The sequence below is a fragment of the Pistacia vera genome, unplaced genomic scaffold (genome assembly GCF_008641045.1).
Source record: "Pistacia vera cultivar Batoury unplaced genomic scaffold, PisVer_v2 Contig348, whole genome shotgun sequence".
Classification (NCBI taxonomy): Eukaryota; Viridiplantae; Streptophyta; class Magnoliopsida; order Sapindales; family Anacardiaceae; genus Pistacia; species Pistacia vera.
Genome location: NW_022196166.1, coordinates 226,402 through 298,490, shown reverse-complemented (window position 1 = coordinate 298,490; position 72,089 = coordinate 226,402). Strand labels below are relative to the sequence as shown.

At 37.4% G+C, this 72,089-nt stretch overlaps 5 protein-coding genes and 2 pseudogenes across 5 annotated transcripts; 1 reads left to right on the top strand and 6 right to left on the bottom strand.

The window, feature by feature from the left end:
• Positions 1–15,934: 15,934 nt before the first annotated feature.
• LOC116139187 lies at positions 15,935–16,288 on the bottom strand. The gene has a single exon (XM_031424846.1). It carries the CDS (start codon positions 16,286–16,288, stop codon positions 15,935–15,937), a length of 354 nt encoding a protein of 117 aa, XP_031280706.1.
• Positions 16,289–18,744: 2,456 nt separating this feature from the next.
• LOC116139186 lies at positions 18,745–19,714 on the bottom strand. Its single transcript, XM_031424844.1, has 2 exons — positions 19,026–19,714; positions 18,745–18,931 (listed from the first exon to the last, which is right to left on the bottom strand). Exons 1-2 carry the CDS (start codon positions 19,712–19,714, stop codon positions 18,745–18,747), a joined length of 876 nt encoding a protein of 291 aa, XP_031280704.1.
• A 639-nt stretch (positions 19,715–20,353) lies between these two features.
• Positions 20,354–20,852, top strand: LOC116139209 (annotated as a pseudogene).
• Positions 20,853–25,968: 5,116 nt separating this feature from the next.
• LOC116139185 lies at positions 25,969–26,928 on the bottom strand. The gene is made up of 2 exons (XM_031424843.1): positions 26,243–26,928; positions 25,969–26,155 (listed from the first exon to the last, which is right to left on the bottom strand). The coding sequence occupies exons 1-2, from the start codon at positions 26,926–26,928 to the stop codon at positions 25,969–25,971; spliced, it is 873 nt and encodes a 290-aa protein (XP_031280703.1).
• Positions 26,929–28,991: 2,063 nt separating this feature from the next.
• On the bottom strand, positions 28,992–36,738 carry LOC116139184. Its single transcript, XM_031424842.1, has 11 exons — positions 36,535–36,738; positions 35,945–36,148; positions 35,556–35,812; positions 35,348–35,433; positions 35,058–35,221; positions 33,474–33,613; positions 33,055–33,324; positions 30,121–32,960; positions 29,876–29,984; positions 29,338–29,418; positions 28,992–29,249 (listed from the first exon to the last, which is right to left on the bottom strand). Exons 1-11 carry the CDS (start codon positions 36,716–36,718, stop codon positions 29,169–29,171), a joined length of 4,416 nt encoding a protein of 1,471 aa, XP_031280702.1. The 5' UTR covers positions 36,719–36,738; the 3' UTR covers positions 28,992–29,168.
• A 4,298-nt stretch (positions 36,739–41,036) lies between these two features.
• On the bottom strand, positions 41,037–43,868 carry LOC116139196 (DDB1- and CUL4-associated factor 8-like). The gene is made up of 5 exons (XM_031424859.1): positions 43,609–43,868; positions 42,859–43,110; positions 42,245–42,388; positions 41,469–42,158; positions 41,037–41,376 (listed from the first exon to the last, which is right to left on the bottom strand). The coding sequence occupies exons 1-5, from the start codon at positions 43,714–43,716 to the stop codon at positions 41,134–41,136; spliced, it is 1,437 nt and encodes a 478-aa protein (XP_031280719.1). The 5' UTR covers positions 43,717–43,868; the 3' UTR covers positions 41,037–41,133.
• Positions 43,869–46,448: 2,580 nt separating this feature from the next.
• Positions 46,449–55,502, bottom strand: LOC116139205 (annotated as a pseudogene).
• Between the last annotated feature and the right edge of the window lie 16,587 nt (positions 55,503–72,089).

Here is a 72,089-nt window from a genome sequence, read left to right as displayed (position 1 = left end):
CTAGAATGGCCACCATATGTGCTCATAGGGTTCTTACTACCAAGGTTTGAAACACTTGATACACTCATCACGGTTCTACCTTTCTAAGGACATATACCAATACATACAATGATGATTGACGCGATATAGAAATACATACAATAATGATTTACACGATATAGAATAAAATGCCTTTTATTGATCAATGAACTTTATTACAAAGAGTCAATTCTACAATAATTGATTGACTCTAGGGCACCTACTCTAACAGGGTTATGGTTAGATTTTGTTTTTAGGGTTTATTTGGATTCGGTAATTCAATTTGATTTGGGATTTTGAGAGCCCAACTTAACAAAATAAAATATATGATTTTGTTGAAATGTTCAAAGCCAATGATAGAATGTTTGATTTTTGATAAGTAAGAGTGGCCCAGATGTGAGGCTAAGGGTGACAGTGGGGGAGTAAGAAGACAAGAGGAAGGTGGGGGCAATGTTGAAGGGGTGGCTTGAGGGTTGGGTTTGCAGTTCTATTTATTTTTTTTACAAAAAAAAAAAAAATTAAATAATAATCTGGTAAAACCAGTTAATCGGTAACCAAACTGATAATTCGGTTCGGTTAGTAACTAGTTCAAGAGATAATCTGATTCGGTTTTGATTTGGATTATCCTTTGGACCGAAAAACCGATTGGGTTTGGAAAGTGGGCAATTCGGTTCGGTTAACCAGATTTCCACACCCCTATAAATTTCTAGTTTCCCCCGTGAGTATATCCCCCTATTAACAAAGACATTAGCAAAAAAAAAAAAAAAAAAAAAAGCATAATTTAGGTAGTATATTGCATTACTTTCTTTTGGTTTAAATTGTATGTGATGGGATGATTTAATAGAGGCCTAAACAACAATTTATATAATTTAATAATTATAAATGTCTTTAACAATCAAATTTAAATAATATTATTGCAATAGATATTTAAATTATTAAATGTATAAATAAATATGAAAAATAAATAATAAATTTATATTTTTCTGTTATTAGTTAAAACTAATAATTGCAATTTTCTAATTCTATATAAATAAATTATTAATCTATTTAATGTTTATGTCTAATATATTTTAAGTAATTAAAAGTTGATAAAAAAAAGTATATTATAAAAACGTAAAACCAAGGTGTCAGAAACTAACTAGCAAGATGCAAAATGAGCAAACTAAGTTGTTGAAGAATGCAAGAAAATAGGATGGAAGAACAAAATGAATATTCCAGCTCCTTGATGCTTGCTTGAGTCCATAAAAGGATCTCTTGAACTTGCATATCTTTTTTGCTTGTCCATGAAGAACAAAACCATTAGTTCATCATATAGATGTCTTCTTCAAGGTTTCTGTTCAGGAAAGCAATTTTGACATCCATCTACCAAATCTTATAATCATAGTATGGAACAATAGCTAACATAATCCAAATGGACTTTAACATCGCAACTGGAAAAAAGGTTTCATCATAGTCAATGCCATGTTTTTGTCTGAAACCTTTAGAAACCAGTTGTGCTTTATAGGTTTGCAAGTTACCATCCATGTCAGCCTTCTTCTTGAAGACCCATTTACACCCTATGGGTTTTACCCCTTCGAGTGGATCCACTAGAGCAGATACTTGGCTCTGGTACATGGAGTAGATCTCAAATTTCATGGCTTATATTTGTATAAGAAAATGATATAAGTCCTTAGGATGGTAGAATCGTGATAAGGGTATCGAGTGTTTGAAATCTCGATAGTGAAAACCCTATGAGCACATATGGTGGCCATTATAGGAACGTCTATAGCCCAAGTATGATCCTAACCTAGGGCATAGATAACACGGTAAGGCTATCATAGTGTTGGACTACCCTGTCGAGAGGCAGTGACAGATCTCACATGTTAAGCTTGTTTGGTGACAAACTGGTGCAACACATGGGTGCTTGCTATAGGCAAGTTCACTGGACCAACCCCCTGGAGGATTTCACATAGATGGTTACCCTAGTATCTGTGGAACAAATCCTCCAACAAATGGTGGTACATGTGATCCTTAGACTTGAGGTCACTGGAGCGCCTTGTGCACCGATTAGTGTAGTTTGACACTAGCCCAACGTAGTCCTTTCAGGACTATCAAAACAGTAGTGGTTGGCTGCATTGAAAAGTGTCTCGATACTATGGTGGATCGATAGAGGATTCATCACTCCCGTGTATGGGAGAAATTATCTCACTGAATAGACACTGGGGTTACCATCCAATGGAATCCTCTGGTGGGTCAGTCAGTGACTTGCCTACAGAAGCACTCATGTGTTGCATGTAACGCCCACATCAAGGTAGTAACTTGATTTATGCCCTATACTTAGTTGAATCTTGCTAGGTTCTCTTGAACAAGTGTGAAGAAAATTCCTTAAAATTCACTAGGGGTAAAATGGTCATTCACTTAATTAGTTGAAAGCGTGGAAGTGAAAGAAGTAGAATTACATGGAGAATGCAATGGAAATGAGGACATTATTGTAATTGCTAAGGGACATAGATTGAATTTCATAGAAAGTGCAAGGGCAAATGGGAATACATGCTTTATTATTTGATAAGGTTTCATTTGAGAAACCCTAACAAAAAATTCAGCCCTTGTTCACGCCAATTTCCCCATTTTCTCTCAATTTTCTTCACTAAATTCACAAGGAAATCATAGGATTTGGCCTGGATTTTCATAGATTTCCAACCTAAAGCATCTTAGGTAAGATTCTGTCAAAAGGAGTGTGGATAAACTTTAAAATTTTAAATTCTTATGGTTTTTATTGATCTAGGTCCAAGAGGAAGAGATTTAGAGCAAAAGGGAAGTGATCTACATATTCAGGTAAGTAAACCTAGTTGAACCTTAATTTGAGCAAGACTTGTGTGAAGAATTATTGCATGTTTGTATGTGATGATATGAGAGAATTATTGGCTTTTTTTTATGTTTAATGATGTGTAATTTCCAGCCATGAGAAGTAGTGTATGGTTATGTGATGATTGGTGAAGTTATGGAGAATTAGTGATGGAATTTTTGAAGTGTAGAGAAATGTTGAAAATGGGCAGGTGTGATGCTATAATATTGAGTTTGGCTCAAAATTGGTTGAATTGAGAGTTGTGGAATGTGCCAACATGGTAGTTGCATGTGCATATGAAATGTTTGATGAAAATCCGAGAAATTGCACGCATGAGTTGGCTAAACCCTAATGAAGAAAGGGTTAGAGAAAGGCAAGAATTGAAGTTTGATGTGTCTTGATATTTAACATGTTTTCACAGGGGAGAATGGTTAAGAAAGGTTAGGAGTAAGTGGAGGTAAATAGGTATGGAAAAGCCTTAAAGTAGGCATGTTACCAAGGTTGCCCTGTCAAATCCGTGACCTTCGAGCGATTTTTGGGCATCTTACCGATCGAATTGAGTTGAGACCTAAACATAAGAGTTTTAGCCATTTCTCTAAGATTTAAAAGTGGACCAAGATCATAGCAATCCGAGTGTATAACTCGAGATATGCCTTCTGGTGTGCTATGTGAGGCAACCAAGATTAAAAACCTTCCTAACCTAACTACTAAACTGTAAATAGGGTAAGCAAGGGTCGTCCCCCGAAGAGTGTCTAGACGATTTTTGATGATGTGAATAGGCTGGGGGGTTTTGAGTAAAACAGAAACAATCTTAGCAGAAATTAAAACAAAAACAATTCAAATCAAAATCAATTAATATAAGAAACTTGGTTCCGTCAACATCCACCATCGGAATCTTACAACTGATCATTGATGCAAAATTAAATCAATTCATACCTGAATATCACGTTGGAACTATTTCCTATCTCTCTTTAATTGTAATAATTGGAAACAAATGATCTTAATTAATCTTACCACTAAACAACCCTAGACAAGCGCTCAGATTTAATCTAATGGCAGCCTTCAGAATTAGAGAAATCGATGAAGCTAAACAACAACAACGGTTGTATTTTTTAGTTGAATGTTCTTTTAAGATTACTAATTCTGACGCAGCAAATTATTAACCCTAAGTGCTTCACAGTTAGAGGGATCAAGCAATTACGGATTGATACAAACTCAACAGTAGATTGCAACAAAAATAACACTAGTAGGCCTCCTAGTAATTAATTGCATCATCATGAAGATATGCACAGAATAACATTCAATACTCAACACCGAAAATTGAACATTAAATAAAATAGATTAGATCTCACAGTTGGTTGATTCCGAGGTCTCCGTTTCCAACGACCAAGTTACAAAAGCTTTAGCGCTCATGGATAATCCAAACTCCAAAGAGAAAATTCCAGAGAGTGAAGAGAGAGGCGTGGTCCCCTCAAAAACCTAATCTAATCCCTAGCAAAATTCGTTCAAGTCTTTGAATCCCACTAAATCTCCTAAAAGAAATATTCTATATCCATAAATCAAATCAAGTTTGATTCTAATTAATTGAAAATAAGATAGAGTCTAAAATAAAATAGGAAAGCTGTGATTCTGAGCTGTAACTTGCGTGCCACATGTCCTCAATCTTCCAAATAAAACTGCTCAATTGATTTGCATGACAAGGCAGAATGCTCTAGGAGTCCAATGCAGAACATCAACTTCAAGCTTGATTAAACCTTGATTCAGTGAGTATCTCTCCAAACTCAAAACATGACAGTTGTAGATATATTTCTTAGCTTCCACCTCATTTGAATCATCTCAATCAGAGCTCGGATGAGAGAGTTATTCCCAGATTACAAACAATGTCGAAACTGTCCAAATTCACTTAATTAGTTCCATTTTGCAATTAACGCCTCCATTTGCATCCTAAATCAAAATAGAATAATAATGAGTACATTTAGGCAACAATATGTATAAAAGACTAAACATAAGGGGGGTAAATAGGACATTGTGCATTCCCATCACTCTTGAATATGACATGAGCAATATGACTACCTCAAAAGTGCTTCCAATTATTAGTTTATTTTTAGTCATAATCTATGATTGATTTCAAGTATGGGAATGTTGTTGGTAGAAAATACTAGTTCTCTAATGTATTTTTATGCAAGAATGCATTCTACATTCTCACTTTGCATTTAGAAAGAATAGCAAAGAATGAGCATATTTCCATGCACATACACATGTATGAGAATATTAAAGAATAAAGAGAAAGAAAAGAAATTACATGTAGAAGTATATCTAAAGAATATAATTAAAGAATAATTCAAATATGAAATTTACTTAAAGAAATATGAAAAGATAAGAGAAGAGAAGGTTGTTGGATGGGAACCCGTGAGTGACAGAGAAGAATAGCCCACATGCCCGCCGCCTTAGTGAGCGGCCTTAGATAAGAAAGAAGAATTTGTATAGTTGCTAGAAGTACATGTGGATGAGAACTGTACCCAGCAGAGCACATACATACACGCCACCTTTTGTGACGGGCTAGAATCAGAAGAAGAATTTGTACAGTCTTTTAGAAGTGCATATAGATGAGGACTGTACCTACTCACATGGACAGGATTCGAATCCATGCCTAACAAGTCTGATCGGCAAGAAAGAATAGAAAAGAAAGAAAGAATAGAAAGAAAGAAAGAAAAGAAGCATAGAAAGAAATATAGAGAAAAGAAAGTGCACATCTTATGCATTTGTGATTTGCATCATACCTAGCATGATACCATGCCTACTATCATGAGTAGTGAGAAATTAGAAACAAAGAAAGAACAAAATTAGAAACAGAGAAAGAACAAATTTAGAAACAGAGAACAGGGAACAGAGAAGAATAGAGAGGGATGATGTAAGGAAAGAATTCAAAATATGAGCAACAAGAGAGAAGAGTAGCATAGCGGGTTTACTTACTGAGCAATTAGTGCTCACCTGTTGTTTTCAATGATTTTGCAGGTAGTAGGAGAGATGCGGTCAGATGGAGCATCAAGAAGCAGAAGGGTCTGGCAACACTGTCAAGTTTATTTGTGAGTTGGCATGGGAGAGAAAAGGGGGCTAGGGTTTTATCAAAATGATTGAAATGAATTAATAATTAATTTCACAAAGTGTTTCACTTATATAGTGCACACTTTGCCCTATTCTATCATGGAATAGGCTTGGGCACCAACCCAAACAACCCTTATGTCCAAACAGCCCCATTTAGATATTTTAATTATTATTATTAGTATTATTATTTCAATTAAATTAAATTAATATACATATCTTATATATATTAACATTAAACAATAACAATAATTCATTTAAATATATGCGAACACATATTTAAATATAATTTCACTTATTTAATTTCATTAACAAATTAAACAAAGGCTACGACCTCAGCAAATTTAATTACACTGTGAAATTACCAAAATACCTTTTCGCCTAAAAAGACAAAAACATCCTTCTTATAAACTGGTTCTTAAATTATCTTCTATGTGTGCTCCTCATCATACCGGTAGTGTGTAGTATCGCGATTAACACCAATTAATCGTCTCACTACACACAGACCAAGATTGGCCTCTGGTAAGGCATCATGGCCACCTGATAGATTCAGATTCAGTGAAGCAGCTACCTATCAATGATATGGTTACCGTACAATCCAATCCTTTCATCTTCCGTTATCTCGACGAGACCGAGGCATAGAAATAGTGTCAACCTTGATTACTCTTGATATTATATATTCAGTTACTGAACCAATGACCTGAATTATAAACAGGATAGAGCAACAACTCAATCCCACTATGGCCACAATTTTAGTGTCATTGCCATTTACTGAATTGCGTCGTGAGATAACTTTCACAACACCCGGGAGTGATGAATCCTCTGTAAATCCACCGTAGTCTTGATACACTCCTTGATGTAGCCAATCACTACTGTATTAACAGCTCTGAATAGAATTGCATTAGGCTAGTGTCAAACTACACCAATCGGTGCACAAGGCGCCCCGGTGATCTCAAGTCTAAGGATCACATGCACNTCTGTAGATTTTTGTTCCTAAAGTTGGTGATTTTACTAGCCAATAAAATCAACCAAAGGCATGAGTCCCGTCTTCGTGTGGATACGGTTTGTACACTCCTATCTTAGAGTGGAAGCGAATCTAGATCCATTGAAGGAGCCTTCAAATGCTGGTATGGTTTCTATTACATCTTGATAATTATTTTCATGTGTAAAATAATGTATAACAAATCTAAGGATTATGGGTTAGGTTTTGCATCTAAATATTTTAAATTCCACTATGTGAATAGATCCATAAACCTATAGTGGTATCAGAGTAGGTTATATTTGTTTGCGTTATTATTTTATCGATTGGATGACTATTGATATTGATAATGCACGTTAAGGTCTTAATTTGTTGATTAAAATCTAAAAATTGGATAACCTATTTGGTTGAGATGTTATGCTAGATTTTTGCATCTATTTTTCTATTTCAAGTTCAAAAAGAATAAAATAAAAATTGATTTCGGATGCTGGACGAATGCCCTTATGGGGCTGTGGGTGGTTGCCCTTTAAAAGAGGGTAGTAGCTGTGCTAGAAGAGCAAAAACACGCAAATGTGCACTACAGGGGCAGCACCGTGCACACTGTGTTTTTAGGCGCCACTATTGGGCACTGCTTGGTACTAGGGAGGTGGGCCTAGTGCTGCTGCCAATAGCACGGCAGTAGCCTTGCAAGGCTGCTACCCACGCATAGCAGCACACAACAACGTGCTGCTGCTGTCCTGGCATGCTTTACCTAGCTAGCAGTGGTCTTGTGGTGGCCAAGTGCCCACCAGCACTTGGCCTTGGCTGGCACTTGGTTTTCCAGCAAAGTGCCTAATCTGGTATGCATCAGAATTCATATCAAATCTGGAATAACGGGACAACCCACGCAAAGATGCAATGGGCCAAAGTTTGGGCTTTTTTTTCACATTGTTGTGCGATAAGAAAATCCAGAAAATTTTTGGATATATGTCACTACATATTGGAAGTATTCTGGAGGCCCAATTGAGTGAGGCCCAAATCCATTGGGTTAAATTGTAATTTTTATAAATTGTTGGACCTAAAAATATTGCTAAACATCAAGGGGTAATCCGTAATTTACCAAACCAAATCAAAATTTAAGTTTGGTTGTTTTATGCATGATTCTTGTATGTGAATATGCATGGTGTATGGTGCATAAGCCTTTGGACGTATTTAATATTGGGTTATGTAATTTAAAATAGGGCTTGCGTGCCCTGCCTTACTCTATTATTTCCATTGTACTTCTCTCTCTCATCTCACTCCCCTCGAATGTAACTCGAGGTTTCTTTTCAAATATATAAAATTGGATTTTTAATTTTATTTTGAAAGTTGTGTAATATTTGAGAAGAAGAAGCGAAGGAAGGAGAAGGCAAATTACTTGAAGAATCCAAAGTAATAATTAAACCTAGGTTGACCTACCAATTCCTATAGGCTCGGGGAATCAGTTTTAGATAAGGCTATGCACCAACACATTTATTTTATGCTTAGTATGCATGCTAAAGGTGTATGTTATGACTATAACATGCTAAGAAAGATAAAATTGGTGAGACATAAAATAAAAACCCCTCAACTAAAGTATATTAAGTCAAAATTGAAATGTCTTCCATCACTATGAGTTTAATCAAACCACTGTTTATTGGAACTTTGTTTGCCAAAGCGAAGGGTACACTTCTACCAGTGGGAGGTTGAATGTCATTGGAGTTTTCCTTAACGGTGATGGGTTGACTGAAAATGATGAGTTTTGCTTATTCGCCAAAGTGAAGGTTGATAAGCTTGTCATAGGCATAGTAAAGAAGTGCACTTGTTGTGTGTATATGGCGACATGTACTGTCCATTCTACTAATATTGAGAATCACACTTGAGGACAATGGCTTCAATCATTGAATTGTGTGATTGGTTTGATGGCTTATTTCACATTTGAAGTTGGTAGTTGGAGCTATCAATTAGTATGAATTAAGTTTGTTGGCCTATCTAATCAGCCCATTTTGGCTTGTTTGCTAAAGCGAAGGTTTGAAATGGGCTAGATAGGATCTCAGTCCATTAGGAAAGCCAACAGGCTTTCACGAGTTAATATGAGGACCATGGGCTTAAGGAAAATAGTGGGAGCAACTATTTAATAAAAGACCTTGTTAAATAATAATAATAAACATGATAATATATTTTACTTTTCTGCATTTGTAGATTCGCCAAAAAGAGTAATACCAGCTTGCGATTGATAATCAAGAAAGAAAACAAGCTAGATGGATCCAATTTCTCAGACTAGTATCAAAATCTTCGGATTTTACTAAAGTTCGAAAAGAAACTGTATATCCTTGATAAGCCTTATATGGTTGAGCCTGATCCTAATGCCACTTAGGAAGTAAATGACTCTTACCAAAAGTTCCTTGATGATGCTGACAATGTTCAATGCATTATGCTAGCGTCGATGACACCTGAGCTGCAAAAGCAATATGAGAATATGGATGCTGCTGCCATGATTCTATACCTCAAGGAGCTTTTCGAAGGAAATGTTCGTCATGAGAGGTATAAGGTGTCGAGCGCATTTTTTAGGAGTTGTATGACTAAGGAAACTCACGTTGGTCCTCATGTGCTCAAGATGAATAAGTACATAGAGAGAGGCTTGAGACTTTGGGGTTTGGTGTGTATACAGACTTACAAGTGGATTTAATTCTACAATAATTACCTGATTTCTTTTCACCATTCATAATGAATTTCAATATTAACACGGTGGTGAAATCCCTGTCAGGGCTTCTGAACATGATTAGGACTACAGAGTAGGACATGAAAAAGTCTAAGCCTATTTTATTGATTGTTGCCAATAAAGGTAAGGGTAAGAGTAAGGGCAAGGGAAAGGCCAAGGCCAAGGCCAAGCCCAAAGGATAGGATGCTCTCAAGCCTAAGGGTGGCATTAGGAAAGGTGGGAAAGTAGTCTACTTCTATTGTGGCAAGCCTGACCACGGGAGGAAATACAACAAGGCTTTCCTCACAAACAAGAAGAAGTCAGACGCTTCGACTTCAAGTATGTATATGATTGAGATTAACTTCTCTCTTTCAACATCTTGGGTCATTGACATAGAATGTGGTACTCACATTTGTACTAATGTGCAAGGACTAAGGCAGATAGATAGCTCGCCAAGGGAGAAATGGACCTACTAGTTAGAAATGGAGCACACGTGGCTGCATTTTCTATAGGATCTTATCGTTTGTTATTGCCTACAGGCTTATTTTTAGAACTTAATAATTGTTATTTTGTACCTTCCATTTCAAGAAACATTATATTTGTATCCGCTTTGGATGATATGGGATATTGTTTTGAGATTTCTAATGGATTATTGTCCTTTAGTTTGAATGGTATTCTATATGGAAATGCAAGGTTATATAACAGATTATATGTTCTAGATCTAAACAATAAGGATATTCTCAAAGTGGAAACAAAGAAAGCTAAACACAGCGATCAAACCCATACATACCTCTGGCATTGTAGATTGGGTCATGTTAATCAAACCCGCATTGCAAAACTTCACAGGGATGGAGTTTTGGACCCTTTTAACTTTCATTCATTTGAGGTATGTGAGTCATGCCTTTTAGGCAAGATGACCAAGTCGTCTTTCATAGGGCAAAGTGAAAGGGCTACTAAATTGTTAGGCATCATCCACAGTGATGTATGTGGTCCACTAACAATTGAAGCCAGAGGTGGATATTCGTATTTTATCACGTTTATTGATGACCTCAGTAGATATGGTTATGTCTACTTTATGAGACATAAATTTGAAGCCTTTGATAAATTCAAAGATTCAGAAGTGAAGTATAGAATATGTTGGGCAAGAGTATTAAAGCTCTTCGGTGAGAGTAGGTGCTCTAAAGCCAATTCTATTTTGTAAATTGACTCTTGGTAATCATGTTTTATTATCAATAAAGGCATCTATCTATATCATGTGATCTGATTATATTCGTATAAGAAAATGATATATGTCCTTAGGATGCTAGAACCATGACGAGGGTATTGAGTGTTTGAAATCTTGATAGTGAGAAACCTATGAGTACATATGGTGGCCATTCTAAAAAGGTCCATAGCCCCAATATTATCCTAACCTAGGCCACAGATAATACGATAAGGCTATCATAGTGTTGAACGACCCTGTCGAGAGGCAGTGACAGATCTCATTTGTCAAGACCAAACAACCTGGTGCAACACATGGGTGTTTGCTGTAGGCAAGTTCATCGGACCGACCCACCGAAGGATTCCACATAGAAGGTTACCCTGGTATCTATGGAACAAATCTTCCAACGAATGGTGGTGCATGTGATCTTTAGACTTGAGGTCACTAGAGCACCTTGTGCACTGATTGGTGTAGTTTGACACTATTCCAACGTAGTCTTTTCAGGACTATCAGAACGGTGGTGGTTAGCTGCATTGAAAAGTGTATCAAGACTATGATGGATCGACAAAGGATTCATCACTCTCGGGTACGGGAGAAATTATCTCATTGAGTAATCCGGTAGATGGCAACGACATTAAATCTATGGTCGTAGTGAGATTGAGTTGTAGCTCAATCCAATCTATTCTGGCCGTTGGTCCAATACCCGAATATTGAGATATCAAGGACATCCAAGGTTGACACTAATTCTATGCCTCAGCCTTGATGAGATAATAGATGATGAAAGGATTGGATTGAATGATAACCATAATGTTGATAGGTAGCAGTTTCGCTGAATTCGAATCTATTGGGTGGCCATGATGCTTGGCCATCTTGGTTTGTATCTAGTGGGATGATTGATTGATTGTCAATCGTTAAATGATTCACTGCCGATATGATGAGGAGCCTTCAGGTCACACACATAGAAGACAAGTTAAGAATAAAATTCATGAGAAGGGTATTTTCGTTATTTATGATGAAAGGGCATTTTGATAGTCTCACAGTGTAATTAAATTTACCGAGGTTGTTGCCTAAATTTAATTTCATATGGAAATTAAATTAGTGAGGTTATATATATTTAAATATTTAGTTTAAATATATAAGATATTATCCAATATTAATATTGATAATGTGAATTCAAAATTTGTTTTTAAATTTGAATTGAAATGCCATGTTTGGTTGCAAGGGTGATCTATTCCAATATCCTGTTGGAATAGATGGCTACAACTATGGGTTCTGTATTGTAAGTCAACCCTACTACACTAGTACTAATAGCTGGCGTAGGGGAAGGGGCGCTACACCTAGGAATCAACAACACGAAAACTTTGTTATAAATTACCCCTTATCAGGATTGGGACTAAGAAGAATGGTTGGGATAACAAAGATCCATCTCGTTGGTACTTTGGATACACTTATAACCATCGAAGATTGTTTAAGTGATTAATTCCTAGAAATTAAGGGGCGTTGACAACAAAGAAATTGTTGGAGTTTCCATTTTATTTAGTACCAATACCAACACGCGCGATGTTAAGAAAAAATATCTTTTGTAGGAAGGTTGGCTAGAAATTAAAATGAAATAATTCATTCAATTAAAAGAAAAAACTAGCCACCCCTTTCTTTCCCTCCCAAAATGTGTAGCCTTTTGTGAGAGAATTCTGCAGATTTTTGTTTCTTAAAGTTCGTGATTTTACTAGCCAATAAAATCAACCAATGGCATTCATCCCGTCTTCGTGTGGATACCGTTTGTACACTCCTACCTTAGAGTGGAAGCAAATCTAAATCCCTTGAAGGAGCCGCCAAATGCTGGTATGGTTTCTATTACATCTTGATAATTATCTTCATGTGTAAAATATAAGGATCATGGGTTAGGTTTTGGATCTAAATATTTTAAATTCTGCTGCGTGAATAGATCCATAAAGCTACAACCTACAATGCCAAATATATGTTTGATTAGAGCCACCATTCTTGGCTTTCTTATTTTCAAGATTGAATGTAAACCCAGGGTTATTATTCCGATGCCCTAAGGTATGAAATTTACCTTTTCAAGTAATTTTCTTTTTCTTTAATGGAAGGGTAAAATGGTCAATTTACATGTATTTTGAGATGTGGCCATTATAAAGTGTAAGGGGTGATGTCATTGAAGAGAAATGAGGGTAGAATGGTCATAAAGTTGATTGATATGGTTAAATGGCGTAAACGGTAACCAAGGGTATAATGGTCTTTTNCCCTCTATTAAGGTAAGGATACTCACTAACATATATAGCAGACTGGCTATCAATGCTTGCTATAGGCCATAGAGGGGTACATCATCCTTTCTAAACGTGGAACCAGCTCGATCGACAAAAAAGAAGAGTAGCTCCACATTCTGGGGCGAGGCCCACCTCATTAGGATTCTATTCTCATCAATATCCTTGTGAGGTGGGGGAAAGGAGATAGGGCATGTGGGCTCCTTTCGCATTTTTCGGAGGTTTACAAGTAGTGAATGAGATTGCATTGGATCAGACAGCTTTTAGTTCTTACCCTATTTTAACTGCTTGGTTATAGGACTGTAGCGAGCTGGGCTTTTTTCAGAAGAAAGACAAACCCATTTTCCTATATTGAATGAATTGCACCAACCTTCTCTCGATTCAAAAGCAACTACATGAATAATGCCTTCCGCCTTTGCCTGTCCAGAATGAATTACACATTCCGAAGAGCACCAACCCTTGATCGACTAAACTGCATCCACTGCATCAACAAAGTCTTCCTTCGAACAGCTCTCTATTACTATACTTATTTTGGACCAAGGAAGGGAATGACTGCTGCTCCCCTTTCAAATAGTCATGTTCACAGCTTTTTCTGGGTTTAATGGTTCTAAAACAATCTTCCAACAAGAGCTGGGTTAACTAAGACCATAATACGAAAAGACTTCAATCGATTCGCTCCTTGCTTATGAAATGGATTGCGGCATTCTCCTTGATTATGAAATTCTTAGCTTGATAAAGCTCTCAAGCGAGCTAAACTACGGCTCAAAAGAAGGAATTGACTGGAATGAACTAATTCAGCTTTCCTTAACTAAAGCTAGTACCTAACCCCACCAGAAGATCTCATTGCGGTAGCGTTGGTTGACACCTTGGAATGGCTTGGATTTGAGCCTTTCGCTGAGAGAAAAAGTAGGTGTATACTTTTTTCTTTTGTTTTCCTCCATTCTAGAAGAGGTCGAAACCACAACTAAAGAAGGCTTTTCCAAGTAGGATAAGGGCTGCTTCTATTGATACAGAAGGGAGACTTGGGATCACAGATCGGCTTAGACGAAATGAGGGCAGTTTCTCAATACCACATGGCCAAGCGAAGAGAAAGCCATTTTTTAACTACTTAAGGGAAGATAAGAAACTTTGTTGCACTCATTCACTCCAGAAGTTAGGGAGTTTTAACTGTTAACAAAATCTTTTTCTTTCTCTTGATTTAAGGGCTTTAGCGTCTCATTGCGGAAGCAGAAGTTCAATCATTCCTCATTCACTTCTAGGACTTGGGTGAGAGAGGGGGGAATAGCATAGAAAAAATCAAGTAGAAGTGCAGTTCCTATCTCTCAGCTCAGATTAGAGCACCAGCTGTTACGCCCCCGTTACGCCGCGCTTGAACTCCTAGCCCTAAGACAGAGTAGTCTTAGTAGCAGTAGGATTACCTAATTCCCTTGCTTTATGTTTTTCTTTCTTATTTTCTTGCTTCCCTTCCTAGGTCCAATAGGCTGAAAGGGGGTGAAAGAAGGGCTTGTTTGCGCCGAATAGTTTGCACCTTCTTTTATTCAGGAAGAAAAAAAAGGGCTTGCTTGGAAGAATAGGTTTCAATCAGAAAGAATAAGCAGAGCTTCAAGAAAAGATCGACACGGGACTGAAAGCAACAAATGAATCAAAAGAAGAAGAGACATAAAGCAAAAGAATCCCCTACTTCGGAACTGAACTGCACATTATAGTAAAGATAGACACGAGCATAGGCTATTACTGTTGCTGGTAGATACCTACCCTGCTATTGAATCTAGGACTGATTGCCCATTTCCAAAACCAGAAGGAGCTGCAAGAATAGGTTTTGCAAGTGAAAGAGAATACACTGTTAGCGACGAAGGGCTTGGTTTGACAGAGGGAGCTGTTTGACATCGTGGGGGAAGCTAGCACCCTAAGTTAAGAGCCTCAAATCCTGAAAGCAGGAAGCATCCGAGCATAGAGAAGGCCCTCGCTTAGGAATGGGCAACTAGCCATTTCGCATTTGTGCATGTGGCATTTGACTCTCGTACCATGCCTCTTGCTCGTTGAGACCTCTAGAGCATCCGATCCTAGAAGAAGAGAAGTGAATCAGAAGGGGTTCTTTGTGACGAAAAGGAAAAGGACAGAGAGGAGGTTTGAAGCGTAGGGAATTCCGGAGTCAAATAGGCAAAATAAAAATCACCATTAGAGATGCTTTTAGGACCGTTCAATTAGCATATTTCTCAAGGCTGTNAGGCGTGCGTTTTCTAGGTTCTCAATGGCCAAGGGATACTTAGGAAATACCCGGCTAGGGAGGAGTTTTACATTGAATGTTTCATTATTATTAAAATCTAGAATATATAGAGCATTATGTAATCTAGCAGTTCCAAATTGAATACAATTCAAACCAAGAGACAATGAACTATTAGTTATCAAAAATTGATATCCAACATTGTCCAAAGCGGACATAGAAATTATGTTCTTTGAAATTGAAGGGACATAATAACAATTCGAGAGTTCTAATATAAGACCCGAAGGCAAAGACAAATATTAATTTTCTATGGCTAATGCAGTAACTCGCGCTCCATTTCGAACTTGTAGGTCCACCTCTTCTTAATTGAGTGATCTACTTTGCCGCAATCCCTGCACATAATTGCAATTATGAGAACCACATCCAGTGTCTATGACCCAAGATGTAACAAGAGAAAGATTTATTTCAATCATATACATACATTCAGAAGAAGATGCAAAATTCTTCTTCTTCTTACTTACTTACTAGGAAGGCCTTGTGATGTTTCCTCCAATGGCCAAGCTTGCCACAATGGAAGCAAACAACCTTTCCATCTTTGCCCATGCCTCAAGTAGGCTTAATGACATCTTGGGTTTTACGCTTAAACTTAGGATTGGCCTTGGCCTTTCCTCTGCCTTGTTTACCCTTTCCTTTCCCATGTGCAGCAGCAACTAACAACACTAGTTTGAACTTTGTCATGTCCTTCTCCATTGTCTTCAGCAATCTCAGTAGCTCTGAGAGAGTCTTCTCCATTGCATTCATATTGAAGTTCAATATAAATTGGGAGAAAGAGTCAAGCAAGGATTGCATAACAATATCCATAGAAAGTTCTACATCCATGACAAATCCCAAAATCTCAAGCCTTTGAATGTAACCAATCATCTTGATTACATGTGGGCAAACTAGGGATCCCTCAGACATTTGACATATATACAATTCCTTTGACACATCATAGCGTTCCTATCTAGAATGATTCTAAAAGAGTTCCTTGAGATTTGTGATGATAGAAGTAGCATCCAAATGCTCATGTTGCTCTTGTAGATCAAGTGTCAATGATCCCATTATTACACATTGAATAATCTCAACATCATCTAGATACTTTTGGTAAGTATCTCTTACTTCTTGAGTAGCCTCTAGTTTGGCACTTCCATAATAGGTTCATTAATGCTATACAACTTCTTTTCTTACTTTATTAGAATCCTTAGATNATTAATTAAGGTCGTTTTATGATAAGTTACCATCATGTATATGTAGAATATTTTCGTTGTCTAGTAACAAACCATTGATGTGCTTGTCAATTGTCATCGCACTAATCCACTAAACTTGTTTATTTTCTTTTAAAAAGGGTGGCATTAATCAAAAGAAGAAAAGCAAGAAAGAACCCAAGTTAAAATGTTACAACGCTACAAAAATGTGACGCATGGCTCATGGCATTTAAAATGGTGGCACTGAAAAGGTGTGTGTGTGGCTGTTGCAAAGTTGGAAAATGGTTTTGACAGAACTTGTTCCAAGTGCATATTTTTTTTTTGGTAACCGGGTGTTTGGGCCAGCTTGCACGTACTTCAACTAATCTCCATGATACATTGAACACCATGCAAACCAAAAGGATCAGATAAGTCACAATATTATTGTGGGACTTTGTAATAGGTGACCACAAGGTTTGAACACAAAAACTCAAAAGAATAGAGCAAGTCTTCTTGACTATCAGACCAACCCCTTGAGGTTTCAAATGCATAATGCCTATAACGAATTCTAGTTCATCAAGTTAAGCTCGCTGTAACGAATGTAAGTTTGTAAAGTGAAGTTATTGCTCTTGTTTTTATGATTTTAACCCTCAGTCACTATATAAGTAAAGTTTTACTTGAGGCATGTGTGGTAGTTAAAAGGATAAAATAGTATCCTTTTCCACAGGAAAAATTAACCACCCAGATTTTCTCCATTTTGAACAATATGATTTACTTTATTCCACTTGGTTAAAGGCTAGGTAATGCCAAAAATTTAACCACCCCACCATTATATAACTCCAAAACCCCTCCTATTATCCATAAAAATATGCACACAAGTGCGGAAGAGGAGACTGAGGTCATTCTGATTTCAATAGCTTTTTAAAGTGAATACATATGGTTGAATTGAAGTAATTTGGCTGAATTCTTCCACTAATGGGGATATCCATAGCAACAATTCGACTCCTCTTTATCACTATATGTCCAGAGTCTATCGATTAATACTACATATATAAATCTATTCAATCGCACATATAATAAATATCACAATTCTATTTAATAGGATTCGATATTTTAGATAAGAGTGATACTATATATACACACATCAATTTGCATGGGTGAGTCAAAAAGAATATTCTAAAGCTTTTTATATGTTGTCCATTACTTGTGTGGATTAGGCTTATGTTAAACAGTATATCGTTTCGATCATAGAGATCAATTTCTAGTCGCATAGCTTAATAATCATAATAATTCTTTAAAGCTTCCGCATAATTTCCTTGGGATTGAGTTGACATTTGTTACCGCCATCATTCGATCTAAAGAATTTTCCTTTTCGAAAACATACATGAGATTTTCATCTCACATGATTCCTTCCTAATGTACATAATGAAAATAAAACTTAGAATAAAAAGAGATTGAAATATTCTCATTATGAACTGAGTGGGGCTGATGTTTTTACAAAATATCTCTAGCCTGGAAAGTATCTTTTCTGAACATCACGCATGTTGGTACTAGTACTAGATAAAACTAAGTAGAAACTTCAACAATTTCTTTGTTCTCAATACCTGTTGATTTCCAAGAATTAATCACTTCAACAGTCTTCGATGGTTATAAAGATATCCAAAGTATGAACGAGATGGATTTATCCCAATCATTCTTCTTAGTACCGATCTGGATTGTATAAAAGGTTTTTACATTGTTATTTATGATATGAAATATTTTACACATAATTTTTATATTTTTTTTAAAATACGATTATTTAAAAACTAAAACCATTGTTGTGAGTTGTGACGAAAAGAGAAGCACTAGTTCCAATTAAATTATCTGATCACATTAAATTAATGATCAAAAATCCAAAGAGCACATTACTATTATGTTAGTTAAGTAAAGAAACAGAAAAATGTGTTAACAAATCTGACAATAACAAGAATTCACAGCTGTTTTTTTCAGTTTGGCAAAGCTCAATCAAAGAAGCATCTCAAGTTTGAAGACTTGTTTCCCATCCATGTAATATGATCAGTTGCAAAAAGATTATCTTTTTTCTATTATATATATATATTGTAAACTAAAGCTCTTACAAGCAGTGTGGTATAGCTAACAATATGTAGTAGCCCAATTGCGTACGTGTTCTGTAATTTGAAATAAAACCTGCCCTTAGATTGCTGCCGGTGGTGGGCCTCTAGGGATAAAACGTCTTATTCTTACATCTTTTCCATGGATATTGGACTGCACTATCTCTGTCTCTCCAAGAATCCTTTTAATATATTGTGGTGAAGTTACCACCACGCGAGCAAACAATTCACTCATATATATATTCTCAATACAGTCTCCTCCATATCTCCTGCATTAAATCAAACTCAAAACTCCCACTGTTAATAATCATAATAACATAACCCACATCACTACATAATAAAGCATTGAAACATGGAAATTACCTGGTGAAAAACTGTTCAAGTTCTTGATGTGTAATGGGATGTCCCTTAGAAAAAGTTACAAACAGAGTCTTATTATCAAAATTGTGACTGCCATTATTAGCTTGTTGATCTTGCCTAGGTTGGCTTTCATTAACCACCGAGTGTGAATGATTTCCATTATCTTCCAATAATTGATCAGACACCATCTGGGGCAAATAATTTGACGCATTATTATCTTGCACTCGAACAATTTCACCATTCGGGATTGCCCCATTAACAACCCCATTACCCGAACTTCTTGTTATTGGGGTTATGTCATCAAAAATCCTCTTGCACACATTCCACTTAAACTCCTTCATGTGTCTTTTTGCATGCACTTTGTATTCATAAACAACTCCAAAAGAAAGAGTCTTCCCAGCAAGACTACAAATTTGTGGAAGCAATTTCTCATCAGCAACCGAAAAAGATACTCTCTTCAAACAATCCAGGCACGCTTTAGACTCCTGTGATAATTCAAGAAGTAAGGGAGGAGGCAAGTCTAGTAAATTGTTGACAAAGTTAACGTAACCAGCACGTTCAAGCCAATTCCAGAAGGCCACAATTTTGGAGCTGATTTTAGGAGACAAACGCAGGTCGAACACTAAACGAGCATACGCTAGACGGTCAATATTGTGAAAAATTTTAAGCGCTTCTTGAAGACTGCTAACCATTCTTGCTGTTTGATTTGATTAGAAGAGTGGGAAAGAAATCAAGAGAATAGAGATAATTAGGGAGTGATTTGAATAGTATTTTAATTTTGAAGAGTAAGTGGTGGGTATTTATAGAATTAGGTCTGAGTAAAGCGAGGAATTTTGAGTCCTTGTTGGTGTTTCATTGTTTTCCGGATTGAGACTGGAATACTGTGAGAGATCAAATCTTTCCTGATTTGTATTTGCCTTTGTATTACTATTAAACACTTCTTTGTTTATTTAAATTATTTATTTAATATATAATCAATCTTTTTCCTATTTATTGATTTTATAAATTTACTCTCTTATTGGTTTGTTTTGTTGTATTTCAATTTTTTTGCCTTTTTAAAGTTACAAATTGTGTAGCACAAGTATTCATTGTAGTGGCAATGTTAGTCTCAATCTCTAACCTTGAATCACCTCAGTATCCTATATCCTATATTTATGGAATGATCATGAGCCGAAATATAAATATAATTCAATCCTTGATGTGTCTTAAACATATACTAAATATTTTTCTTATTTTTTTGTACTTGGCATTTAAAATAAGATATTTTTGTTTTTCAGTTTTTGCTAAGTTATTGGATTAACTACCCAGCTAACTTGATTGCAACAGAACTCATGGATACTGAACCTCACCAAATAATTCTCTCCAATCAAGCTTTATCCCAGAAGCATTGTCAGGTTTTATTTTCTTCTTTTGAGTTTTTGAAGCCTACAAATTGCTCAATTGTTTGATTTATGAGATTGACAGTTCCTTTTTATCTATACTTTACAGTACTTCTTGTATCAGATTCTTCGAGGACTTAAGTATATACACTCAGCTAATGTTATCCATCGCGATTTGAAGCCCAGCAATCTTTTGCTGAATGCAAATTGTGATTTGAAAATTTGTGATTTTGGTCTTGCTCGGCCAACTTCGGAGAATGAGTTTATGACAGAATATGTTGTCACAAGATGGTACAGAGCTCCCGAGCTATTGCTGAACTCTTCAGATTACACTGCCGCAATAGATGTGTAGTCTGTGGGTTGTATATTTATGGAGCTTACGAACAGAAAACCTCCGTTTTCAGGCAAAGATCATGTGCATCAGATGCGCTTGTTAACAGAGGTAACTTGAAATTCAAGCAATTGGAGCTAGTTTTTTAATCATTAAGCAAGCAGATTTAGTGATTTCTAGTTTGGAATGTCTTTATGTTAAGTCTTTTAAAATTCAAAGTTAGAATAATATAACCTACTTGTTTGTATATTTTTATTTATTCTTGGTGCACATTGATGACATAGTATTATAACCAGTACAAGAGATTTTTAGGATTCTCAGGTTGCCAACTTTATTTCACAAAGTTTTGAAGTTGGAAGCTGATAGGGAGATTGAAATTCGTAAAACCCCTTGTTAGTTTTGCTTCTAGTCTTCATATTCTGGCCTTGTACTCACTCAACTACTGAACTGAAGTTGATTCAATATTATACAACCGATGCATGATAATAACTGTGATGTAAATTCCAAAACTTTGCAATGTCTATATAGGATTAAAAGATGGACAGAAGGATAGACTTCGTGGGTCATTGTTTAGTGGATAGCCATAAGAAACTTCCTTTAAGATTTTCAACATCAGTTATCTTGTATCAAGAGATAAAGATGGACAGAAGATTGGGTTGGCTCTTTCTAAGGTTTCATCTGTGAAGTGTCGTTGGACTTACAATTAGATACGTTGAAACTAGAATTAATGTTCAATTTATCATTGGCGATTTTCCATATCCTTTATTTCACTCTAATTCAAATTTGTGTTTGTGCAGTTGAAGAAGCATTAGCCCATCCTTATCTTGCAAGATTACATGACATAGCGGACGAACCTTTTCCTTCGATTTTGAGCAACAATCCTTGGGAGAAGAGCAAATGAAGGATCTGGTTTATGGGGAAGCCTTAGCACTCAATCCAGGGTATGCTGATTTAGAAAATAGCTTTTATGCTCGATTTTAATACGTTTAATTAGTTTGGCCAAAAGATGACTTTAAACAAGAGATCAGAACCAGTAAGTGAAAACCATATCCAACAACAGTATGTTGGCTTGTAGAGATAAACCGTTTGTGGTTCCAGGGCTGGTCAGCTGTTTTATATTTCATGAGGCCAGTCCCCTTGACAGCTCCCTTAGCTGCCGTTTACCTTAGTATATTACAGAGGTTTCTTTGTTTTTTCATTTTTATTTCTTCTACTATGTATTCTCAGTTTTTTGTTTGTAATTTGAATTTTTCTTCATGTACAGTAGATTTAATTAAATCCAGTGTAACTCTGTTGTAAAATCATCAATAAGAATTAATTAAATTTTTTTTTTTACTGAATTAAATTTCCAGCTGCTTATGTATTCAGAACCTTATGATTTAGCACGCTGAGAGGAACAAAATCCGGTAAACTATATGTATAAATTAAAAAAAGGGAACAAGAAAGTCATTTTTATACATAATCGAATAATCTTGTATTATACATCAGATAATAACTAAAGCACTCCCGGACGAGTTGCTGTTTATGTGTTTCCTTAATGAACGGCATGTCGGTCATATTCTGTAATAAGATCACATGCAATGCAGATTGCAACCATAATACATTGTATATGTCACAGGAATCACCTCACGTATATCATATGAATTTGATTTGATAAAACATGTCACACAAATCACCCGCATACTTTATAACAATCTGATTCATCATATGTCACACGAATCACTCACACAAATTTTAGCCAACAGTGTAATGTGGAATACGTAATGAAGGCAACTATCTCTGGGTGACTGAATGGTTCGATAAAGACTCTTAGGTAAATTACTCAAGAGGTCTTGACTCTGAGTCTCTCATCGGATGTTAATAGGGGTAGTCACTAGAGCTTTTATCAGATTAGTAGTTCTAGGGTTCCGAGAATTAGTTAAGGTGCGCGTAAACTGACTCGGATACCCCGTTCATTAAAAAAAAAAAAATTATGCAATGAAGGCTATATATAAATGTTATGCCTAAAAAATAAGGGCTAACGTAAGTTTACATCAGTGAGTACCAATCAGAGTTCATGAAGGTTTTGCGTCATCCAAAGTCTACCACGTCGCCCCAAGACAGAAATAATATAGCTGTCACCAACCATCCAAACCCTCTATAATTTAAGAATATTTCTTAAGTTATCAATCAATTAATGGGACGAAAGGAAGGACTTATATGACACCTATCCACTTGCAGATTTGTAATTATTATTTTGAACTCAACGACCATAAATAGAGGACTCTCCCTCACAAAATCGAGATGATCAAACTCTCTTAATTCAACAAAGCAAATATTAAAGACAACCTACGGGAAAGAGACTAACTTAATATTCTCTCTGAATACCAAACACTTGTAATTATGTTCGCTGTTTGCGATCTCTTGTAAATTTGGCTAATCAACAAGAATACTCATATAAAATAAAACAATGGATGTAAGAATCGTTTTAAGTATCCGAATTACTGTAAAAATTTCATTGTCTCATTTACTATTACGTCTTTGCATGTAACCGTAACCTTTAACCAAATCTCATAATCAATCACGTGTAACTTCTAAGATATTCTTAGCACTTTGCACGTGAAAGGTTATTGGTTTCAAAATCAAGCATCAACAATAAATTACAAACTTCTCATTAATGTTGCTCGCCATAGAGTTGGGGAACATGGATGACTCGCATTCTAGTGACGGAAGCACAAATACCATATACCAAACGTGGAGTTTGGATCACTTTTTCCTTCATCGCAGGAGTGTCTCTCTCTTTCCCACTCAACCACAACTCTGTGAATATGATAATTTTCACTAGGATTAATGTGTTTTCCAGCATTTGATAAATTATAATTAGGTGCAGTCACGGGCATGACGCTTGTTAATGATGGATGGTTAACAAACCTGATTGTATATCCAACTGTTTATGTTGGATGGTTAGCAAACCTGATTGTATATCCAACTGAAGAATTCAACATCAATGTCATTGACGCTGCTTAGATTTCAAATGTGGTTAATGGTTGCATCAATCTATTTCGTGTCATTGGAGCCATCGTCGCCGACTCTTTCTTTGGCTCGTTCTTTGTCATCTCTTTATCTTCTTCTATCTCTTCGCTGGTAACTACTAACGAGCACATCCACTTGGCTATTATTTTACTGTATTTGTTGTAGTCTCACATTGACTAGACACGCTCAAGCCTATGGGGTTATAAGAGGGGGTAATCCTCCCATTCAACAAGGCCTTATTGGGTGAGGAGTCAGACCCACCTTAAACTCTATCATGGTATCAGAGTTCAGGTTCAGTTGAGCTGAGCGCTTGACCAGCGGGTGAGGAGTTAGAGCCAGTAACTACCTCCAATAACAGGCATGACCCAATATATGGGCTTGACCATGAGGGAGAGTGTTAGAGTCTCATATCGACTAGGCACACTCAAACCTATTAGGTTATAAGAGGGGGTAATCCTCTCATTCAACAAGACCTTATTGGATGAGGAGTCAGGCCCACCTCAAATTCTATTAACATTTCCAACTTCCAAACACCTAAAAGAAGAAAATATGTTTCTCATCCACCAATTGCTTTTGCAGGGAATAGTTTTTTTAAGCTTTAACTGCATCAGTTGATTCCCTTGGGCCTCAACCTGTGAAATGGGATCAAGTGTGCGCGAAACCCCATCAAGATCTCAATTCGCGGTACTATATGCAGGTATAGCTCTGGCATCGATGGGTTCTGGGGGAACTCAACTTACTTTGGCGAAACATATTTTTAGTATTTGAGACTAATTAAATTATATATTTTTGAGGTAACTGTGGCAGTAAAAAGGATAAAATAATGAGTATCTGTTTGCATAGGAAAAATTGTCGATCCAGATTTTCTCCATTTTGAAAAATATGATTAACTTTTTTCCACTTGGTAAAAGGCTAGGTAATGCCAAAGCTTTAACCACCCCACCATTATTTAACTCCAGAACACATAAGTGCGGAAGAGGAGACTGAGGTCATTCTGATTTCAATAGCTTTTTAAAGTTAATATATATGTTGACTTGAAGTAATTTGGATGAATTCTTCCACTAATGGGGATATCCATGGCAACAATTCGCGCAACTCCTCCTTATCACTGTATGTCCAGAGTCTATCCATTAATACTATATTTACAATCTATTTAATAGCACATATTATAAGTATCACAATTTTATTTGATAGGATTCGATCTTTTAGATAAAAGTGATACCATATATATGCACAAAAAGAATATTCTAAAGCTTTTATATGTTATTGGTTACTTGTGTGGATAAGGCCTATGTTAAAGAGTATATAGTTTCGATCATGGGGATCAATTTCTAGCTGCATAGCTTTATAATCATAATAATTTTGTAAAACTTCTAGATAATTTCCTTCTGATTGAGCTAACATCTATTACAGTCGTCATTCAATTTAAAGAATTCTCAATTCTGAAAACATACTTAAGATTTTCATCTCATATGATTCCTCCCTGATGTATACAGTGAAAATGATATATGGAATAATAAAAAAAGATTGAAATATTCTCATTATGAACGGAGTGGAGATGATGTTTTTACAAAATATCTCTAGCCTACAAAAGACTTTTTCTTAACATCACGCATGTTAGTACTAGTACTAGATAAAATAAATAAAAACTCCAACAATTTCTTTATTCTCAACGCCAACAGTCTTTGATGATTATAAGGGTATCTAAAGTACGAACGAGATAGATTTATCCCAACCATTCTTCTTAGTCTCGATTCGGATCGTATAACTACCTATGTCATTTATGATATGAAATATTTTACATATAAATTTCATATGTTTTAAAAAATATGATTATTAAATTGTATAATAACTTTACGTTATGACTAAACCTGGTCAAAGAACTTTTACATCATCAGAATATTGAGATGTTGGCGTATTAGGATTCCTTATATATATATAATTTATTTATTTTTCAGTTTGGCGGAAGTGTGACAATTTCATTGATAATAAAGACTGCATACTATCTTGGACACCCCAGCCATAAAAAATAAAAAATAAAACTGAAAATCGATGATTATTTCTGTTATATATATATATATATATATATATATGTAAACTGAGGCTTTTACAAGCGGTGTGGTATAGCTAACAATTGCAAGCTAAAGTAAAAACTGATGACCGAATAAAAATATGCTGTAGCCCAATTGCGTACGTGTTCTGTAATTTGAAGTAAAACCAGCCCTTAGATTGCTGGTGGTGGTGGGCCTCTAGGGATAAAACGTCTTATTCTTACATCTTTTCCATGGATATTGGACTGCACTATCTCTGTCTCTCCAAGAATCCTTTTAATATATTGTGGTGAAGTTACCACCACGCGAGCAAACAATTCACTCATATATATATTCTCGATACAGTCTCCTCCATATCTCCTGCATTAAATCAAACTCCCACTGTTAATAATCATAATAACATAACCCACATCACTACATAATTAAGCATTGAGACATGGAAATTACCTGGTGAAAAACTGTTCAAGTTCTTGATGTGTAATGGGATGACCCTTAGAAAAAGTTACAAACAGAGTCTTATTATCAAAATTGTGACTGCCATTATTAGCTTGCTGATCTTGCCTAGGTTGGCTTTCATCAACCACCGAGTGTGAATGATTTCCATTATCTTCACATAATTGATCAAACACCATCTGGGGCAAATAATTTGACCCATTATTATCTTGCACTCGAACAATTTCACCATTCGGGATTGCCCCATTAACCCCATTACCCGAACTTCTTGTTCTTGGGGTTATGTCATCAAAAATCATCTTGCATACATTCCACTTAAACACCTTCATGTGTCTTTTTGCATGCACTTTGTATTCGTACACGACTCCAAAAGAGAGAGTCTTCCCAGCAAGACTACAAATTTGTGGAAGCAATTTCTCATCATCAATCGCAAAAGATGCTCTCTTTAAACAATCCAGGCATGCCTCAGACTCCTGTGATAATTCAAGAAATAACGGAAGAGGCAAGTCTAGTGAATTTTTGACAAAGTTAACGTAACCAATACGTTCAAGCCAATTCCAGAAGGCCACAATTTTGGAGCCGATTTTAGGAGACAAACGCAAGTCTGACACTAAACGAGCATATGCTATGCGATCAATATTGTGAAAAATTTTAAGCTCTTCTTGAAGACTGCAAGCCATTCTTGATGTTTGATTTGATTGGAAGAGCGAGAAAGAAATCAAGAGAGTGATTTGAATGGTATTTTAATTTTGAAGAGTAAGTGGTGGGTATTTATAGAATTAGGTTAAACAAGTCCTAGTAAAGCTAGGTATTTTAATTTCTTGTTGGCGTTTATTGTTTTCCCGATTGAGACCGGAATATTGTGAAAGAGATCAAATCTTTCCTGATGTCTATTTGTATTAAACACTTCTTTATTTATGAATAATCCATTATTATTGATTTTATAAATTTTAAAATTATAATCCTAAATTTAAAGGAGAGAATTTTTTTTTTTTTTTTCTTAAACATATTGCATTGCAACCCACCAATGAAAAGATGCGACATTTACTCCCTCACTGGTTCCTTGCATTTCATCTTATATGCAAGATTTTTTTTTTTATTTTTAGAGTTAGAAATTGAGTAACATAAGTATTCATTGTACTGGCAATGTTAGTCTCAATCTCCACCCTTGAATCACCTCCATATCTTACATCCTATATTTATGGAATGATCATGAGAAAAAAAAAAATGGATAAAGATTGGCTCATAACCCAATTTTACAAACTTTTTCTTATAATCCTAACGTAACAGCTCACAATTGATCAGCTCGCAAATGGGTCTCCATTTGCGAGCTGACTAATTACGAATTGTCACGTCAAAGTTATAAAATTGGATTATAAGGGTAGTATGACTCAATAAAAATGTGGTTTAATCCTTGATGTGTCTTAAACATATACTAAATATTTTTCGGATTTTTTGCTAGTTGGAATTTAAAATAAGAATTTTTTTTTTTTCAATTTTTGCTAAGTTATTGGATTAACTACTATTCCATTGATTTATTCGCAATAAAAAAATGGTGATCATATTCATCAATTGGATTAAACATATATAATTAAAATAATGTTTTATCATCTAGAAAAATCTAAAAAGATTGATCAATTAGTTTAAGTAACATTAAAATTAAACATTGGTATGTAAAATCTCATACAGAATCTTAGGCACTGTCGTTAACATTCAAATGCAACTCTTATTGCGAATAAATCTACACTTTTGTCTCCTCTGTGTGACCATGCAATTATTTAATCCTATATTAATACATACAAGTTTGTGCGTATGTTTCTCGTCATGTATTCTTTTTTAATTTGACTTTGAGTTATATCCATACTTGTCAATCAAACACTTCCAACATACATCCAATTCCTGATAAACTAGATCTACTCTACAATTCCCAACCATGTTTTAATAAAATGCCGAGGTGAAACCAACAAACTTATCAGGTTCGGGTTGACCGGTGGTCAAACTAGGTGACAAAAATTTTAAAATTTAGTAAACACACTTCTAAAAGTTTGAAGTCCATATAAGTTTGAAATTTAGCAAACACACTCCAAATACAAATCGGCCATTAATTGATTGGCAACGACAACATACCAAATACAATTTCAATCATCCATTGAGCCCATTCCCTAGAAAATCTACCCAATATTTGATCAAAATCGATTCGATTTCAACCAGATCTCACTGACGTCGACATCGACATTCTAGGCCAGATCTCACCAACGTTAACATCGACATTCTAGGCCAGATCTCACCGACGCTAACATCAACAACCCTCCTCATCACCACGAAAATATTCCCCTCAATCTTTTGACCAAAACCCACCTCACCCCACCCCCGTTAGCCTCGCCAATCACCGACAAAAGCCAGCTATTGTCGCCGCCTTTTTTTTTATTTTCGGTCGATTCACTCACCGGAAATCAACTTTGTCACCACCATTACACTCACTAACACTTTCTCTTCAAAAGCCCCAATATCCCGACCTTTAATTGTTCGCTGATCATCATCCCAATTTATAGGGTTTTTGGTGAATAGTAAAACGAGTAATCCAACTCAATGAAAGCCCTAGTTTCCTGTTCAACCGGCCAATCCAAGTTTTAAAACACTGAGTATTTTTTTTTTTTTTTTAATTCTGATTATTTTTCAATAATTAAAACTTGTCTAAAATGTGCTGACAGAATTCAGAGTATACAAGTCAATAGAACAAAAATTACACTTTGTAGATGGTTGCGTGGATAGAGAAGAAACAAATTTGCTTTGGTACAAATATCAGAGCAACCCATAATTCAGGCAATAATATTTGCTCAGAATATGGCGTGGTTCAAAATCAGTCACGATGTTAGTGACAAAAGAATGATTAGGCATTAGCAAACCCAAGTCTGATTAATTAGGAACTGGATGGAGGGATGTTGTTGGTAAATTTTGTACAGTCATATGGACCAATTCCTTGATTGTTCTTTCGCTTCACCTGAAATTATTTACATTTCAGATCAAAATACCACTAACAAATTTAATGTCACAACAAAAGAGAATATCTAGAAAAACTAGTAACGTACCGGCGACCATGGACCAGGTTCATTTTGAGTCTTGTCTGGGGGTGAATGTTGCACAGCACCTCTTTTCATGGTTAGAATTTCCTGCAGAAATATTTGTGTAAAATGCATAGATTTTGATCTTTAAAGAAGTAAAATTTATGATTATCAAACTTAGAATTTGAATAGGTAGCTTTGAGGCTACTGAACATCATGAAATGCCATTGGAAGAGCAATTCCTGGCTTTAACTGTCACATGGACAAACCCACCAGCTAATCTTATGTTATCAAATTGGAGGATTTTTCAACCCAAAAATAATGCGGTTTCAGTTTCCTCTTCACTACGTATTCAAACAAGGCAGGATGATAAACATCTTATCTTCAAAACAAGATATGTCTACTTTAAGATATTTTAATTTTGTTCCAGTCAGTTGCCATGAGTGTCCCAGACCTAGAGGTTATGCATACGATTTCTAAGTAGAGGAACCAGTAATTGTACTGCCTTGCAACTCTAGATCAAAGACAGAATCTAAGTTCGACAGGTAAAGAGAATTGATAGTACCTCTCCAGCAGCTTCAAATGCAGCTAACCACTCATCAGAAAATGGAACAGCATGTGGAGGAGGTTTTATCACCAGATTATCTTGCTTCTTATCATTCCCAGATTTATTACTGCATACAAAAGCCAGGTTCAGAAGCAACTGAACATTTTTATGATAGTATGAGAACAGTTCTCTAAATGAAAATAGGAATAAGTTTAAAACATGAAAGTAAAATCAGAAAAAATAAATTAGAACTAAATACTTACAGAAGTTTTGTTGTATCCTTATCTTTTATGACATCATCCAACTCATGGTGGATTTCATTATTAGGACTGCTGTTCTTTTGAGAAATGATGGTTTCAGCTTCCTTAGGTGAAACATCACTCGTCATTGAATTAACATTTACTTCCGGTAAGACACTCCCAGTTAATGACATCGTTGCAACTTCTGACTCATGCTGCATTTCAACAATAGCTCTGCCATCACTTTGAACTATACTAACTTCTTCTGGCAAAATATCAATCTTCATTGAATCAGCATTTACATCTTGAAAGACGCTTCCAGTTAATGACATTGTTACATCATCTGTGACATACTTCTCATCTAGCTCAAGCTGCATTTCACCAGTAGAACTCTCATTGTTTTGAGAAATACTAGCTTCCTCTGCAAAAGTATCACTCTTCAATATGTCAACTTCTATATTTTCTATGCCTGACACTGACTGATTTGCTTCAACCGAAAACATAGATTCTTTGTTCAGCAAACAAAATGTATGAGAATCGCAAGAATTTGCTGTTAATGAATTTTGACCTTCATTCATATTCAAAGACACACCACATGTCAATGACCAAGTAGGAGAACTAAGTTCATCATCATCATGCCTGAACTTCGTATCAGTATAACACTCAAGATTTTTGACCGATGGTTCAATCTCAACAGATCCTGACATTTTACCCTCCTCAGATGGGTACTCTGCCTTCGGGTCCTCATCAACACCATCATACTTAACTGCTGTGGCTGCCTGAATACATACAACAGAACTTACTTCATTTACACAAGCATCAAATTGGTGTAAAACAACATCCATGACACTTCCACAGACATTCCTCTCCAGCAGCTCTTCAGAAGAACAGTTATTTACAATCAGCGTGACACCCAAACACAATCCATGAGCATCTAAGGAAGCTTGTGCAGCTACAGGGTCAGAAAAATGTACATCATCAACATCCACAGAGGACTTACCCTTCACTTTTGAAGAAGTGAAGTTACAGTTGCAGCTATCAACTGATAAACTCCCATCTAAAACCAGCATCTGGGCATCTTCCACAAGTGAATGCTTAAATGTATCACCAACTACAGCAACTTCTTCATTTGTTTGCTTTACATATTCATGTTGACATAGAGCATGAGGGCTTTCCGGTTCTCTACCAAAACAGCTGGGAGCATCCAGACAAACATCTACAACTTCACTAGAATTAGATTCTCTGGACTTTTCAAAAGGCATGCACTCCTCAAACAACAGTTCATCATAAGCCTCTTGAATCTGGTTCCCCTCAGTGGACAGAGTGTTGACAACATGTGTGTAATTCAACTGATTGTTGTGCACTATTGATGTATTTTGCTGGCAATAGTAAATATCATCTCCAGGCTGTAATTCAGAATCAGAACGGTAATTTTTTATTGATAAATTACATTGTTTGTATTCTACAAGTTCATGTTCAACACTGGGGACTTTAGTGTTGCCATTGGTTACCACACCTGATTTTTGATATTTATCCAACATTTGTGACATGCCAGAAGTAGTTTGATTATGGGGTTTGATATCACACCTGAAATCTGGATCCATCAAACCTGACTTTGTATCATCATGTGGGTGCTCTACAGCCATATCAAAGCCACTATCATGCTGTGTCAGTTGTTTTGAATAAACAGCACCAGAACTTTTCAATTCACTTCCATTAGCATCAATTACAGTTTCATTCACATCAACAACCATATTATCCAAGGCTGAAGAGCCCAAAACAGCTTTTCCCATTCCAACTGATTGACTGACATCAGCTGTCTGCGCTTCTGATTTGGTACAGAAATTATCAACTCCAGCAACGCATTCTTTTCCTTCTGGACTGGAATTTGCAACCTTTGTCCTTGTGCACTTCTGAAACTCTGAAGATCTACTCTCCCTGGAAAAACTGTTATTATTTATTGATGGACTTTGTGTCTCACTTTTAATCTGATCAACCTGCAGGGTAGAAGGCATTGTCTCCTCATCTTGCTTCATCATTTCTTCATTAACACCATGCGCACAACTTAACAAATCATCATGCTGTTTTGAAGTGCCCTTAATACTATAAACATTGGCTTCTCCAGATTGTGGCTCTAAAACAGTACCATTGGCATCTCCAGATTGTGACTGTGAAGAGGCACTGTGATCCTTAATTGACGCACTGCACATTTTGCCCTCTTCACATTTGTTGTCAATCATATCCTTTGTCTCAAAAACACCTTGAACTTGCACTGCCAGTTGAAGTTGGGGCGTAATATAATCATTCTCCAATTTAGACCCAGTCAATTCTATATTCATTGGGCAAATATTGGAAACTCTCTCTTTAGCTTCATCTTTCATGAATTGGCCAGATGGTGCACTTAGTAAGAGCAATCTATTATCACTACACTGTAGTTCATTATCCACTGCGTGAGAAATCTTCTCATTTGTTCTTCGATCCACAGTTTTCAGAGATTGATCAATATCATTGCAAATATGTAAACTTTGCTCGCTATTTACAATGTCGAAACTGTTAGAGTTAGATGGGACATTCAGTTCCACCTTTCGAGTAGCATTTCCATGCAAGTTGGATTTTGTCTTTTCAAGTGAACCAGAATTAAGATTAGATGGACAAGAGGATCCTGTAACTGAGCTTGAGACTCTCAGATTTGCACTTGTTGTCATGCCAGAAACAATGTCAGGTATCTTCGCAGGTACAGGAACAGGACTCTCATGAATAACATTAGAGGCATCAAATTTCCTCAAATTAGGAATGTTGGACTTGGGAACATTGCAAGCTTTATTACTTCTCTGTAATAAACTATGTGCAGAGGAAGTTTTTGACTGCAAGTTATCATGAATCAAAGAACAAAAAATATCAATCAGAATCTTTGCCACACAGCTCTATAAATCGCTGAAAATATCTGTTTGAGTCTACCTGATTAAAGAATCCCAATGACGGCGACGGCATCCGCAAACCTGATGGTTTTGCAGTTTGCAGTTGCAAATGTTGCATGTTTGCACCACTACGGGGAGCCTTTGGTGGAAAAGAAGTTGCAATTTTGTTGGAATTCCCATCATCGTTGTTTGATGAGTGCCCAGAAGCTGGAAGAGCTGGACCTGGGTTGATCTTTGAGGCATCATTAGCTTTGGTGATAAGAGAATGTTGTGAATTGGTTGACGAATGGATTTCCAATGCTGAGCTGGCCTGTAGGAATGAAAATAAATCAAAACAAATAATGCAAGCGTTCCATGGTTAAATGGAGTATTTTATAATAATAACCATGTTCAGCCATAGAGCATCGTACAATATAGGTTTAGAAAAGCTTAACATTTCTAAATGTTTCAAGTTCTCACCACATTTCTTCTAACTTGTTGCACAGAAGATTTCACGACTACCGATCTGCTGGGTTGCGAGCCAGATCTTGCATTGCTTCGAGCACTTGTAGAATTTTTTGAGGAACTCTTTGGTCCAATGTTTCTTTGAACACTGACTGCTGTTTGAGAAAGAACAAAGCAACAATTGCGAATATATGATTTTCATCTGTTGTAAACGTTGAATTATACTTTACAGAAAAGAGTAATGTATTGTACAACACATAAAACATCAGATAAAGATATGACAATTGACAAATCATAATGTTAAACAATTTGAAGTAAGGTGTTAAATTTATAATCCTTAATATACAACAGACACGAAGAAGAAACACACTCACGCTTTGAGTGTTTATATGAGTACTATAACAGTTAAATGAATATTCTTGACCACTTTATACCTCACGTCACTCACTTATGTTAGCACTAAATACATTTTGAATTTTTATGATATTTCTCTTACCTATATCTCTCATTAACTTTTATTTACTCTCTCACTTTTTACTCTCAATACAAGACCTAATTCATAATTACAAGTTCTTTGAAAATTTTCTTTATATTTCTGGTTGAGATTGATTTGCGAGTAACTTCAAGAAATATCGGTGGAGCAATCACATGACCAAAATTTAATCATAAGATAGATCTATGACTGTAATGCTAGAGAGCACTTGATATATCAACACTTTATGAAAATTGTTGACCACTTTATATCTCACGTCATTCACTTGTGCAAAACACTCAACACACTAAGAAATTTCTACGACATTTCTCTCATCTATATCTTCCACTAACTTATACTACTCACTTTGTTCTTATACTTTCTTGTTTGGTCAATACAATACCCAAGGCTTGTGGTATATCTCTCTCACAATTAAGAAATTTTAAACAAGGAAAAAGAAATCTATACTATGGGTAGCTCTTGATATATCAAAAGTTCCCTAACATCAGAGTCATAGATCTATCCAATGATTAAAGCTCAGTCATGTGATTACTCTGTCGACATTTAAGAAGTCTAGAAGCCACCCACAAATCAATCTCAGCCACAAGCACAAAGAAAAATCTCACACAACTAGTAATCATGATATACATATTTGATTGTTGTCTTGAATAAAAATATTAAAATAATGGTTGTAACCGACTTAAAAGCCTATATAAGACAAGCCTCGGGTCTTGTATCATGCAAGCAAACCAGTGTTTGTGTACGAGGAAAAAGCAATAATAAAAGTTAGTGGGAAACATAGGGGAAAGAAATGTCATAAAATTTAAAAGTAAGCTGAATGCTTGCATAAGACAGTGATGTGAGGTGTCCAAGTGGTAAATAATTTTGATACAAGGTTGTATTCATGTAAGAGCTCCTGTGAGTAAGTTTCTTCTTAGTGTCTATTGTATATAACATTTGTACTGTAAATTTATATAAGTATTATGATAATATTAAAGAAATTATTCCTTTTTCAGGTGCCATAAGTTCATTATGATGTGCAAATGAGAAATTTAATTCAACCAATATATCCGCTAGCATAAGAATTTAAACCCCTCCCGAAATTAGAAGATTTATGCTTCAGTTACCTGGTTGAACATTCTGATTCCTTTTTAAGTTGCTCACACCCGGAATAGTGCTTATAACAGTTGCAGGATGCGCAGAGGGATCCGGTTTTCGAACTGGTATCTTTGACACACTTAATTCTTTAGTTGCTGCTTTCGTTGTACTCACATTCGCAGGTCTTTTCACAGTTCAAAGAAGTTAAGGCCAATATTCTCCAATTTAATAGATAAAGAACAAGGGCCAACTGCCCACGTAAACTTCTAGTAACCACAAAACTCTCCCACTGTATTGTATAATTTTATCAAAAGGATATGTAGATGAAGCAACAGGTCGTGGACAACCACTGCGTTTAGATCCACTTCTGTTAACATCTTGAGCTGAAAGCACCTTTCGCTTGGCCTGAGGAGGACATGTTCAACACGACTAGAATTAGTTTCATTTGACCCAACTTTCAACTGACAAGAGAATGTCAAAAAGAAAAGCAAAACATCGGCAGCCCAAGCAAGTATAAGAACACTAACCACTGAAGGAGATGCTACATTACGATTAACTCCAGCCGATGCAACCTTCTTTGGCAATGATGAACCAGCACTCTTCCTATCCTCCTTTATAGTACTTGCTGGCGGCTCCTTAAACAAATTTTCTTCAAGAGCTGTCAAATCTTCTGATTCACCCACCAACGATTCTCTCCTATCTTCATCGATAACTGACAACATCTCCCCGCTAGACTTACCGATGTTGCCACTAATTAAAGACAACTCTGAAGGATCCAAAACACCTGACCAATAAATAAAAAAAAAAAAAAAAAAACAACTAGTAAGTATAATCCAATAATTGTTTTTACCTCCCATCTTCAACTTCTATCGCGGGAATAAAACATTATGAAATCCAAAACCACTTATTAGACCACCTTCTTCAGTAAAGAAAGCTCGGTTCCATGCTAAGCTTTTGCGCAAATTGTACCCTCCACCCTTCTTCTTCCTCTTCATCTGTTGCGGCTCCATACTGAGTTTTGGCACTTCTGGTTTGTTCATACTTGTATTCTCTTCATTAACACTATCTCTGCGTGTTGACAAATTTAGATCTTCTTCGTTCTCCTTGCCCGTCACTCCCGCTGCAATATCATAACGTAATTTAGTTGACATTCTCATATAAATTTAATGAATTAAACTAATTAGCATTCAGTAGAGAAACACACCATTATTAGCTCAAAATTCCTTCGTATAGCTCGTAATAAAGCTGAAAACTAATTAATTCGCTAGAATATGACGAATTCAAAATCATCCAGGAAGATTGTTTAGAAAAATTACAAATTTTTTGAGCAAAATAATAGAATCGCTAATATAAAAGAAAATTTAGAAAAAGAAAACTAGAAAAGGAAAATTGTATAAATCACAGCACAATGTGAACATAATTAAGCGAAATTAATCGAATAATCCGCATCCAAGAAGCGAAATAGATTGAAATAAACACAACGAGATACTAAGTGGAAACCCTAACCAATTGGAGAGACAAGAGGCGGAGGAGGATGAATGGAACGGTTAGATCTAGGGATCAGCATAGGCGAACAAGTGAAATAGGTCTTTTTGAAACTTTTTACGTCGTCATCAGGGCTCTGTTGCAGCGGCAACAGCGAATCATCTTCGCCGGAGATCTCTAGAAACGACATGTCATCCGGCTCCATTTCTCTGATATGTTTATCGGTTATTCAGTTTGGGTGTGAAAGCAAATTTCAAATTGTTGGGCAGGCGGGATGTGTTAAAGAGACTAGCGAACGGAAGACAATGATCACGTGACGGCTACTTTTTTAATTTACAATAACGTCCATAGTATTTCGGAAGATTTACCGCACAAATTTGAATTTCCATTGAAATAAATGCTTTTGACCCCGAACTTTAAGTTTGGGTATGAGCCGGGTTGTCAACTCCATATATTCGGGCCCCGTCTTCATTTAGATAAATCATATTAAGGGAGAACGACAAGTTAGTACCCAAAAGGTTTTGAAATGACAAATAGGTACTTTCCGTCATGTTCTGTTAGTGATTTCTGTTTATTACTGTTTATTAATAGTGAAAAGACTAAAATGCCCGTAAAGTTTGAATTTTAGTTTTTATAAATTTAAAAATTTCAAAAAACCCCAAGTTTACAAATTTCACTAAATACCCCAATAATAAAAGTTTTATAAAATAACAAAAACACCCCCACCGGCAAGTGCAGATTCGGCCACCACCGCCGGAATCTGGCCGAAAAGTTGCGTTACGACACAGACCCGTCGGATCTGTGTCGTAACGCGTCGATCGGCCTTTGTCGCCAGATCCGTGGGCTGATCTGGCCGGAAAAGGCCAGATCTACGGCTAGATCTGGCCGTCGACGCCGCAAAACTCCATCTGCGGCGTCGAAGGCCAGATCTGGCTGCTGCTTCGAGGCCAGATCTTGCCTTTTCTGGCAAGATCCGTGGCGGATCTGACCGGAAAAGAAAGATCGCACGTTCGACCAGATCCGACGGATCTGTGTCGTAATACGTTTTCGGCCAGATTCCGACGATGGTGGCGGGATCTGGCATTGGGTGGTGGGGTTGTTTTGTCATTTAACAAACATTTTATATATGGGGGTGTTAATTAAATTAGCAAACCTAGGGGTTTTTTAGAAATTTTTAAATTTATAAAAAACAAAAATTGAACTTTGAAGGGCATTTTAGTCTTTTACTATTAATAAACAAAAATCACTAACAGAATGACGGAAGGTACCTATTGTCGTTTCAAAACCTTTTAGGTACCAACTTGTCATTACAGTAAATTTGGTATGTACAAGTCGTTCGCCATCATATAATTATAATTAATTAATAATAAAATATATCTAATACGATAACAAATCATCATCTCTCTCACACGTTTAACGCTTATTAATTATTCAATCAAAGTTTTTTAATTAAACCCGCACGGTTTCCTCCATTCTTTGGTTATTATTAATTAATGTGAGATTGCTTATGAATAAAAATAGTTGATAAACATTTATCACAATTTTCTCTTTCAACACTGAGTGGTAATTTGCAATTGGTCATCGCATTTGATCAGACGGAACCTATAGAATTAATCAATACGAGTTAATATGTCGCATTTGTGAGCAAAGTGAGTGTGAAAAAAGTTTGTGAGTAAGTATTAAGAGTGGAAAAAACCGAATCGATTTTGGTTTAAAAAAAAATGAACCGAAACCGGTCCGGTTTCGGTTATAACCAAACCTAATTTCGGTTCGGTTAACTGGTTTTAAACCGGTTAATTAGATTCGGTTTCGGTTATAAACCAAACCTAATTTTCGGTTCGGTTAACTGATTTTAAACCGGTTAATTATGATTTATGATGGGCTGTATTTTTCGACCCAATTTGGTCAGATCATCCACTTTGACCCATTTTTTTTAGGTTTTTTTTAACTTGAATTAAAGTTATATTTATTGTAATTAAATAATTTGAATTCATATATTTTAATGTACATCCAATATTAATAATTTAAAATTACAAATCAAAGATTGCAAAAACAAAAACGCTCTGATTTTAAATTATAAATTACACAAAGACATTTACAAATCAAACATATGCAAACCAAAAAATAGTCCCCTACTGCCAACTTAGTTTCCACCCTAAAATTATAAATCAAACACATGAATAAAATGAAAACATATAAACCAACTGTTAATTAAGAAAAAGCGAAATACTTATTAGAATAATAAGTTGGGTGCGTTTGGTTTAGTTTGGATAGGATTTTAGGGATAGTATTAGGTTATTGGATATGGGAGTATTACGAGGTAAATTTAAAAATTATAAAAAAGCCCTTAGGTTTACTAATTTAAATAAAGACCCTAACATGTAAAATGACAAAAAACACCCCACCATCTGCAGTGTCGATTCGGCCACCACCGCCGGAATCTGGCGGAAAATTTCGTTACGGCACAGACTTGTCGGATCTGTGCCGTAACACGTCATTATGGCCTTTTCCGGCTAGATCCATGGTGGTCTGGCCGGAAAAGGCCAGATCTACGGTTTGTTTGGCCGTCGACGGCCGGAAAAGGCCAAACGACGGCATCTTTGTCCGTCAGCGACGGCCAAGAGGTGGCCGTCGTTTTCGGTCAACGATGGCCATATTGGCCGTCGTTGACCGTCAACGACGGCCATTTCTTTGCGTGCGCTGCGGCCAGATCTGGCTTTTCCGGCCAGATCGTGGTGGATCTGGCGGAAAAGGCCACAGCGGTGAACTTCCGCCATTTCTGGTCGGAAGTTTGGCCGTTGTACAGATTCCGGCTATCACCGACGGTGGTTGCCGAATCTGACAAGTTGGTGTGGGGGTGTTTTTGTTAATTTTTAAACTTTTTTTTAGGGGGTATTTAGTGAAATTATAACCTTATGGGTTAAAATGTAATTAAAAAAAATAGGGTAATATTTTGAGAATATTGTACCAAACGCATTTGAAAAATAGGATCCAGAATAGGGATAAAAATATTAAACCAAACGCATACAAAATGTTTTTGATTGATTAATTGATGAAGGAAAAAGAAAAAGAGAAATAGTAGTAAATATAATTTTAATTTAGGCATGAGAAGGATGGTTGGTTGGTTGTTGGCCTTTCGTTCGCACCAAGAAATACAAAGCAAAGAGATGAGGTCATGCACCAGAAACAAACAACGACATGGAGACTGGAGCGACGACGTCAACTGCAGCTAAGTTCACTAGTAGGCACGCGTGAGGGACCTAGGGAACCCAGACGACGACAATAGTGAGCCAGCGACTTGGTGAAGGAAGAAGAATGGTGACTGCGACTAGTGACTGCCGATTGTTGAGCAAAAGATCGGTGAGCAAAGATCGGTGGCGTGAGCAACGTGAGAAATTTGTGTGGCTACTAGCTAAGGCGTGACTGCGTGAGAACAGAGAACTGAGAGACAGTGAGAGTCCGAAAGAGAGTGAGAGACAGAGACAGAGACAGAGACAGAGTCACTGAGACTCTGAGAGTTATTGAGGTGAGTGAGGTATGAGTAGTGAGTATCGTGAATAGTGAAGCAGTGAGTATACTGAGTAGTGAGTTTAAGATTTTAAGTTAGCCAGTTAGGGTGTTAGACTGTTAGGGATTGCAAAATAAAAAACCTAAAATGCATAATTTTTTTTAAAAATTTAGTTCAAAAAACTGGTTCCGGGTAACCGGAATTAATTTTGCCAAAAACCGAAACCGAACTGGATATTCGGTTTTTTTAATAATCGAACCGAAACCGAAAAAAACTGAATTTTCGGTCCGATTCGATGTCCAGGGTTTTTTTTCCACCCCTATATAGTATTACTGTAATCCTATATCACCTTTTATGGTGCGTCTAGTTAGGGTAATCTCTCATTACTCTAATAATGTCATCTTTTAAGATGTGTTTGGTTAGAGTAATCCTATAATTCCTTTAATAATATCACATTACCATAATTTACTGTTTGACTGTCAACTGTCAAGTAATAAAATATTTCGGTAATTTTTTAATATTAATAGTAATTACAGTAGATTATATAGGGATAATCTAAACACCACTCATTTCTTAGATATTCTATGATTATTTTGTAATCTTAATTTTGTTTTAATTTTACCCCTAATTAATAATGTTATTAATAATATAATATAATAATATTAAAAAAGAAAGACAATTCAATAAAAAACTTATCCCAAAACTATGTTATTCCTCTTAACCAAACATATTAATTATTTGAGTAATACTACACTTACAAAGATTTTCATATAAAGTGAGGTGGTAAAAAATGAATGGAAGAGTAAAATTTCACTCTTTCATTCATTTTTTGCCACTTCACTTTATATAAAAAAACATATTTAATATAACATTTATCTCTTTATTTGTTTATCTCATATTAAATACATCCACTATTAATGAGATGTCAAATGGGGAGAAATATAAATAAAAATTTGTAAAGTGTACATTTGATCAAAATGTTTTCAGAACCAGTTTTCAAATGTGAAAATGCGACTCCAGGCAGAATGTAAACCGTCTTTATTTTAGTACATGGAAATTTAATACAAGTAAACACAAAACCAAAATTGGGTTTACTTAATAAACTATAAACACTAGCTAATGTTGCACTCTCTTGAGTTACCACCCCCTTCAGAAGAGGCATCACTATCTGAAAATCCCAAAACATAAGCCTCCCCTTCATCTTCATCATCACTCTCAACATCAGCTCTGTTGTATCTCCTTTCAATGTATGCCAAAGTTTGCCGCCTCTGCAGCCTCAAAACATGCATGATAACATCAGGAGTAAGATTTATCCGTGAATGGTCCTCTCTTTCCTGCCTATTAGACTCCATAATCTGCTCACCAACATATAAAATTTAGAAAACATAAAATAAATGAAAATAAGATTCAGTAGCATGTTTGTGTCTAATATCTTTATAGATAGTACCTTTTCTACATTGTCAGGCAATGGAGGAACATTACTCGCCATGGGAGCCCAGAGCTTTACACTTCTTTCTATTCCACAAGTTGCAAACATTGGCAAATGAGGATGGGGCTCAAGTTGATTTACTATATTCCGGTCACCTAACATTAACCGTACCAATTTACCTCCCTTCTTCTTCCAAACAAATATATGGCCACAGTCAGACCCACTTAAGACATATTCATCATTGGGGCCAAAAAAACTCACTCCTTTAACAGTCTGTGAATTTCTATGGCCTGTGTAAACAGGTGGATCTTCAACCTTCTGTAAGTCTTCACGAGGTATGGACAATGGTGAGGAACCCAATCCCATATTCTTCTCAAACTTATAAATGAGCTCATCATTGTAGGAGACAAGCAGTTCACTTGTGCTTGAGTAAGCCAATCCAGTGATATGAATATTATTACTCCCAATCAGACGAGAGGGGCAAAATGTGTTCACAGGTATATCTGAACTACATGATGCATCCCATTTACATTTTCTTATGTCATAAACACGAGCATATTCATCAGAACCTCCTACAGCAAAGTAAACAGGATTTCTCGGGTCAATTACCATAGCATTCAACCTTATGCTATTTGGAGGCTGCTTGCTGTTTTCTGTGAATGAGGAGCAATAAAAAAGCCTTGTACCACTATTACTTCGCAGATCAAACTGCAAAATGAAAAGAAAAGTGTAACTCTGAAACTATATAAAAGAAAGAGAGGCTTTACAAGGCTCAGAAAACAAAATTGACCAACATGTTGGATGAAACCATCTTCACCACAGCTATATAATATGTAGGGACTTCCTGGCTCCACAGCAAGCTTGTATACACGCCCTTGGTGCTTCCCCAACCTTTTTGTATCAACTTGGCCGTCCTCTGAAACTTGTCCAAGCCTCACCTACAAGAAAAGCATAAAGTTCATATCATTAAAAGCATACATCAATTCTATGAGTATGCATCGCAAGACAGAATCTAAAAAATCATTGCTAAGATTAATAATTCTGAAAATTTTTATTATTATTGAAATTATTACAGAAAGCTCAATTTCAAGGTTCCGCATGAAGAACTATATGTTAGATGCTTGATTTTACTGTGGGTTTCACATTTCAAGAAATATTCGCTACCAAAGAGTGAGAGTTTATAAACAGAGAGTCAGAAGCTGTTAAAGCACATCCAACACAAGCTGTAGAACAATTTACATAAATAAACCAAAAAAGTTTAAAGAAAACAGTACAAGTAAGAATAAACCAAATGCCAAGATGAGATCAGAGAATCAGCAGATACTCACCTATGCATATATATAATATACATCCACAAGAAAGCAAGATCATAGCAAAAGGTGATGAAAGTATATATGTATGTATTCACCTGGCCATCAGCAGAAGAAGTTACTATTTTACAATCATCAGTGAAAGGCATAATTCGTGTCTGAAATATGTTATCGAAGTGTCCAGAAGGATATGAGAACAATTTGCTTCCAGTTTTCCAAGTCCAAAATATAACATGTTTGTCATCAGAACCTGACACAAGAAGGTCCCCAGTAGAGTTGAATTCTACTGCATTCACACAACCCTCATGACCATTTAACTTCCCATGAAGATCAATTTGCTTCACCAGCCCCTAAAACAAAAACCAAACTAAAATCAGTCTCAACCCAACGATCTCTAACACCAGATCTCAATCTTGATGGTTTATGGTCCTGTTTGATGCGTGTAAAATCTCAAAACATGCCCAAACTGAATATTACAAAGCCTATCATAATATCACATGAATCTTCCACTAAAACTTTGTAAGAAGTAACTGAAAATTATTCAATTAAGCTTACAACACAAAGTCCAAAATCTCGTTTGTAGTGACAAAAAAGCAATTTACACTGTTACGAATTGATTCTACTTTTATTCCAGTGTTCAATTAATAATCCATTTTTTAATCCAAATCAAACCAATAATCCGTATAAACTGATCCAACATAACACACTTGAACATTCACTTCTTGCAATCCAAACCAGAAAAAAAAAAAAAAAAAAAAAAATTGATAGAGACTGATTATTTTAGTACTGTCTATCATGGCTTGAGTGATCAAAATTAATTAATAAAGAAAGAGGAAGAATTTTAGAACCTCTGAAGAAGAAAGCCGGCGAGTTACGTCTCTGGGCCGAGACAAGCCCATCTCTCTCCTGTAAATCTCTGTAAATCCATCTCTAGTTTCCTTAAAACTCGTCTTCATTTAGCAGAATTTAACTCACAGGAAGCTCTTTTTATTTCTTTAGTTTCTGAGGTTTCACGGAGGAGAAGACCGTGGGCGTTGGTTCACTTTTGAGAGTACAATTAAAGAATGTCCAGTTACTTTGAACCACGCCGACTGATCATATATAAATGAACCCAAAAAAAGTTCATTAATTCATTATCGGAATTTTAATTGGTGATTCTGCTGTATACCGTTACCGCAAAGTATTAATTAATACTTCTAAAAAATTTGATTATACGTATTTGGGTTCTTATTTATCTTTTAACGTAGGAAAGAGAGATGAGTAGGTAACATGTAATTGGTTAAAAAAAATCAATAAAAATTAACACACAACCTAATTTTATAAATTTTTTCTCATAATCTCGATGTGATAATTCGTAATTGATCAGTTCACAATTAGATAGATAGTATTCATTATTAGGCAGATAGAATTTATTATTAACTGATTAATTATAAATTATCACATCAAAATTATGAAAGAATATTTATGAGATTAGATTATAAATGTAATACTGTCCAAAAAAGAATCATCCATGTGGACAAGATAACCATGGAGTTTATATCTACGGAGTATGAAACAAAAGCTTTATGTTTGCTGGGACCAATTTTTACATCATACAATTGGAGAGTGTTGAATTGAATATTATAAAGGAAAAGTGATTTTGAATTTTGATACGACTTTAGTAGTGGCTTGGTGTCTCCATTCTACTCGTCTCTTTATTCTTTAAGACTTCCAATGTCGATGTGGCCCCCTCCACGCAAGACATGCGACAAGCATGTTGCTTGAATCCCATCGCCATGGGGCAAGGCAGTCTGTTTGGGCTTTAAACATCCAACACATTTAATTGAATTTTCCGTCTTTTACCTAAAAATCATTATACCAATCATGCTTAACTGTTTACCTAACAATTTACAGATTACCAAAGCATTAGAGTATTTCCCGTTCTACTTGAATTCAGATATTTTTACACTCTCCTATACCGAACAAAACTACTGCAAAAATTGAATTCAAGTTAACCAAGGTAAACTTTAAGGGGGCTTTTGATTCAGGAAATATTAGATTACTAGAAAGTTAGATTACCTTGAAGATTACTGAGAATTTTTAAGAAAATGTGTTCGGTTAATTGATAGGTATGTTATATTAATATGTTTGGTTGTGAGGAATAAATTGGTAGATATGTTATTTAAATTACTGAATTGTCCTCAAATTAAATATTATTATTATATTATTTTTTAATATTGAGTATTATTTGGATTATTATAACCCTCTCTGCATTTAAAAACTTAGCAAAAACAACTTTATAATAAAATATTGGAAAATCAACAAAGCACTCTCACCAATCCAATCACTGCTGGCACCGAAAACCACAATAGGCCGCTGGCAGCCAACAACCACAATAGGCCGCTGGCAGCCAACAACCTAATGGCGCACGAAAGGCAGGAAATTGCCTCGGTGCGTCGTATGGCCATTTTGACGGCCAGATATCTAACTGAAAATGGTCATATCGATGTACGACAGCCATTTTCGGCCTTCTGTGCGCCGTTTCGACGGCTATGGTGGTAGTTGCCGATGGCAGGTGGGTGGGGGTGGTGACTAGGGTGGGCTACAATTTGTTTTGAATTTAAGGGTAATTTTGTCTAAAAAGTTAATTAATTTAAGTGAAATAGTAAAAGTCATATTTATGTAAATAAATTTAAAAATAAAGGCATTATTGTCCTAAAATTTTATTAATAAGGGATAGAATTATAATAAAACAAGATAACCCCGATAATCTTAAAATACCTAAGAAAATAGAGATAATCAGATTACCTCAAATATTACTAATAGTAACCACTATTGGTATTTGAAAATTACCGGTATCTTATATTACTTGACAATCAAACATGGTAATTAAGTAATATAAGATAACTTAACCCCAGTAATCTCACATAACCCCAAACCAAACGCCCCTAAACATTATCTCTCTAATGAATGGCGATGGGATGAGTATATTACTTTCATATAATCGATATTATGTTGACATATAAACGACAGATAAACAACCATATTAGTTGAAATCACAGTTTTATACACATAATTTGGATTTTGGACCAAACTTTGTCATCAAAGACAGACAACAATTTCATAATGAGAAGAAACTTCCCTCTTAAAACGAAAGAACAATCACTTGGTCCTACACCGAAGCTTCCTTATTTACCAATCATACGACTTAAACGAGGGGCAATTGAAATTATTCAACTTGAAACTCTCTATAGGATAACTGTATAATTGGGTAACTAATCATTACATTAGGATAACACAAAATTTTAAAAATAGGCCCAATTCCCCGAAATGTCCACACTAACTAGTGTGATTCTGTTAAAAAAAAAAAAAAAAAAAAATGCAAAAGCTACATGGTACAGTATAAAGATTCCCCAACTCCTCTTTACAGTAAGTTCCCAACCCTGCCTTGCCCTCTTTACTTTTTCTCCTTTGTGTAAAAGAATAATAATGAAAATTAAAATACAAACTTCTTTGAAGGAAGTTAAACACGACTGACCGTAAGCAGAAACCCATGTATACTTAAACCTCCAGACTCCAGAGAATATGAGCCATGATTTCATGTTTCTATTCTACGTCAATCTCGTGCAGCATAATGTTAAGAGTAAAATAAGCAGAAATCCTCTTGCCACCCAAAAAGGGATTATATAGATGTCCATTTTACGCAGCTTCTATAGTTGAAAATACTCCCGCCCCCATTCATACTCTTCTTTCTCCCAAAAATAAATCCAAAACGGAAGGATATATATGATAAAACTAATCCTCATCATCATTTATTGCGGCAAAAGAGAAGGGTTTGAACTTGTAGCCATCCCCATGGTAGAACTTGTTTTGAAATTCCACCCAATGAAGACGCAGTGCGTGTAGAAAAGCACTGAGAGTCTCCATCATGAGCAATATGAAGGCAGTGGCAAAGGCAAAAACCGCCAGACCTATTAACCGGATAACAAGGTTGTCGTACCTGTAATAATTGTCACTTGCATATCATTACTGATAATAAAAGAACATACTACTGAGTAATACATGTTTAGCACATTCCCACTTCCATTACCAATATTCACGACAAGGATTAATTTATTAAGTTTAGGCTTGTTAAGTTGATTGCATATCTATTTCCCTTTTTCCCAAGTCAAACTTCTCACAATCAGTAAGTAGGCCCACTTACACAAGCTTTGCACAATTACACTAATAAATGCACTTCATAAAAGATGTCATAGATTTATAAACATAATCACTGTGTGTGCCTGAAAAGAGCACGGTGTTGAAGACTTGGCAAACAGTATTGAAAATTGATCTATCAAGGATCCGTTTAATATTTTAGCCTGCTGTTTCTTGCACCATACAAGACTTGTAACAGAGTTCTAAAAATATGTGATAATTTCACGAAAGATAGATAACTTAACACATTTCCACATGCAGTGCAAGGATGGTTCAGTTGCCGAAAGAAAGCAAATTATGCCTAATTCTACGATCAAAGAAATAGATCTATTAATACCCCTGCTCACTTTGCACTGTATGCAATACAATGTGAATATGTTAACATGAGTAGTAAGTGGCGCCAATCAAGCTCTCCTTACATTTGTAGTGGGCACAAAGAAATGAAGGATATAATGCCATGGTTCATACTGCATGCAAACAATGACGAAGAATATGAAGATATATAAACAGCAAGAAATAAGAGAAGATGAAATAGCAAAAATTCACAAGGCAGAGAAACAGATGCCACAAGATAAAATATAAAAAAATCACCCCCAGGCAGAAGGAGGACTTCTCATAGAAAACAGTAGATAGTTCAGAGGCGCCAAGCTGCAATATCAGTTGACAGTTATCAGGTAAACACATAATACAACAGACATTTGTTAAATTCAACAAAAATCATGGCAGTACCCTCAAAGCCCACATCGAAGGTATGATGCCGTGTTTGAGACTGCAACGAGAAACAAACTCAATTGAGTGTATCATTTGGTGCACAAATATCTCGCTAAAATTGAATTCTCATGATGTTGTCGTGCAGAATCAGGTTCCACCTCAAGACCATCTCAGAGGGTGCCAAGTATCCCGTAAGTACGACCTTGAAATCTCTAGAAAATATCCCAAGAAAAAAATAATCAAGCTCTAAAATTTCTAGAAAAAAATATCAATGTCAAATAGCTAAAAGGGGCTAGTCCAAAAGGTTGGAAAAGATGGAGAGGATTGACCAAGAATGGGTCATGCTGTGAGAGAGAAGGCAATGATCATAAAAAGTCCTTCTGTATGGTGCCAATACAGCTTTTCTACAGAGCTGACAAGCAATCATTAATTGCCTCTACAAATTATTGGGCAGCATAAGAAGAGTATGGCACCACAGGTTCCTTGAAATCACCAGGGATAAATTAAGGGTTAAGAATATGTTACAGAAGAAATTTGAACATGAGACTTGTATACACACAGCATATAGACACTGCATGGTATTACGCACATTTCACCAGAAAGAGGTACCTTCAATATTACTTAGATGAACAAGAGAAATTAGATGTGTATGTGTACTCTTCCCTTCGAAAAATGGTTAGATGTGTAACAATTATAGCTAGGCTGGGACAAGTATGCTACTTAAGAGTATCAAAAATTGGTTTAACAAGAAGACAAGATCCATCAAATAGATACAGATAGGATGAAAAATATATATCACACACTCCGCCGGAAAAACTTATGTTCAGTTTATCAAAACATGGCAAACACTGTCCATTTTAAAAGAAGTCAGAGAAATTTAAGAGAGCCTAAAAGTACCACCCACAAACATAAGCACTATTCTGAAAATATAGTCAGAAGATGCAAAATATTAAGGAACGCTTCTACGAAAAAAATTAAATGCAAGACAACTCAACCACCAAATTACCTCCAAATGTTGCTTCTTAAAATAAAAGGTTTTGGAAAGAGCATCCACGGAACTGCAACTAAAGCAAAAGCAACATAGTATCTGCGAAAGTCAAACATCAATTTATTCAATATTTACTACAGACAAAAAATAATATAATTTTAAGCATCTCACAATAGAATAAAAGAGGGAAGATCATGCCTGAAGTGGTCTCTGGCCCCAAAACAATTGATTCTCACCAGGTCATCAGTGGGACTCAAAAAAACGTATATCATTACATGATAAAGGTCCGCCTGAGAACCAGTGCCCCACTTGATAACGATAAGAGCGAAGATACCAAAAAGGCTGTTAAGAAAGATCACCTGTGGCACAAACTGATACCTAGACACCAAGATGCAAAAACAACTTCAGTCTCTTCACTCTAAATGCAAAAGGCAATTTAAAGGGGTGAAGAAGTGGATTAGTCAAGATGAAAAGAGGGAGAGGGCACACCTTATGTCCAGTGAGCTCGAAAGAAGCGTGCATCAAAGTAACTCAATATAATTCCAAGGTTCATCTGGGCCACACCTAACAAGATAGACATCTTCATTTTAAGAGGTTAGAAAAGGCAGTTCTGAACGACTTCCACGCCAACTGGATCAACGCCAAAGGATAGGATCTCGATATTTGACTAAACCCACTGGTGTGCATCACTGATAGAGCAAACATAACATCTCAGGATTTTACTCTCTTCTGTGTTCAGGTTTAAAGTTCTGCCAATTGATTTTTTTTTTTAAGGGCGGTAATCATGGGTGCATTAAGGATTGTTCTTAAGGATATTATAGTAAAAATGTTAAAAATGGGTGTTGGAAAAATAGTGGGGGCTATTTAGAACCACTCTATCCATAAATGTAAAACTTCTATCAAGTTATCAATCAATAAGGGCATCAAGAAGTAAAAAACCAAGCCTGCCTGATGCATCTAAGGATTCTGCTCAAAATTAATCTAAAGATATAAATAACAATTACCTGCAAGTTTTATCTCGCATCTGTAAGCACCACCAAATATGTGAAAAGGAACAGAGAAGAATTCATTGTAAATCAGTCCACAGTAAATTGAGAAAAGCGACATCAAAAGGAGTACATAGCGCCCACCAAATAGCATCTCCATAAAGCTTCCAGTTTCTAATATAAACTTTTCAAAATCAACTTATTGGAACTACATGAAATCTCATGGCAGGGGAATTAACATATTACATAAGCACAATGTCAAGTCAGTTAACCATATTAAAAATGCAAATCTTAAGTCAAAGACAGATTGAAGTCCTAAGGGTCCAATCAAGCATCTGCAGTTCGTTCAAATATCCTCTCTCAGAGAATATAAAATGAAACAAAATAAGCATTGAACATAGTTACGAAAAGGAAAATCTATAATCAAAACTAAAAGCACAATGATACATCCAAAGCATTAAAAAAAATATAAATAAAAAACAGTGAAGTAATAACAGATGGAATAATTAAACTTAGCCACTGATACATTCAATGACTTGTATTCTGGAAAATAACACAAACATTTTGATAAGTTTATATCATCAAGGAGGACTATAATTCATAATACTAGACAAGTATAGTTTCTTCTAATACAACAATCGTTTAAAAAAAAAAAAAAAAGAGCTTGAAGTCAAGTATACCTGAGACTTGAGCCTCCTTTCCCGAGCTAAGAGGACTAATGCTCCAACAATAAACATATTCCATGACCCCAATCCCAAACATCACAGCAAAAAGAAAAGGAAATGTAACCACAGTGTATACTGCAGGATTTGCCTCTGATATCTAGCAACACTGCCAAACAGATTGTTCGTTGTACTGTAATCATCTCATAAATTTTACAAACTAATAAAAATAAATGACAGAGCTCCTGCCGATTAGCTCACTCTGAAAATTGTATAAATATCAATGATTCAATTAACCCATATGCAAAATTACATGCAAGTTGAACATTAAGTATATAATTCAAATTTAACATCAAGCAGCTGGGCTCATCTAAACAGAAACTGAACTATGCTAGAGCTTGAATCAATTCTAGTGGTACGACAGATTAAATACATGATTGGAACAATAGCCGCCATTGGTGAAAATGATGACAGTACTAAAGAAAGAAAAGCATCAACCTCTATGAGTCTCTTGTTCACGATGTAAGCCTCTTATACTCATGAAATTAATCTAACAAGAAAGCATCAGATGAAATTGTACAAAGATAATGATGATGTCATAGAAAATATCCCTCAAAAATCTCATAACCAAAATCACGATTCACAAGGTGAATGTTGCTTTAATACGGAAGAGACAATTTTGCTTGAAGAAGATGACACACAATGATAGCAGCATGGGAGCTCACCCATAGGCATCAACAATTTCTTGAAAAGCATTTGTGAAACGGTTTGTCCTAAAATATGTCGGAGGTGATTCAAAAGCATCCATAGCATGAAATATTATGCCCACTTGAGAACTGCTATCAACGTTGCACGTTGGAGCACCTCCTGAATCTGTTAAAACAAATAACCCCATAGGCAATAGCTCTTCAGCAGAAGTACAAGACAGTAATACAGTAACTACACAGTTTAAATCTATTCAACAACGGTAGATGAGGCCTGACAAACTTACCTGGTCTTTCGCAAATATAGGACACAGCCCTCTCCAACAAGACATTTTTTAGTAACATCAAAATTCAGATATTCAATGTATCATATACCGCCTTCTCCCTTCTTACCTAGTAAAAGGTGGTCACAGAAGCAAGAAGATTAAGTTACCTATCGTGAACATGGCATGGAGTTCAAATAGTTTAAATCTGATATGTTGAAAGCTACAGCAAGGGCACTAAAGAACAACGGGAGACAGGAAACAGCTAAATTTACCAGATTCATCCATTTTGTAAGATGGAATCCAATGGAAGTAAGGGCTTTATTTCGGGGGCGAATGCCTGCCTCCAGCGTGGCTTCAAGCTCAGAAAGACGTGATAAAACTGCCCAAAAAAGCCTAACTTAGCAAAAATTTGAAATAAACATTACTGGGCTCTTTTTTATATCTTCTAATCAACAAAATTACAGAGTATGGGAACTCTAATCAATGATTAGGCATATAAACATTTTTTGGTGACAAATGAGGAACACTAAAGAAGGTAATCATAGTCTGTATATCTTTCCAAATAGAACTCTAAGAATTTTAGAATTTTCTGTTTGTTATTCAGAGACATTAAGAGCATCTCATATAACAGTTGTGAAGATTAAAACGAATACATAATACCATCAAAGACACAAATAAAATATGTGAATGGAATTTTTCTTCCATGCATAAGATGAAATATAACAAACCTCCACAACAAGACACTTACTTCTCTAAATTTTGGCTCTGTTTAGTAATGTCTTTCAGGAACAGGATAACAATTTGCCCCAAAAGCTTCACAAATTTTCAAAATCTTCGTTCTTGCCTGCTCCCCAGAGAAAAATACTACGAATATGGTCTTCTCAACCTGCAAGGTGAACATAGAAGTCAATATCAGATAACATATACTAGTTCTAAAAAAGGCAACAAATACCCTCTGAGCAAAAATGGCGATTAAAAGAAGCAACATTGAATATTCTAGATGATAACATTAATAGAGACATAATGAGAAAGAAAAAAACCATTTCAGCTGTTAGAGGATCCACAATCTCTTCATCAGCTGGTGCCTGATTGAAAAGCATATTGCCCCTAGTAGCACGAAATAACATTCTCTCAAATCTTGAATTTTCGACTTGCAAAAATCCCACTGATAAATCTTGACCAGACTGGTGATGATGGCCCGAATTTATCCTGTAAAATGAACAATCTAAATAAAAAACCCACGGGATGTTATGTTTTTCTCAGAAAAACAATTCAAAGTTCACTAAACATAAACCGTTCAAGTAATGAAGCTTTGTCAGCATAACCATTGTTGAGGTACACACTCTCACTTAACTCCAGGTTCCTCAGTAACTGCATGACATTACTTGATACAAGAAAGCCACCAGCCTGGAAATGCCCAATAAAATATAGGAGGTAAGGGCATAGAAAAAGGCATTAGTTAGTATAGTTTGGAGCGAAATTTCAAGATTTAAATTCCTTTCACAATTAATTACCATTCAGTGAGAAGCATTTTCAACTCCAGGTTTAAAGAAGGATATATCAGGACCAGGAGGATGAATCCCACTCACAAACAAGTAAACCACCAATTCTAGATCACCTAGGTATTTGATGACTTGAAATAATTTCTCGATATCAAATAAACGCAAAAACATAGATACTATGCAATTGTCCAATATGCATCCATTAGAAACACAAACGAATTATAAAATTCCACCCTTCCTATGCCGTACTGGTTTCATGAAGACAAGAATTTAAAATTATGCCCTCAACAAGAACATTTCTTATGATTGAATGAATTGGACTTAACCATTGAAAATACTTGCTAAAGGAACACTGGAAACATCTCACATCCAACTAAAAGAAAATATTAAAAATTGCTTGTCAGTCAAACTTGAACGGGAAAGGGAACATATATATTTGGTAGGAACCCTTAATCACTTGTTTTCTGGCAGAGTAGTATGCTAGAAGCAACAGATAGTCCACCAGCAAGTAGATTATTGGTACTGAACTAATATCCATCACAGATTGTGTCACTTATAAATGCTTAATTGCATATGCAGCAATAAACATGGGGTTAGGAGTACCCTGGCCAAGCAAAGCTCAGGAGGAACTAAACACACACAAAGACAATACCAAATTAACCACCGAGGTAAAAGTCAACAGATTTATTCACATAACACCAATTTACCCCCAAAAGAAAGCCAAAATGAGTACCTTTTGCAAGACCATTTTGAACTCAAGAGCTCATATACGTTTGTCGAAGTTTCTCACTGTTAGAGTTCATTTCATTAGCTCATGTTCATGCTCAGCAAGTTGCAGCTGAATTAGGAAAAATACAACAAATAATACATTGTCAGATTTCAGAAGCAAGTAGTCTTTACATTAGTATATACGTTGTTCCAACATAAATAAATTGAAAATCTAGGATAAAGACAAGAAAAACCCAGACAATGGATAAAAAAAAAAAAAAAAAAAAAAAAAAAAACTCCAGTTGAACAAAAGGGTAATTTAAATATCGACCTCTAATTCCTCCAATTCAACATCAGGTCCTGAAACAGGATGGACAGAAGATAGAAGACCAGCTTTATTGTTTGTTCCTTGACAATCGCAGTTTTCTTGACCTCTCTCCGCATCGCTTTACCTGTAAAAGACTCTAAACATTCAAATAACAATAATACATGGTAATGCAAATTGCATTTACCCATGTTGTAAACTTAAAAATATAAAATTAGAAATGAAATTTTATACTTCATATTCTATCCTATATCTTTTGGGTAATTACTGACAAAGGAGAGCATAAGATCAAAATTTTATATGGTGCTGAAGAGTCCATATTCATTAATTTAGCATCAATAAAAGGCAAAAAAAAAAAAAAAAAAAAAAAAAAAAAAAAAAAAAAAAAAAAAAAAAAAAAAAACAGGAAGACATGATAAGATTAAAATACTGGAAATATAAAAAGCTGCAAATGCAATGATAGATGGATATGCATAAACAAATAGCAAGTAGCATCTAAGTTTCTAGAATACAAGACAGAGTAGCATAACTAAAATAAAATTTAAAGTCAAACTTTATATCGCAAAATGAGAAAAGAATGATGCTACAAACACAAACTTTGTTATCCAAGCTCATGTAGCACAAAATTAATGAAAGAGTTTCCAAAGTCACCTCAACAATGAAGATAGATGATGAGGCAATCATGCATTTATGCTGCATTAGTTTGTTTAGATTACAACATATGTACAGCATTACTCTGGAGAAAAAAAATGAAAATCTAAAGTGTTCATATCACAGTAATAGCTCTGATATATGTAAGCTATATACCTGATTAACAAATGTTCGCTGGAAAGGGCTTTTATCAGCATTTAACTGTCAAGGGAAACAAAATCACCTTTAGATATTATGGCTGTTAACTACGACAGTAAGCACGTATTCAGTTTAACATTTTAACTTAAAATTCCATAAATTAAGTATTTAATACGTACATAGTTGAGTTTAACATAACTGTCATCATGAACCAAAACAAACCTCAAATCCATATCCTTTCTTTACCTCCATTTTCTCAGCAAACAAACAGGGGTAAAAAAATACAATTTTACCTCCAAGTAATTCAATACAAACTAGTGCGATCTGAGCTAAAACTGATAAGAACAACATGATAAAGACAATTAAACAATAAACAACCAAAAAAATAAGAGCTCCACTAAGTTTGGCATAACAATTCATATAGCCAACCATCACTGTACAAACCTTTAAATCCTAATTTTCCTTTTGTTTTCTAATTTCTCAGCAACCAAACACGGAAAAAAAAAAAAAAAAAAAGGAGAATTAAATAAAGAAAAAAGAGTAAATCGGATCTGAGACGACACACTTACGTCACGAAACTGCACGAGACCGAGTTCGCCGAGATACGAGACGGCTCGATGAGCGGACTCGACGGGAATGATGAGCTGTACAAAGGTCATCTTCTCCGACCGCATCAGATCCATTGGCGGCAAGTTTTCTATGAACCGCTCCATTGCTCCAATTTCCGAAGACCAAAATAGGAAATGAAATGGTTGACCGGTAAAAGTATAAAACAGTTGTTATTGTATGGATCTAAGTGAGGGAGTTTCAGATCTGAATCAGAAACCAATTGGTCTTTGAGACTGAGTGCGTTTGGTGTGTTAGTATTTTTTTGGTTTTGGTTTTGCCATTCGCAACCGTCACTTGAATCGGCAATTTCGGCATCATTTTTAATGGGAGTTAGAAAAGTGGAGTGACCTGGAGGACATTGTTGTCTTTTCATTTTTTATCTAAGGATCCATTCCAACGGTAAACTAGGGTCATAGTCCACTCCACGTTAAAATTAATAAGGGATTATTAATTCTTCTGGAGGGTAAATAATGGTCAAAGTCCTTTAGATGGTATAAAGAGACCCAGCATTAGCTGTTTGGTCTTACAAAATAGATCAGAAATAAATGACTTTTCTTAATTACTCATTAATTAATCAATTCTTTCTAACTTCGGATAATTAGTTGAAGTTAATACAAAATTGAATTTTTTTTTTCTTTTGCAAATTGTATAATATAAACTATTAGTTGTTATCATTGGGCTAGTTTTAGTTTTGCCCTCTCTTGAATTTTACCCTTTTAATTATTCGTTCAGTTCATTATCATTCTCCTTCCTAACTTTGTTTATTTCGATGAATAAAATCCATGGTTTAAGTATAATATATCATGTCATTTAATATGTGGTATCAGTGCAAGTCAACTCTGTAAAATAAATTTAGTACATTGTTTGAAGTACAATTTTGTTTGCCGTGTCTTCAGTCAACGTTTGGACAAATGCCATTGGTACTACAAAAATTTTATGGAAACAGGGAATTGGTTCTATATTACGTGTGGTGTACTCTTTTTTTAACTTTTGGCTTTTAGGGTGGTTTACATATAATCATATCGTGTTTATTATTAACAATATTATATTAACGGAATAGAAGATCATCTTCAAGATTATTGAGAATGTTTAGAAAATGTATTTAGTTGATTCGAATAAATTAGTGAATAATATGTTTGATTAAAATGATAAATGGATGGGTATGTTATATAGATTACTAAATTCTCTCCTTTTTAAATATTAATATAACAGTATTTTTTATTATTATTTTTTGAATAATTTTTTTAACCCCCTATTTTTCAGATTTAGCAAAAATACCCTAGCAACCAAAAACATTTTAAATTTAACAAAAACACCCTACCCATCCCAAGCCACTGTTGGCAGTCAGCCACCATCGTTGGCGGCCATTGGCAGTGCCACAAATCTGGCTGTAAAGCCAGCAATGCCACAAATCTGGTCGCGACGCCAGCAATGCCATAGATCTGGCTATGAAATGGTCAGTCTTTGGCAGTGAAACGCCGACCATTTCACGGCCAAAGACCTGCCTATTTCACGACTAGATCAGTCACCACTTCACGGCCACATCCTTGGTCGTAAAACAGCCAGATTTGGCTTTTTCCGACCATGGATCACAGATCCATGATCAGAAAAAACCTCATCGGCGCATGGCCGGCCATAGTGATTGGGTGTTTTGTAAATATTAACAAATATAAGATTAATTTGGACTAAATGCTCAATTGTTTAAGGGCAACATGGGAAAAAAATTGTAATACCAAGGTAAGTTTTAATAACAACCCCCCCACCCCCCAAAGTATTAAGGTTCCTAGAATATACCCCCTAAATGTACAGATCCATGGTCGGAAAAAGCCTCACCGATGCACGACCGACCATAGTGATTGGGTGTTTTGTAAATATTAACAAATATAATGTTAATTTGGACCAAATGCTCAATTGTTTAGGGCAACATACAAAAAAAATTGTAATACCAAGGTAAGTTTTAATAACCAGCCCCCAAGTATTAAGGTTCCCAATATACCCCCTAAATGTTACTGTTTGTCATAAAATATTCCTGTAATATTTTTTTATAAACCAACCAAACATCGTTATCTGCTCAGTTTAAAAAATATTACCTCAGTTATCTAATATTAACCTGATCCAAACGGCCCCTTTAAGATAATGGGAATGTGGTTTAATAATTAATCAAATCTCGCTGAAGATGAATAAATAAAAGAATAAAACTAAAGCTAATTTTTTTTTTTTTTTTATTAGCTTGCGCATATCTCAACTAATTTTTGAAGCCCTGAAATTGACGATTGAGTAAATCCTCTCAGTGGCCATCCCTATTAGGGTCTGTGGGAACTTAAACTCAGAAACTCATATCGGGCCCTTTTACTCATTTACCATCGGACCACCTAACAGTGGTTTACTAAAGCTATTTGTCATTAAAGCAATTAATGAAAACTTAAGCTAATTTTTGAAGCATGATAATTAATTTTAAGTATGATATGATTAACTAAAGAATATTATTGCACATCCGTATAAAAAGTTAAAAAAACATGAACGTGGGATATTTATACCACCATAGTCTTCTCAACTTTTTGGAAAGATATTTATTTTTCTCATTTATCAAACGAGATGTGATAAAGAGAATCTTGCACGTTACAACTAGTATAAAGATTGTGCAAACATATCCTAACTTCATATTTCTATTCTCAAATTTCTAATTATTTTCATAAGCAACATAGTGTATATTTCACAACTCCCTTTGTCACAAACTTAAACATATTTGGTCAAAATAACTAAGTTTTCATGTGATGGTGCCATTTCTTCAAGCTGCATTAAACCATAATCTTACATATAAAAATAAAAAATCTAATGTTGAATATTTATGATTTGGCCTTGAACACCACTACTTAGCCAATTAAAGTAGCATCTTCATGTTGCTTAGGTTACTCTTTTGATGATCATTTGTTATAGATTCTTTAAATTCTAATAAATACAAATCTGTATATTACTTTTACATGTAAATTAAAATTCTGAAAAAAAAAATTGTTATATTTTGTAAAAAAGGTAATTAGAGCCTCCGCTTAGTTTAAGATTGCTTTAACTTCTCCCTTAATTACTTTTAATGCAATTTAATGAATAATAAACTTTTTTGTTATAAGTTTTTAAGTGTTTTTTTTTTTAATTTTTAAATTATTTTTACTTTTAGAAAACGATTTGTGATAAATTTAAAATGTTAAGAATTCCTTTTTCTTAATAAGTTTTTTTTATTATTAAGATATATTATAAATAATTTTTTGAAATATGAATATAAAAAATTAAAATTTAGCTGGCAAAGTGTTCACGCCAGAGGCGCGTCCATCAACACTACCCACTCCATTGGACTGATTACCAGCCGATTAACGTAATGGAGCGGTTAGAGCGGCTGAAAGCTATGGTGTCTGAACATCATCGGTAGCTAATGCTCGACGAACACCTTGCCGCCAGTTTCAAAGTTTTTATTATTGTTATTATTTATTTAAAAAATTGTTAATTGGAAATTAGAACTTAAGTTAACTTTAGGGTGTTTTTGTTAATTAACCCTTTCAGAAACGGCTTTTGAATTTGTTACGCCTAAAAATATAAGGGCTGACGTCAGAACCCTTTAACCCGCAAAAGTCAGATCATTGGGACAGCCACAGTCTGCGTCTGTCAGGGTAGTGGGCGCGCGTCAGGCTAGTCAGGGGGTTGTGGTGCTCCCACATGTCCAATCCCTGCTCTAAATCGCGCAAAATCACTATGGAAGATGGGCAATGTGACATAAAGAAGGATTTGCACGGATAATCCCACTAACTTGTAGATTTAGTGATCATTGCCTCAGGGTATCCGACTATAAATTAGGAATTCATTTTTCATTAAAGGGATTCAGACACTTTTCGCTTGATTAGATATACTCTCATTTCTTATCAATTTATACCTGGTATTATTGTAAAGTCAGTCAGCTAATAGCGACCTGACCCCCATAATCAATACAAGCATCAGTGGACGTAGGACTTGCTACCTTAGCATCCGAACCACTTTAAAAACTGTCTCTATTGCATTTACTATCCTCTACCTATTACTTTCACGTGTGATTTCGGGGCCTCCCACAACATTTCACACGTGCGTTTCGTTGGTGCAAAATCACGCATCAACAGTTTGGTGCTAGAAAGAGGGCCTAATTTAGTGTTCATCCTTCATCAGGAGAGTCTCCAACCTACCGGTTCTACAGCAACGAATGGCCTGCCAACCAAAACGCGAGCAAACTAACCAGGGCATTCAGGGTTCCCCCTAAGCTCAGGGGGATACCTCTTCCAAAAAACCTTCAGCCCCGCAGAATGTTGTGGGAGATATCCTATCAAGCTCACAGCTTGACCCCGCTATAAGAAGCTACCTGGAGAGGTTTGACAATACTCTCCAGACGGTCAACCAAAGGTTGGACCGTTTGGACCAAGGCATGCCATTCAAGTCAGCTGCAGCGGTACAACCGCCAAAGACGCCTGTAGGTCGCGCGAAAGTACGGCAGAGGGAAATAGCCCGTGCCGCGAGCACTGTAATGCGAAGGCGAAAGGGTAAGTAAGTGGCAAAAAGCAAGTCCACGGGCTCCAAAGGGCCAGCAAACACTGACCGCGTCCCGAGCAGAATACTAGTCTCGCTGAGACTCGGTGAAAAGACACAGCCTGAGCTGTCCCACGCCACGTCACGTCGTAGGTACATACCCATAAAAGTGCTGGACGGGTCGATTCTTATCACCGTCAGCAAGCCAATCCTGGTCGCCACTGTGCGAAGGGGTCACACATTTCGTTGGGCGGTTCTTACCACCGCAAAGGTCGTGAGAATACCCCGCACCTCTCATCGCTATCGCACGCCTCTAGTCAGCGTGTGTCGAGAGTGGCTGGAACCGCCAGCCGAGGCGAAGAAGAGCCCAACCTCCGGGCATTCCTCAATCGTAACCGCGAGAACCGAACTCGCGTGGGTGAAAGCAACCCCCAAGCGGCTCTATTGCCGCAAATTGAAGAGCTGCAGTGAGCCCTGGACAGGCTAAGGGCCCAGCAAAATTAGCAGGGACAGGTCGCATCTACGTCCCCTTTCTCTTCTGAAGTATTAGTCGTTCCACTCCCGCACGGATTCAGGATGCCCGACATGCGGGCGTTTGATGGAAACTCCGATCCGCAGGATCATCTGTATGAATTTAACGATCTGATGGAGCTCCACCAGGTCTCAGACTTGACAAAATGTCGCTGCCTGGCAGTAACATTGACCTCCCATGCCAAACGATGGTTCAGGTCGCTCCCAACAGGGTCGTTCAATTCGTAGCCTCAGATGAGCACGACGTTCCTAAGGCATTTTCAAGCGAATCGAAAGTTTTCAATGCATTTGAGCTACCTTAGCAACATAAGGCAGGAGACGGATGAATTTCTCTAGTCATACATTAACCGTTTCCACGGGAAACTCAATAAGGTGGCTCACACTCCCGAAGAGTCTGTTCGGACTCTCATTATAGCCTGGGTTCACCTGCAAACCGACCTGTGGAAGGAATTGCAAGCTGAGGACGATGTCTCCCTCACAGATTCTACAATCTTGCGGAGAAATACCTCCGAATAGAAAATTCGTTGGCGGAGCTACGCCGTCGTGACCCAGGTGCATCGAGCAGTATGTCTGGTCGGGGGAAAGGTAGAAGGACTGATCGCTGAAGGGACACTGACGATCAGCAAAAAGGGAAGAAACCCCACTACGAGCACAAGAAATCCTATGCTCCTGTTCCTCATCGCGACCACGACAGGGTTCAATATACTCCACTGAATGCGTCTGTATCGGCCATTCTTGATAAATCCGAGGAGGCCAGTCTGCTCGGTGAGCCAAAGCCCATGAAAACTCCCGCGACAGCCAGAAATAATAAAAAATACTGTCACTTCCGTTGGGACAACGAGCACCATACGGATGAATGTCGAGCTCTAAAGCAAGCAATCGACGAGCTCTAAAGCAAGCAATCGAAGAGCTCATTAAGAAAGGACACTTCAAGGAGTATATTGACGACTCCGCTCCCGCAAAGGGGAAGAACCAAGAGGAATAAGGAACAAAACGTCGTGATCGCAATGGGTATAGCAGCGTTAACATGATCTTTGGAGGATCACACCTCGCGGGTAATACGCGAGGCACGCAGGAAAGATACGCTCGCGAAGCCCATCACGACCCGATCAAGGTGATGAGCACATCGTAGCGACCGCAAAAGGCTCGAAAGGAGGAGCCGATTGCCTTCTATGAGAAAGAGGCCGCTCATTTGCATCATCCTCACGACGATGCTCTTGTGATCACGCCCTTGATAGGGTGCCATAATGTCTGCAGAATGCTCGTGGACAACGGAAGCGCTGTGAACATTCTATTCCAGACCGCTTTCGAAAGAATGAACTTGGACAAGGCCGACCTGAAGCCCGCCTCGATCCCTCTTTACGGCTTTACAAGGGACCACCTGATCCCCAAAGGAACGATCCAGCTCCCAGTCACGCTCGGTGACTACGACGAGGTGACTAGGGTTATCGAATTCTTGGTCATGGATTGCCCATCAACCTTCAATGGAATCTTAGGGCGACGTCTGTTGAGAAGCTTCAAGGCTGTCACTTCCATATACCATCTCAAAAAGAAGTTCCCAACTCCAACAGGGATAGGGGAAGTGAGCGGATCGCGGAGCGCATCTCGCGACTGCTACATAAGATCAGTGCGGATGGCGTGTAAAGAAAAGGGCATTTCGCGATGTGTGCCTCGCCAGGCTGTGACGATCAGCCGGATCGAGCCACAGTCTAGCCCAGTAGAGGATAATATAGATCCTCGAATCCAGGAAATCCCTCCCAGCGGCCTGGTTGAGGATCTGTCTGAGATTTCGGTTGATCCAAAAGAGTCAAGCCGAGTGTTAAGAATTGAAAGCTGTCTCAACCCCCGAGTCGCGTCCGAGCTAATAAGCTTCCTGGTTGAAAATATCGATGTATTTGTCTGGTCACATGCAGATATGGTTGGGATCAGTCTGGATATCATTTGCCACGCGTTAAACATCGACAGTGAAGCAAAACCAGTTTTGCCAGAAAAGAAGAGCGATGGATCCAGAGCGGTATGCCGCCTTGAAATTAGAAGTGGACAACCTCCTCCGAAATAGGTCTATCCGAGAGGCACTCTACCCAACCTAGGTTGCCAACTCGGTCCTGGTAAAGAAGCCAAATGCCAAGTGACGAACCTTCGTCGACTTCAGCGACCTCAATAAGGCTTGCCCTAAAGACAGCTTCCCTCTGCCATGAATTGACCAGCTCGTAGATGCCACCTCTGTAATATCCCACTTGAGGTACGTGTTTAAGATTTGTTGTATTAGTTAAAAGTTTATTGTTTTAACTTAAATTGAGTTTGTATGTTGAGTTGGTTGAATTATTGCCTTGAAATTGGTTGAGTATTGGTGAAGTTGGAAATCCAATCTTCGCCGGGGCGAAGAATAAGCTTCGCCGCGGCGAGGAGGAGGGGTTGCACTACGGGTAGGTTCTGCCCTATTTCGCCGAGGCGACGAAAAATTCTTCGCCGCGGCGACGAGCCTAAGACAAGGTTTCTTGAGTTTTCTAGAGAATTCTTCTTTTGGGGCACAATGACCATTCTACCCCTAATTAGTAGGAAAAGTGGGGAGTAAAATGAAAGGAAATTTAGTAGAGATTGTGTTTGGATGGGGGTGTAGTTGTAAAGAATCAAAGGATATAGATAGAATTTCCAAGGAAGAGCAAGGGCAAAATGGGAAATGATGCTTATAATATGAACTAAAAAGGGTTAAGTGTAGAGATACCCTTATTTTCTTCACTCCACCGCCTCTTCCATTTGCCCATTTTCTCTCAATTTCTCCATCCAATTTTCCAAGATTTCTAAGGGATTTAAGAGGGGTTTTGAGTAGAGATTTCATCTAAAGCATCCTAAGGTAAGAATTCATGCTTTAGATGTGAATTTTCTTGTAATTATAGTGAAGTCTTATTTGATTGTTGCTGTCCTTGTGGTTGTTTTGGGTTGTAGAGAGGAGACAAGACCACAAAAGGAAGAAAAAGTGCTAAAGAAGCCATCTTTGCACAAGGTAAGTAAATCCAATCAACTTGAGTTTTAAACAAGTTTTTTGTGTAGAGATGTATGCATGAATAGTATGTAGTATAATCAATGAGAAATTGAATTGAGATGAGTAGTTATTTTGTATTTGTTGGATAAATTCCATATATGAGAAGTGTTGTTGATGTGTGATAAGAAATGGAAGTTTGAGATGAAATTTGAGAGATGTTATGTAATCCTTTTTGGAAGTGCTTTTCTTGACAGGGATTATGAATATTTGAGGGAGTTTTTCCCCATTTTGGATGGCTAGAGAATGAAGTATAGTAGTAATTTTGGTAGAGTGTTTATATGCACATGAGTTATTTGAGGAAATGCCTAAGTGAAATCTGCCCTATCACTGCCGTAACTTTCTAAGTGATTTTTGAGTATCTTACGGTTTTAGCTGGGCTGAGATCAAAACAGAGAAGTTGTATCCCTGTTTCTAAGCTTTGAAACGAGACTAGAACCGTAGCAATCCGAGGTGTATAGCATAAGTTATGGCCATTTTAGTGTGACTTGTGCAGAATAACGATTTTGAGGAAATCTTGTATTTGGCATTTCATTAGTGCATTAGTAAGTATGAGTTAGCTCTACACCTTTGTTTATACACTTGGCAAGTAGCTTGAGATTTAGTAAAGAATTTGAGTATTTAGCTCTACACCTTTGTTTATACACTTGGCAAGTAGCTTGAGATTTAGTAAAGAATTTGAGTATAAGTTCTTTAAGAGTTAAGAGAAAGAGAATAGAGTAGGTTGTGCGATGAAGAACCCGTGAGTAATGGGTAGAGTATTCCCACATGTACGCCGCATTGAGAGAGCGGCATGAGTATCAGATAGAGAAGTGGTGTAGCCCGTGAGAGTGCATGCGGATGAGGGCTATACCCGAGTACCCGAGAGAGAGATTATACACTCACATGGCCAAGGGTTCCGAATCCATGCATAACCGAGTCCGATCGGCTAGAATGAGTAAAGATCATGTAGAGTGGGAGTGAGTCCCGGCCGTGCCCCCGGTAAGATGGGGTCGTGATTTATGAGCGAGTTATGAGAAAAGAGTTCTAAGAGAAAGAGAAAGAGAAAAAGAGAGAAGTACCCAAAGAGAAATTGAATGAGGAGTTGTAAGGAAAGAATTAGAGAGAGAGTTACGGGGATAGATGAGTAGAGGATTTACTTACTGAGCATTATTTTAGTGCTCACCCCGTTGTTTTCCCATGTTTTGCAGGACCTAGGTGAGAACACTGTCGGATGGACGTCGGCATTCGAGAAGGAGTGGTTACACTGTCCCTTATGTTTTTGATGACTTTTGTATACGTTATACATTTTGTATAAAAATGTGTATGTTTGTAAAGAGTATGTATACATGTTTAATAAAAGAAAAATTTGGGCCCAATTTCTTTATTTTATTTTATGTGTATTTTATTATAAGTTTTTGAGTAGTAGTGGCTATTACAACCTCGGGGCACGAGCTGCTCAGTTTTATGGATGCATACTCAGGATACAATCAAATTCTGATGTATGGGCCGGACGAGGAGCATACATCCTTTATTACAGACCGGGGGCTGTATTGTTACAAAGTTATGCCTTTCGGCCTCAAGAACGCTGGTGTGACCTACCAGCGATTGGTTAACTGAATGTTCTCCGACCAGCTCGGGAGAATAATAGAGGTCTATGTGGACGACATGCTAGTCAAATCCTAGGTCGCCTCAGACCATATTGCGCATCTCACTGAGATGTTTGGCATCCTCCGGCTATATGGGATGAAACTAAATCCTCTCAAGTGTTCATTCGGAGTGTCATCAGGAAAGTTCCTGGAGTACATGGTTAACCAGCGGGGGATAGAAATAAACCCCAAGAAGATTCAGGCTCTGCTCGACATGGAGAGCCCGGCCAGCAAAAAGCAGGTTATGTGCCTTAACGGGCGAATAGCGGCACTTAGTCGCTTCATATCAAGATTAACAGATCGCTGCTTGCCATTCTTCAACGTCCTAAAGGCCAACAAGAAGTTCAAGTGGACACCCGAATGCGAACAGACGTTCCAAAGCATAAAAGAACACCTCGAGAAACCATCTCTCCTGTCCAAGCCTTTTCCCCAAGAAGTCCTACTCCTGTACCTGTCCGTTTGCTAGTTCGCAGCCAGTGCAGCTTTGATTCGGGAAGAGGAAAATGCACAGTGGCCAGTGTACTATGCAAGCAAGCGCCTGACAGATGTCGAAATACGGTATCCAGAAATGGAGCGATTGGCCTATGCCCTGCTGATCGCCTTCAGAAAGCTGCGACCTTATTTTCATGCCCATACCATCCATGTGATGACTAATTACCCACTCAGACAAGTTCTTCAAAAGCCAGAAGCATCGGGTAAACTACTCAAATGGGCCTTGGAATTAAGTCAATTCGATCTTAAGTATAAGCCGAGATCGACTATAAAAGGGCAAGCAATTGCTGACTTCATCTCAGAATTTTCTTATCTTCCAAGCGAGCAACAGCCTGGCGAAGCCATTCAGGAAGATATTAAGAACCTGTCGACCTGGAGTCTCTACGTCGACGGGTCATCAAACAGAAAAAGGGCCGGTATTGGTCTCCTTCTTTTAAGCCCCGAAGGGGCTCGTATTCATGGTATTCTTCCGTTCGAATTTAAAGCGACCAACAACGAGGCTGAGTATGAAGCTCTACTCGCCAGGTTGCGGTTGGCCAAAGAAATAGGCGCAACCGCGATCAATGTTTACAGCGATTCCATACTAGTCGTCAACCAAATTTTGGGGGAATATCAGGCCAAGGAAGAGAACATGGTCTGTTATCTGAAAGAAGCCAAGGCCGCACTCGAGCCGTTCAAACATTTTGAAATTACTCAGATTCCCAGAGACAACAACTCTATGGCGGACACCCTGGCAAAGATAGCCTCGTCGTTAGACTCAGAGGCACCAGATAGCATTCTTGTTGTGCTCGTCGAGACCCCAAGTATCAGCCCGATCGAATAGGCCGTGAATGTGACTCATTCCAATTCCTGGATGACTCCAATTTTTCTGTATCTCAAGAATGGAATCTTGCCGGACGACAAGGTCGAGGCAAGGATCCTGCGAACAAGATCTGCTCGCTATACCCTCATTGGAGACCAGCTGTATAGGAGAGGATTTAGTGCCCCTCTCTTTCGACGTGTAACCAGCGAAGAAGCAGACTACATTATGAGGGAAATTCATGAAGGGATCTGCGGTAATCACACCGCTGCACAATCTCTTGCAAACAAGGTTGTTCGTCAAGGGTACTATGGCCCCGAATTCAAGACAATGCTTATGACTTTGTCAAGAAATGTGATAAGTGTCAGCGGTTCGCAAGCATACCGCGAGCTCTATCCCACGAGCTGATAACTATGACTAGCCCCTGGCCTTTTTCCAGTCGGGAATTGATCTTATTGGCCCTTTGCTGGTTGGAAAAGGGGGAGTCAAATATGCCGTAGTCGCAGTAGATTACTTCACTAAATGGGTAGAAGCCGAACCGCTAGCCGCGATCACGACCAGAAAACTGAAAGACTTCGTTTTCAGGAATATTGTGTGCCGTTTTGGAATCCCTCATACCCTCATTTCAGACAATGGAAAATAGTTCGACAATGAGGAATTCAAATAGTTTTGTGACGAGCTGGGCATCCATAAAAAAAATCACCTCTGTGGCAAGACCACAAGCAAATGGCCAAGTTGAAGCTGTCAACAAAACCATCAAGCACACTCTGAAGGCAAAACTTGGCGCAGCTAAGGGGAATTGGGCCGACGACCTCCCCGAAGTCCTATGGGCATACCGAACAACTCCAAGGACTTCCACCTCGGAAACACCATTTTCGCTAGCATATGGATGCGAAGCAATGATTCCCGTCGAGGTAGGAACTGGTTTTCTTTGGAGAGACTTGTACAATGAGGCCGATAACGAAGCACTCATAAAGGCAAGCCTGGACCTTATTGAAGAACATCGCAAGCAAAGCTTCGCTGAGGATAGCAGCCTATCAGCAACGCACGAAAAAGTTCTTCGATTCAAAGGTCAGGCGAAGAGACTTCCAGGTCGGCGACTTGGTGTTAAAAGAAGTTCTGCTCAGAGCGAGAGAACCAAGTGCGGGAGTTTTAGGGCCAAACTGGGAAGGTCTGTACCGCATTGATAAAGTAATCAGACCGAAAACTTATCATCTCAAAAGGCTAAACGGTTCCAAGGTACCTCGAGCCTGGAATGCTAAACACCTTCAGCCATACTATCAGTAATTCCGAACATAGCTTTCTTTGTAGATTAATTTCTGATTTTTGTAAGTCATTTGTTTTTGTAAAGTTTTTATCTTGAGCGTTTGTAAACAATCTCTATGTATAATTCATTTCGTGTAAATAAGTTATGTTACCTCTGACTCAATGAATGTAAACGATCAAGAAAGAGCTTATGTATGATAAAGCGAACAGAAAATTGTAAGGGCCAAAATGTGTTTCATTACTATGAAAGTACAGCAGGAAAGAAGACACAATTACAAGACCTAAGCCAGCCCTTACAGGGCCAACCTTCTCGTCCTAGGGTTGGTCGACTGGGGGTTTGTCCGCTACGTGTCTGGAACCTTCTAGTCGAAAAGCCGCTGCCTCATCGTCCTCCTGGGCCATGGACATGAGTGTTTCCTGCCAGTCTGTCGGGAGGTCAGACATGTCAAGAAGAGGATTCTTTGGACGCAAGGCATAAATGGAGTCAATTGCCCATTCGACAGCCTTCTCCTCGAGCTCCTCTATCAAAGAAGCGACTTTCCCTTCACTCTCCTGAAATGCGACTTCAAGAGCTTGTCTTAGCTTCTCAGAGGCCTCTCTCTCCTTTTCAACTCGCGCGACCTACAAGGAGGTCGCCTTGGCTTCTTGGTCCTTCTCCCCGACCAGTTTAGAGAATCGGGATACGGTCCTCTGCAGCTCCTTTATCTCCTCTCCCTGCTTCTCAAGCTGCATTTTCTGGAAATCCACAGTGCGAAGAGCCGCATTTCTTTCGTTCAAATAACTGTTCGCCAATTCGAGAGACAGGTTTCTCTCCGCTTCGGCAGCTTCTAAGTTTCGCTTAAGCACTGCGATTTCTTCCTGCAGGGTAGCACCTCCCTTCGCAGCTCCTAGTTGTGCCTTTTCCATGGACATTCTCATGGAAAGAAGAGCCTATGAACAGCAGAAGAAAGTTAGGTAATCAAAAGAAGTTAAGTCATCATCAAGGACAGTTCGCTCACCTTGCTTATATGCTGAATCGATGTAGACATTAAGTCTACGTCGCTGGAACTTGCGAACTGCTTGAAAGATTTTGAAAGTCCGCATTCCAGCAGGGCATACACCACCAACTGCAGTACTCCGGCAGGTTGCCCAACGAGTCCAACACCGTAGGACCCTTCTTCGCGGTCTCAGCAGCCGACGTGTCATCCATAGGCGCCTTGCCCGACTTGCTTGTGTCAGGTCGCGCCCTCTTTGGCTGCTCGCCTTCAGACTCAGTTTCTGATTCCTCGGCCTGAATCTGCTTTCTCTTTTTTCGCTGAGCCATGGTTTTCATCCTTGGCCGAGCAGACAACGATTGGGCGACCTTCGTGGTTCATGCCGACACGTCCTCTGCCGACTATGGCTGGGACATTTCTGAAGGTCGCGTCGGTTGGCTCGGGGTCGCGCCCTCAGCTTGGGAGGCTGTTCGTGCAGCTTCGACCGCCTTAGTTTTCTTCGTCCGAGGGAAGTTGATGTTCCTTCAATGAGGTTGCTCTGTTTCCTTCGGTGGCATGGTTGCTGCTACATACAACGCGAGGTTAGTGGAAACATTCTGTTCCACGACCAAGAAAAGAGCCAGTTAGGGAAACTTACATGGTGAAGGTGGTGGAGGCTCTAACGACGCGCTGGCGTTGAAGAAACCGTACTTCCGCAAATTCGCGGTTGTCACAAGAGTCCTCGCATCGTGCTTGTCCTCAGGAAAGGAGCCGAACTGAAAAATTCACCTCCTGTCATGAAGCAGCCTTATTTCAGTTGTCTTATTAACTGTAAGAAAATAAAACCCTGGTCGTTAGAGCGAGCGCAATGAGTTCGCCGAAAATAAAACAGAAATGCAAGCAAAGAGAAAGAGGCCTACTCGGATCCTGAAGCGACAATGGCCATCATAACGAAAGAAGAAAAACTTCGTTTCGTAGGCCCCCGCGTTGCTGGGATAACTGTGTATCCCATCGGCAATGGTAGGTCGCCTGGACAAGTAATACGAATCCTTGTCCTTGCTCTTCTTCAGATAATACGAGCAACCAAGCTCCAAGGCTGTTAGCTCGCCCAGCCCGTTTTCCTGGCACGCGATGTACATTGCAATAGCAATGACGTACGCGTTCGGGGTCAGCTGCATCGGTGCGACCCTGAAGTGGTCCAAAACTGACCTGATGAAAGGGTACAGGGGGATAAGTCCTCCACTCTTGATGATCTCCTCGGAGATCGTGGCCAGGCCTTTCGATGGGTACCGCGACGAGTGCGTCGGGTCGTGGAACATGTCCACTTCGATACCGAACTGGTTTATTACCCTCTCAAGTTCTTCCTCGGTGAGTACCGAGAAAACCTCAAGAGGGATGCTAGGAGTAGCATGCGAGGACGAGCTGGTTCCCTGCTCAGGCCTGGTATTCGAGGGGTCCATTTTGCCAGTCTGCAATAGCAATAAGTAGAGGGATTATTTGGTCTTCGTACGCTATATCGTACAATGACATGGGAGGAAATAAACTCCCTAAACCCTAAATAAATACCCTAGCAACATCGCTTGAGCTGCCATTCACAGCTCCAACTCGGCACAGACGGCTAGTCTCCGATGGGTTACCGAAAGACCGACACCATTAGATCATGGAAAAAATGAGATGACGACAAGAAAACTCTTACCTCTCGAAGTATAGCAACGGTGTCCGCTTCAGATGCCGGAAAGATATAAGTCTGGAAGACAAAGGTTCTTAGCCTGCAGAAATCTCTTGTTCTCTGTAAAAAGGGCTTTGGTGACATTACCGGAGAACGATTTGTGGTTTTTATAGTGCGTGGGTTGGCGTTTGGATTTCCCGGAATTGAAACGACGTTCGAACGGTAAAGGTTTCTTACCGTTGATCTTGGCCACGTGTCACTCATCAGCGAGGGAGGGTGAGCAAAACGACTGGATGAGGTCAGACTTTTGCCTTCCCAGCTGAAAAGCTCAAACGACGGCCATATCTCTCTCAGTGCATTAATTGCATCTCAAATCTTCATTTAATGCTCTGGTAAGGTGCACTGTTCCAACGCATATTGCATTTAATGCCCTGATAAAGCGCACTGTTTTAGCATGCAAGGCATTAAATGTGATTGGCTGATATTCCCCACGCAAGAGGTACACCTGTCAACACATGGGTGGCCCCATTAAATGCCTTCCTACCACCAGAATGAACGGGCAATGTCAGACGAAACCAGGTTGCTCGTCCTTGAGCATGTGAGGTCGCGCTCGCGCATATGCCACTCCGACCTGCTTTTGAACATATTAAAGTTTCTAGAAATCATCTCACTGTAGCATGACCTGTAGTTTCCAAGGTTCAATCTTCAAACCTTAAAAACTAGGGTGCTTCTATTACACCTAAAAATATAAGGGCTGACGTCAGGACCCTTTAACCCGCAAAAGTCAGATCATTGGGACAGCCACCATCTGCATCTGTCAGGGTAGTGGGCGCGCGTTAGGCTAGTCAGGGAGCTGTGGTGCTCCCACATGTCCAATCCCTGCTCTAAATCGCGCAAATCACTCTAGAAGGTGGGCAATGTTACATAAAGAAGGATTTGCACGGATAATCCCACCAACTTGCAGATTTAGTGATCATTGCCTCAGGGCATCCGACTATAAATTATATAAATTAAGAATTCATCTTTCATTAAAGGGATTCGGACACTTTTCGCTTGATTAGGTATACTTTCATTTCTTATCAATTTATACCTGGTATTATTGTAAAGTCAGTCAGCTAATAGCAACCTGACCCCCATAATCAATACAAGCATCAGTGGACGTAGGACTTGCTACCTTAGCATCCGAACCACTTTAAAAATTGTCTCCATTGCATTTACTATCCTCTACCCATTACTTTCACGTGTGATTTCGGGGCCTTCCACAACATTTCACACGTGCATTTCGTTTGTGCAAAATCACGCATCAACAGAATTCTAAAAGCTACAAACATCTATTTTTGAAATTATTTTATATAACAGATTATTTCATAATTGATTTGTTGTATAATTATTTTGTAAGGCACTATATTTGTTTCACTATTTTGAATTATTTTTCTGTTATTCTATTTAGATTAAAAAAATAAAATATATATTTATTTACTTATTGGGATTATTGTCATGAAAATTAATCCGAATCAAATAAGAATTTTTTGTTTGAAATTGAAAAGAAGGGTACTTGTTTTGTATTATCCTATTCTATTCCACTCAAAATATTTTTTTAACTCTATTCAACTAAAAACAATTACCTTTCACTATTAAATACTGACAGTCGGCCACCACCACCGAAGGGTGGCCAAAGTCGCCATATCGGAGCACAACCAGCTGGATCTGACCGATCGTGCACCGATATAGCCATTGATGGTCAGATCTTGCCACATTTAGTTGTCAACGATATGGCCGTCGTTGATGATTGGGTACGGCCAAATCTTTGGTCGTAGATCTGGTTGGAAAAGGCTAGATCAATGCACTACTAGTAGGTAGTGCGCCATTATACCAAATTCCGACCAACTTCTGACGGTGGTGGTCGAAATCTGACAAATGTGGGTTGCTGTGGTGTTTTTGCAATTTCTAAAAAAAATTGTTGGGTGTTTAGTTAAATTAACAAAT

Excerpts from the sequence above, each read along its gene's own strand:
- LOC116139187 (XM_031424846.1), bottom strand. The coding sequence starts at position 16,288 with ATGTCTGAGGGATCCCTAGTTTGCCCACATGTAATCAAGATGATTGGT.
- LOC116139186 (XM_031424844.1), bottom strand. The coding sequence starts at position 19,714 with ATGGTTAGCAGTCTTCAAGAAGCGCTTAAAATTTTTCACAATATTGAC. Across the intron at positions 18,932-19,025 it reads CTTGAACAGTTTTTCACCAG|GAGATATGGAGGAGACTGTA; the intron begins GTAATTTCCATG and ends GATTTAATGCAG.
- LOC116139185 (XM_031424843.1), bottom strand. The coding sequence starts at position 26,928 with ATGGCTTGCAGTCTTCAAGAAGAGCTTAAAATTTTTCACAATATTGAT. Across the intron at positions 26,156-26,242 it reads CTTGAACAGTTTTTCACCAG|GAGATATGGAGGAGACTGTA; the intron begins GTAATTTCCATG and ends GATTTAATGCAG.
- LOC116139184 (XM_031424842.1), bottom strand. The coding sequence starts at position 36,718 with ATGGAGCCGGATGACATGTCGTTTCTAGAGATCTCCGGCGAAGATGAT. Across the intron at positions 29,985-30,120 it reads AAGGATACAACAAAACTTCT|TAATAAATCTGGGAATGATA; the intron begins GTAAGTATTTAG and ends TTTTGTATGCAG. Across the intron at positions 29,419-29,875 it reads CATTTGAAGCTGCTGGAGAG|GAAATTCTAACCATGAAAAG; the intron begins GTACTATCAATT and ends ATATTTCTGCAG.
- LOC116139196 (XM_031424859.1), bottom strand. The coding sequence starts at position 43,716 with ATGAAGACGAGTTTTAAGGAAACTAGAGATGGATTTACAGAGATTTAC. Across the intron at positions 42,389-42,858 it reads CTTCTTCTGCTGATGGCCAG|GTGAGGCTTGGACAAGTTTC; the intron begins GTGAATACATAC and ends CTTTTCTTGTAG. Across the intron at positions 41,377-41,468 it reads TGCCTGACAATGTAGAAAAG|ATTATGGAGTCTAATAGGCA; the intron begins GTACTATCTATA and ends GTTGGTGAGCAG.